Source organism: Nycticebus coucang, chromosome 5 (genome assembly GCF_027406575.1).
Source record: "Nycticebus coucang isolate mNycCou1 chromosome 5, mNycCou1.pri, whole genome shotgun sequence".
Classification (NCBI taxonomy): domain Eukaryota; kingdom Metazoa; phylum Chordata; class Mammalia; order Primates; family Lorisidae; genus Nycticebus; species Nycticebus coucang.
In genome coordinates, this window is record NC_069784.1 from 26,178,325 (window position 1) to 26,250,413 (window position 72,089).

Below are 72,089 nucleotides of genomic sequence, written 5' to 3' on the forward strand. Positions count from 1 at the left end.
GTGAAATGTCATATTTTTGTTTGGCAAATAGAAATTTTAGTTTATACATGAAATATTTTACTAAATTTGAGTAGTATCTTTAAAACAGAAATGTATTTAAAAAATTCTCATTATTTAATAATTAGACATGTAATATTAAATGGCAAGGTTGTTCACCTCTGAGGAAAGCAATTATATATAGGTGTAAGTTTTTTTTCTTTTTGTCAAGAAAATATGAATTTGATGGAAATTATTAATCCATTGCTTTGATTCCTTTTCTTATTACCAGCATGCTATAAACATAAAATTCTATTAAAAATGTTTTCATTGTTTCTGATTCTCTTCTGGCCATTATTATTATTATTAATTTTGTGATTATTCTGTTGTAAGGAGGGAGAAGAAATGAACTGCTCTGAATGTCAAATAGACTAGTTATATCATTGTACTTGAATGAGATTAAGATTCCCTTTTGGGAAGTTAGATTTTCCTGCCGAGCTAATCATCTGTCTTGTGACAGGCCTAATAAGTTCTAACCAGACATCCCATTATTGTACCTTGTCTAACATTGTTATCTAACCACTTTCCCTCCTTCTAGAAACACATCTAACGAGATAGAAATTTTGGGCTTGGCATTCTCAGGAGCCTTTTATCTTGTGGCGAGTTTGAAATAAAACTTGGACTGGACTTTACAATTATTTAGTCTAAAAAGTTGCTTCAAACACATGTTAGATAAAACCTCTTATTAGAAAGTGAACAAAAATGACTGGAGTAGAGGAAGAGCAGTCGGCAGCATTGGTGGGGGGTTGGTGGGTTGCAGTTTAGCATTTGGGGTTAGGAGTTCACCATGTGAATATGTGGGGGAAGAGCATTCCAGACAGAGGGAGTAGCAGGTGCAAATGCCCTGAGGCAGAGAGGAGGTGGTGCGGTATGGCTGGTGTGGAAGAAGCAAGGGGTTTGGTAGGAGGCGGGTCAGAGGGGCTTTATGGGTTTCTGTAAGGACAGCAGAGGTCCTTCTTCTTCTTACGACCTTGTGAGAATGAGCTGTTGGGGTTATGACACATGTTTGGAGTGGCCAAAAGGAAGATGAAGGCATACATCAGTGTTTTTCAACCTTTTTATCTCATGGCACACTTGAACCTACAGTTCAACTTCCAAAGCACACTTAAATTATACTGATAAAAAAAAAGGTAAAAAAAATAGAATATACTTACTGTGCTTGGAAATTCTTTGAAAAATAATTTAATTAATGATCTTTAAATTTTTTTGTGGCACACCTAAGATCCTCTCACGGCACACAGGTTGAAAATCCCTGGCATACGCCTGCTATGTGGGATGTGATGCCATGTAGTGGGAAGTAGGTGGGCAGATTGTTACTGGTCCAGCTTTTTGCTCTGCTGCTTAACTGGCTGCATGGCCTCAAGCATGGTACTTTGGATCTCTGAACCTCAGTTTATCCATTAGTAAAATGAGGATAATCTTGCAGGATGCTGTGAGCATAAGATGGTCCTATAAAATGTTTTGTACAATGCCTGCAACAGAGCAGATACTCAGAAAGGGGAAGCTGTTTGTGATTCTCTTTTAGGATTTGCCCAATTGTTGTGTTTTGAAATGTGCTGAAATATACTTTTGAGATAACGAAAGCATGATGTTAGATGCATCGTGTTTAGAAGATGATCCCAAACATCACTTCATTTGTGTAATGCAGTTTCGCTGAGAACTCTAATATGAAACCAAGCTCATTTTCTGTATTAATGTACCCTAAAGCTGATTTGGTTTGGGACCACATCTAACATTTACCTAAAATAATCCACTTTTTTTTCTTTTTGTACACATGTTCATAAAGTCTTTTAACATGTCAGAATGATTAAATTGCTCCTGGATGAGGCCTGGCACAGGTAGACCAGGAATCAAAAGGTAACAACACATGATTTGTGCAAAGTGCTTCACGGTTTATAAAGGGTTTTCACAAACAGGCTTCAGGATATGGTAGGTATTAGCATGTCTTTTCACAGATATGGGCACAGAAGTACAGAAAGCCCCAGTGCAGATGAGGATGTTGATGCTGGGTGTGTCATGGAGGGCACATGTGGAAATGAGATGTGGATTCCGAATGCTCTTCTGGGAAGGACTGAGTTTGCTTTCTATGCAGCATGTCAAAGGGTGTAAGGAATGGGGTTTGGATGGAGATCGAAGATGCATTCTTTGCTTGGGAGTGGTCACTGAACTTGAATCCTGGGCTGGCATAGTCCCCAGATTTGCTTAGTAGGAAGCTACAAAAGGAGACAGTATGGAACATTAATCTAATGTGACTTTAGGCATTGCAAGGATCTTTCAAAGAGCTGTTTCTTGGAAAATAAGGAAAATGGCAATGCCAGTCTTCTGCCTCTTTCCTCTCCATTCCGCTCCCTGCCCTTCTGTGCCCGTTCTATGTTGCAGGGAACTACATTTCCCAGGCTCCTTTGCTCTCTACCTTGAAGAGATGTTTGGCCAATGAGTGGTCTTAGAAGAAGACTGGAGGGCAGGAAGAGGGAAGCCAGGTCATCTCTGAAGCTTCCTTTTGCTTTGGGCAGTGTCTCTCTCAGCTTCTGAATCTTCACTATGGCCCCAGCTTCTGCCAGGAGCCTGACTCTCCCCTTTATCCCTCCTAATTAGGGATGGTAGCAGCTTCCCGTCGTTGGTAATTCCAAATTGCTTCTCTGCCCCTCTCTGTTGGCTCTTATCTCTACCATCACCTGTGTAATCAATTCCCTGTATTAAATTTCCTTTAATTGCAATATCTAGGGTAGTTTCTTCTTTCTGACTGACCTTGGTTGGCATAATACCTAGTGTTTATTATGAGCATGTACCAGATATCGTTCTCAATAATAAATTTCCTCCATTAAAAAAAATCTTATGACTCGCATAATCCTATTAGTAGGCATTATAATTATCTGCTCCAATTTATAGATAAGAAATGAGAAACTGGAAGCACTGAGGCATGGTGTCACAAGCCCATGGTCAAACAGTGAATGTGGTGGGGAGGTGAGCCGAGGTGCTCAGGTTTGCCACTGCACTACACTGCCTCTTGTCTAGAGCCTTGAGCTGCTTGAAAGAGCTGATATGCTCCCCATGTGCTCTACAGGTGACATGGGTGCTCACAGGACTATACAATGTGCCTTTAAAACTTAAAGCAGTTAAAGGTTTTTTTTCTTTTTTTGTAGAGACAGTCTCACTGTACCGCCCTCGGTAGAGTGCCGTGGTGTCACACGGCTCACAGCAACCTCTAACTCTTGGGCTTGCGCCCGCCACAAAGCCCAGCTGTTTTTTTGTTGCAGTTTGGCCGGGGCTGGGTTTGAACCCGCCGCCCTCAGCATATGGGGCCGGTGCCCTACTCACTGAGCCACAGGTGCCGCCCAAAGCAGTTAAAGGTTTTAACTGTATTTTTCATTTCTGATTTAGACAGTAATCTGAGGCTACGTGTGGTGGCTCATGCCTAAAATCCTAGCATTCTGAGAGGCTGAGGTAGGGGGATTGCTTGAGGTCAGGAGCTTGAGACCAGCCTGAGCAAGATCAAGACTCTGTCTCAACTAAAAATAGAAAAATTAGCCAGCATTGTGGTGGGTGTCTGTAGTGCAAGCTCCTGGGAGGCTAAGGCAGGAGGATCACTGGAGCCCAGGAATTGGAGGTTGCTGTGAGCTATGATGGTACCTCTGCACTCTACTCTGAGCAACAGAGTGATACTCTGTCTCAAACCAATGAGTAAACAAACATCCCCTCCAAACCCAACAACAACAACAACAACAACAACAAAAAACCCTTGGCAGAGACATAAGAGATAATAGGAAACAGAAGTAGAAATAATCACACACAATACCTTTATCTAGCAATCATTATTATTATGTGGGAACTTTTTTTCTTCAAATATTTTTATATGGAAAAAATATTTTGGAAAATACAGGGTGTTCCAGAAGTCACTATAAAGCCATCATATAGAGAGAAAATGGGAAACAATAGGTAAATGTACTTTTGTTTACAAGATATTCTTTACAAAATTTTACACAGAGGTGGCCAACATGTAGAGAGTATTTTGTAAAATTTTGTAACGAATATCTTGTAAATTCGTTGTAAAGGTATGTTTACGTTTCATTTCCCACTTCCCTGTTTACGATGACTTTATGGCCGACTTTTGGGATACCCTGTACTTTTTGCATAATATGATTTTAAAGGATAAAGTTGACTGTGATCAGGGATCATGTCTTGCAATACAAACATCTTAAAAGAGAAACTAATCTATAACACAAATGTGCTCTACTGACTACATTGCCTTGAAAGTTCCCTAGTGTGCGGGACTATGGGTATGTGGCCAGGTAGACCTAAGGTTAAGGAAAAAGTGTGAAATCAGCACAACTCAGGCTCTGTGCACACCTTGGAAATGTGCCTACTAAATCTTATTCAGTATGTGTCAGACTCCTTACATTTCACTTTTCCCAGAAGATGACTTTGGGATGAAATATTGGAGCTCTTTCAACTGGAACAAAACATTCTCTATTTGTTATACCTATAATGTTAAACTTCTTGCATTTACTAGTTAGTGCTCTCCACCTGAGTTTTCCCTATCCACCCAGGAAAGCAAATCCCAGCAATAATTTAAATCCTCTGAGGTACATTATGAAAAGGGTGTGCAGTGGAATGGCTGTGTGTGAAGGTAGGCACCGAGGGATGAAATCCTGAGTTCTGTTCCCTGAGCTCTCTCTGCTAGTCTGCTATGTGGGGGGTGCTCTGCTCTTGCCTTACTGTGTTTCAGTGTTTTCAATAAAGGACAGGCGAGTGGATGATATTGCTGGCAGGTACTTTGGCAAAGTCATTATGGGAGCATAAAAGATTGTTAGGAGGAATTCTGCTTCATACTTCTCATGTCCTATTTAAGTTGGGTTCAAGGTTGAAGAGTCCTAATAAGGAAATATGATTTAGAGGCAGTGATCTGGGATGCTTTTGTGAGCTTAAAGATTTGACTTGGAATGTTCGCTAAATTGTAGATGTTTATACCTATTCATCAGTCTTAAAAACTTCCTTGGAGCTGTCATTGCACATAGGCAAATTTTCTGTCTGTTTTGCTATTTTTAGCCTCCTTGATGATTACCTTGTTTATTTGCCCTCCTCTCCAAAGACTGTCCCAACCAGCACTTTGGTGTGGTGTATAAGAGAAAAAGGATGATAATAGCAGCTGGAGGAATCTGAGTGGATGGGGTATGGGATGGATTCTCATCAGCAACACGGGGAAATGGTAGAGCTGTTTGCTGTTGCATACAGAGGAGAAAAAGAGGAGGAGAGCGAAAGAAAACAGGGTACAAAGGAATCATAGAAACTAACAGTTGGAAGTTAGAGGCATTGATTTAAACTGGAAACAACTAAAAGACACTAATAAAGGTGGTGATAGGCTTTGTTCCAAGAGTCTGCTTGAAATGATGTAGTCAGGTCTGCAAAGAGAAAGGAACCAACCAGTTGCAATCTCCTTGTGGTAAACAAAGATCCTATGAGGAAGCATACCATGTTCAAGCCTGGGATCAAGACATTGAAACAAGGAAAGGCGTTGATCCCAGCTTTTACCATATTAATGTACTATAATCTCTGGCACTAAGAAAAGACCTCTGGAGAAAATGCACATCCAAAGAAAATAATTTTCATCATTTCCTGGGGAAGTGGAGGAGGATACAAGAACCTGACATTTTGCAAGACCAGAATCTTATCAAACAAAAAAAACCCCTCAAGATGGTTTCTCTGAATGATTGAAATGCAAAGAATCATTTTCTTAGAACTCCATTATTCAGGTTTTCCTCGAAGGTTTTCATAATTTCATGTTCAACTTTGTTTTGTATCCATATATTTTTTTGTCTGTCTATAAATTTTTTCCCCCATAGAGTCTTGTTTCTTGGCAATTGTGCTATGAATCGATGAACCCAGTATAATGTCTAGCGTTATGGACACCTGTTATCCGAGAGACCCAGAGCTCCCTTTCCTCCATTCTCTTTATTAGGGAACAGCGTACCTCTGTAACAGAGAATCTATGTGTCCACCAAAACCTGTTTGCTTTTCCTCTGGAGCACCACAGAAGAAGAGCAACCTGACCATGACTCTATTATAAACAAGAGATACACTTTGATTGTGTTAAACCACACAGAGATCTAGGAGTCTCTACAATATGATGTAATTAGTATTACCCTAAATAAAACACTTTTTGTTTGGGGACCCTGCTTTTCTCATTCCACATAGATTCAGTAGAACAAGCCATGTTCTTAGAGTGTACATCTCATCGTCATCCTCCTCCTTATTCTATGTACACTTTATTAATTCAGGAGTGGCCGCCTGACCCAATCTGAGCAGACAAAATAGGAGTTTAAAATGTAAACCAAGAAAGACAGTCAGGTTCTCTCCAGCAGTGGAAGATGTAAAATGTTAAACTTAGACATCATCTCAGTCTTAGACGTCAATGACATACTCAGGAGAACAGTCTAGAAGTGAGAGAAAGTAAAGACATGAGAAAGAGACAGAAAGGGAGAAAGAGAAGTAGGAAGGAAGTGGGGGGAGAGAGAGAGGGAGAGAGAGAGGGGGAGAGAGAGGGAGATATTTTATTTTTGAGTTTCTGAATCCTTTTGACTTTTCAGCCCATTATCTTTCTGCTAATCCTATGGCTTAGATGTAATATTTCCTAATATCTTTCCAATAATTTTCCCTTTTTGCCCAAGCTAGTTTAGGTTGGTTTCTGCAATTTGTGACCAAAAAAGAAACGACCAATACATGTCACTGATGAGAGATTACTTATTGAAACCCATCATAATAGATACCCAAATAGTCTCCAATAAATGTCCCAATACCTAATAGGTACTATGACATGGAAATATAGAAACAAGAACATAAAAACAGCAGGCTTTAATGTCTAAAAGTTTATAATCTAGTTTGGGAAACAAATACAAACTATATAAACTTGATGTCAAACTCCACAGTACAGCAAAAAGACTTCATGGGAATTGTTAGATATTTGGCATGGATAGTACTGGCAAACTATTTTGAGGAGGGAGAGAGGGTAGAGTAGAGTCGTTGGCAAATGCTTGAGAAGAAAGTCTTGATTGAAGCATTTTCTTTCCTTTCTCCTGTGGGAGACACCAATCAATAATATTTTTAAATAATGGGAGAAAAAGACTACTGAAATTTAATTTAGGAAAAGGTTGAAAGTGCATTAAAATATATTTAAAAATGATTTAAACAACAGACAATTTATAGAGTCAAGTCTAGGGGCACTCATCACTTGGCAAAGGGCCAGATTTCATTTTCACCATTATTTGCCATGTTTTTTAAGCTTCAGAAATACTGAGCAGACACAGTTACCCTGCTCAGCCTACTTTTTCTATGAGGGTTGTCTGCTGCCCGGAATAGCAGCTGGCAAGATACGCCTGAATAGCTATGTGCACAGTAGACCACACCCACCACAGTTGATTGGGCCAGAAGCTATTACCTGACCCAGGCTGAACCAATTACATTATGTTTCTACATGCAGTGTAAACTATGCCATGTGGAAGTTTTACAGCCGGTAGAATTAGTGTTAATGTTATTTCCAGGTCGCCCAGCTCATAAATGTCAGAATTATGGGAATTAGGTGAGTAGAGGAAAAGGGAGTTGGGCAGACGTGCAGGCTGAAGTGGAGGTGGAAGGCTGTGTGATACAAGTTGTTGGCTTTACTGCCTGAACCGAGACCTTTTGGAACTGATAACGACCTTCCTTTTACTTGAACTTCTTAAATTTGTTTCTGCCTCCTGTAGACACACAATCCTGACCAGGATGTGGTTCCTGAGCATGCATTTCTCCTGCCTGCAATTCTCTGGGTCGCTTTGTTGATCTTTGAAAACCCAGCTCAACGGTCAGGTCCCCTTCTGTGGAAGGTTTCAAGCTGTTTTTTGCAGAGCTGATAGGTAACAATGAAGAGGCAGAGGGGCTTTCACATAGGTGAGGGCAACAGGAGGCCAGCAAGAGAGAAGGGGTGATGAGGACAAGGATCAAAGCCGAGGTGTGGGTGTGTTAGAATACAAAGAAAAGAATAGCTTTCAGATATTTCTGCAGGCCAGATATTTATTTGTAATGTTACCATTTTGTCTGAAGGCAAAGGGCTTGCCACGTGCCGGAGGCCAGGGAGAGGTCACACTGTAATTTATCCAAGCCAAGAGAGGGGCTGTGGTTATTCCCATATATCAGTAATAACCCATTTCTGTAGCGCTGCAAGGTTCAGTTCAGGACAGAGGACCACCCAGATGTACCTCAAATATTTCTGCTAGAATTCAAATAAATCACATTTGCAGACACTACAGTGCTTCCCATCAGGGGTGAGAAGGGTATGTGCAAAATTGTGTAAGCTCTGAGGGGCTGGGAGGAGCAGTTCCCCGCATGGCCAAGGAGGCCGTAATGAAGACTGTCTTACCGCTGGGAAGCACCAGAACGCATTTATTGATTGGAGGTGAATGCAGTGAATGTAAAGTCGGGGAGTTTTGCAGTTTATTCCGACATCTGTCATTACTGGAAGAATGAACAGCTCAAAGGAAAACCTCATCCATATTGATGTCTAAGAAGAACTCTGGCTTAGGAAAAATGGGGCTCATGCTAACAGGACTGGGGGAGCTAAGACAGAGCAAAGGTCTTCCCAGTAGCTGTTCATAACGCATGGCCCCAGTGAAGTGCCTTGTTGAAAGAATTAAGAAAATGATATACTCAAAGCAGCTAATATAATGTCTGACTCAAAATAAAGATTGAAAAGATATTAGTTCTCTTCTCCTTTCAGATATGAATGGTGGGGGAAGCTTTGAAAGCAGACTTCTGACTGCTAGAGGAGAAAAATAGGTGGGAAACACAGATGTGTTGCTCTGGTGTACAGAGAAGCTGAATTTTCTATTTTGGGAAGAATTTTTTTCTCCCTTTTTGGGAGGGAGCAAAGACAGAGCACCTGCATTATTATTGTAATTATTATTTCTTTTATCCCTCAGGGTTTCAGGTGGTGGAGAGAATACCCAGACCCAGGCTCCTCTGATCTCCCTTCACCCCCATCATTTTTGGCAATGTTGCTAATCGGCCCAGCAGCCGAGTCCACATGTTTCAGCGTCTAGGCTCTGTAAAGTGCAGCTGGTCTCGGCCCTGTCTCAGGTAAGTAATGGGCACTTTGGGCTGCAATTTCTATTCCTGAATAGGTCTCCTATCTCAGAGTCATGCTTCAACAAACACTCAATTAAAAGGAAAAAAACCTCTGGGTGATGGAAGGCACCCTATTACTGAGAAGCAGGGGATGTTTACTGAAGAAAGCAACTTCTCCCTAGTTACTAGTAGCCAAGCAAAGGTTTATGAGCCAGTTTGCCCCACAATGATCAAACCTGAAATGTGAAGTTTAAACTGGTGAATTTTTTAAAATAAAAAAACCAAAGTAGGCTGTGGGAGTTGCTCAGAATTAAGAATTAGGCAAAGCAATGGAGTGTTAAGGCCACAGCTAAGAAAGAGCTGGGCCTGGGGTGGTTCTCATAGCAAAGTACACCAAATTTAGCATCAAACACCTACAGATGAGAAGTCAATATTATTTTTTATTAAAGGTTCATTCACAGCTCATGACCATGATGTAAAAAATACATTTTCTTTTCAGAATACAGAAGTAATCAATTTAGTCACGTGTGCTGACTGAGAGTTTTGACATTAAAGGGCAATCCTGTGTAGATGGATGCCACTCAAACAGCAATATTGTTTGAAGAAATGTAGTTAGAGAGATGGCAATTGAAAGGCTGTAAAGAGTTACAGGCAAAGTGAGTGTACCATTCCATACTGATTTCTGATGCACAACACTACATTGTACTGAATTGCCAGTAACTTGTCAATTTGGTTTCCCAGAGATTGAGTATCTGAAAGGAAAAGGAGGAGGGAATGTGGTTTTCGGGCATGTTAAAAACACTACAGTAACCTCATTTCCCCCCCCAGGACTACTTTTGTTATAAATAAAATTCTTGGTATCTAAAACAATGCAATGTTAACAAAACCATAGTCAGTCCTTGCCAAGTATGTTACTTGGAAAAATATGACTCTCCCGAATAGTGTTTTAATAGAAAGTTTAAAGCAGTGGTGGCTTACTCCTGTAATCCTAGTATTCTAGGAGGCTGAGGCACAGGGTCTGCTTGAGCTCAAGAGTTTGAGACCAGCCTGAGCAAGAGGAAGAGCCCATCTTTACTAAAGAAAAAAAAAAATAGAAAAACTAGCTGGGTAAAGTAGCACATGCCTGTAGTCCCAGCTACTTGGGAGGTTGAGTCAAGATAATTGCTCAAACAGAAGAGTTTGAGGCTGCAGTGAGCTATGATGACCCACAGTGACAGGGTAAGAATGACTCTCAAAAACAAGAGAAGAAACTTTAAAGCAGTCCTCTAACCTCAGCCCCAAAGGGGACTCTTTAGGCAGAAAGTTGCTTGCATACCCCGTGCTTGTTTCTGAGTAATGTATTTCTCTTCCCTGCTTTGTCCCAAGAAATGCAGCCTTGCCTGTGGCATGCCTCCAGAGAAAAGCCTTTGGGGTTAAGAAGTTATAAAAATGGAAAGAGGGGGAGAATTACTATTTGGTACAGTCAATTTAAGATTCTTTTTTTGTTTTTTTGTTTTTATTTTTTATTTTTTTTAATTAAATCATAACTGTGTCCATTACTGCATTTGTAGAGTATAATGTGCTGATTTTATATACAATTTGGAGTGTTTACATCAAACTGGTTAACATAGCCTTCACATCACTTACTTAATTGTCATGTTAAGACATTTCCACTCTACTCTTAATAAATTTGACGTGTATCCTTGCAATATGCACTATAGGTGAGGTCCCCATATCTTTCTATAGACTGAAAACACATACAGCTGTGAAGTGCAATGTAAAGTGACTTGTCCAAGTTCACAAAGTTAATGGTATGTTAACCAACTAGAACCTATGTTTTGTTTTTGTGTTTTTACTTTTTTGTTTTTATTTTTTAATTTTTTGCTTATTAAATCATAGCTGTGTACATTAATGCGATCATGGAGCACCATACACTGGTTTTATAGACCATTTGACACATTTTCATCACACTGGTTAACATAGCCTTCCTGGCATTTTCTTAGTTATTGTGTTAAGACATTTATATTCTACATTTACTAAGTTTCACATGTACCCTTGTAAGATGCACCGCAGGTGTAATCCCACCAATCACTCTCCCTCCACCCATCCTACCCCCTCCCTCTCCTCCCTCTCCCCCTTCCCCCTATTCTTAGGTTATAACTGGGTTATAGCTTTCATGTGAAAGCCATAAATTAGTTTCATAGTAGGGCTGAGTACATTGGATACTTTTTCTTCCATTCTTGAGATACTTTACTAAGAAGACTATGTTCCAGCTCCATCCATGTAAACATGAAAGAGGTAAAGTCTCCATCTTTCTTTAAGGCTGCATAATATTCCATGGTGTACATATACCACAATTTATTGATCCATACGTGGATTGATGGGCACTTGGGCTTTTTCCATGACTTAGCAATTATGAATTGGGCTGCAATAAACATTCTGGTACAAATATCTTTGTTATAATGTGCTTTTTGGTCTTCTGGGTATATACCTAGTAGAGGAATTATAGGATTGAATGGCAGATCTAGTTTTAGATCTCTAAGTATTCTCCAAACATCTTTCTAAAAGGAATGTATTAATTTGCATTCCCACCAGCAGTGTAGATGTGTTCCCTTTTCTCCACATCCACGCCAACATCTCTGGTCTTGGGATTTTGTGATATGGGCTAATCTTACTGGAGTTAGATGATATCTCAAAGTAGTTTTGATTTGCATTTCTCTGATGATTAAAGATGATGAGCAGTTTTTCATATGTCTGTAGGCCTTGTGCCTGTCTTCTTCAGAGAAGTTTCTCTTCAAGTCCCTTGCCCAGCCTGTGATGGGATCACTTGTTCTTTTCTTGCTTATACGTTTGAGTTTTCTGTGGATTCTGGTATTAAACCTTTGTTGGAGACATAACCTGTAAATATCTTCTCCCATTCTGAGGGCTGTCTGCTTGCTTTACCTACTGTGTTCATGGCTGTGCAGAAGCTTTTTAGTTTGATCAGGTCCCAGTAGTGTATTTTTGAAGGTGCTTCAATTGTCCAGTGGGGTCTCCTCATAAAATACTCGCCCAGACCGATTTCTTCAAGGGTTTTCCCTGCCCTCTCTTCTAGTATTTTTATAGTTTCATGTCTTAAGTTTAAATCTTTAATCCAGTGAGAGTCTATCTTAGTTAATGGTGAAAGGTGTGGGTCCAGTTTTGGTCTTCTACAGGTTGCCAGCCAGTTTACCCAGCACCATTTGTTAAATAGCGAATCTTTTCCCCACTGAATGTTTTTAATTGGCTTGTCAAAGATCAAATAATAGTAAGTAGCTGGATTCATCTCTTGGTTCTCTATTCTCTTCCAGACATCTACTTCTCTGTTTTTGTGCCAATACCACGCTGTTTTGATCACTATCGATTTATAGTACAGTCTCAAGTCTGGTAGTGTGATTCCTCCTGCTGTGTTTTTATTGCTGAGTAATGTTTTGGCTATTTGAGGTTTTTTTCTGATTCCATATAAAACAAAGTATTATTTTTTTCAAGATCTTTAAAGTATGACAGTGGAGCTTTAATAGGAATTGCATTAAAATTGTATATTGCTTTGGGTAGTATAGACATTTTAACAATGTTGATTCTTCCCAGCCATGAGCATGGTATGTTTTTCCATTTGTTAATGTTTTCAGCTATTTCTTTTCTTAGAGTTTCATAGTTCTCTTTATTGTGATCTTTCACGTCCTTTGTTAGATAAACTCCCAAATATTTCATCTTCGTTGGCACTACTGTGAATGGAATAGAGTTCTTAAATGTTTTTTAAGCTTGACTATTATTGGTATATATAAAGGCTACTGATTTATGAATGTTGATTTTGTAACCTGAGATGCTGATGTATTCCTTGATCACTTCTAAGAGTTTTGTAGTAGAATCCCTGGTGTTTTCCAGTTACACAGTCATATCATCTGCGAAGAGCGAAAGTTTGATCTCTTCTGACCCTATATGGATACCCTTGATTGCCTTTTCTTCCCTAATTGTAATGGCTAAAACTTCCATTACAATGTTAAAGAGCAGTGAAGACAATGGACAGCCTTGTCTGGTTCCTGATCTGAGTGGAAGTGATTCCAATTTGACTCCATTCAATGTGATATTGGCTGTGGGTTTGCTGTAGATGGACTCTATCAGTTTAAGAAATGTCCCATCTATACCAATTTTCTTAAGTGTTGTGATCATGAAGCGATGCTGGATATTATCAAAAGCTTTTTCAACATCAATTGAGAGAGTCATATGGTCTTTGTTTTTTAATTTGTTTATATGCTGAATTATACTTATAGATTTACGTATATTGAACCAGCCTTGAGACCCTGGGATAAAACTGACTTGGTCATGATGTATAATTTGTTTGATGTGTTGCTGGATTCTGTTTATTAGGATCTTGTTGAATATTTTTGCACCTATATTCATTGGCGATATTGGTCTATAATTTTCTTTTTTTGTTGGGTCTTTTCCTGGTTTGGGGATCAGGGTGATGTTTGCTTCATAGAACGTGTTGGGTAGTCTTCCTTCTTTTTCTACATTTTGGAACAGGTTGAGTAATATAGTACTAGTTCCTCTTTAAAGGTTTGGTAGAATTCTGATGTGAAGGCATCTGGTCCCAGGCTTTTCTTTTTAGGGAGATTTTGTATGGTTGATGCTATTTCAGAACTTGATGTGGGCCTGTTCAACATTTCCACTTGATTCTGGCTAAGTCTTGGAAGGTGATGTGCTTCCAAGTATTGGTCAATTTCCTTCAGATTTTCATATTTCTGAGAATAAAGTTTCTTGCAATATTCATTAAGGATTTTTTGAATTTCTGAGGAGTCTGTTGTTATTTCGTCTTTGTCATTTCTGATGGATGAGATTAGAGATTTTACTCTTTTTTTCCTGGTTAGGTTAGCCGAAGGTTTATCTATTTTATTGACCTTTTCAAAAAACCAACTTTTTGATTTATTGATCTGTTGTATAATTCTTTTGTTTTCAATTTCATTTAATTCTGCTCTAATTTTGGTTATTTCTTTTCTTCTACTGGGTTTGGGGTTGGAATGTTCTTCCTTTTCCAGTTGCTTGAGATGTCCCATTAAGTTGTTAACTTCCTCTCTTTCTGTTCTCTTGAGGAAGGCTTGCAGTGCTATAAATTTCCCTCTTAGGACTGCCTTTGCGGTATCCCAGAGGTCTGATAATTCATGTCTTCATTGTTGTTTTGTTCCAAAAATTTGGCAATTTCCTTCTTAATCTCATCTCTGACCCAGCTATCGTTCAGCATAAGGTTATTTAACTTCTATGTTTTTGTATGAGTATGCGGATTCCTGTCGTTACTGAGCTCAACTTTTATTCCATGGTGGTCCGAGAAGATGCAAGGAATAATTTCTATTCCTTTAAATTTACTGAGGTTAGACTTGTGACCTATGATGTGACTGATTTTGGAGTATGTTCTGTGGGATGATGAGAAGTCCGTGTATTCAGTTTTGTTGGAATGAAATGTTCTGTAGATGTCTGCTAAATCCAAATGTTGGATGGTTAGGTTGAAATCTAAAATTTCTTTGCTCAGCTTCTTATTGGAGGATCTATCCAAAACTGCCAAAGGAGTGTTGAAATCTCTGACTATTATGGAGCTGGAGGAAATCAAGTTGTTCATATCTGTTAGAGTTTCTCTTATAAATTGAGGTGCATTCTGGTTGGGTGCATAAATATTAATAATTGAAATCTCATCATATTCAGTATTACCCTTAACAAATATGAAGTGACCATTCTTATCCTTTCTTACTTTTGTTGGTTTAAAGCCTATTGTGTCTGCCAATAGAATTGCAACACGTGCTTTTTTCTGATTACCATTTGCCTGAAATATGGACGACCATCCTTTCACCCTGAGTGTATATATTTATCTTTTAAGATAAGATGTGACTCTTGTATACAGCAAATATCTGGCCTGAGTTTTTGTATCCAGTCAGCTAACCTTTGCCTCTTTAGAGGACAGTTTAAGCCGTTCACATTAATGGAGAATATTGATAAATCTGGTAAAATTTTGGATATTGAGTTTTTCAAAATTCCAGTGGACTTTTTTAATCCTTTCGCCACTGTGGAAGTTGGAGTTTGATCAAAAGTTTCTGAGTGAGTTTACTTTTGTGGTAGAGGATTGGGCTGGTCATTATGGAGGGTAGGTCTGAGAATATCCTGAAGAGCTGGTTTGGTTATGGCAAATTTCTTCAACATATGAATGTCATTAAAGTATTTAATTTCTCCATCATAAATGAAACTCAGTTTAGCTGGATACAGGATCCGGGGTTGAAAGTTATTTTGCTTTAGGAGATTAAAAGTCGATGACCACTTTCTTCTGGCTTGAAAACTTTCAGCAGAGAGATCTGCAGTTGTTCTAATATTCTTCCTATTGTAGGTAATGGATTTCTTATGTCTGGCTGCTTTCAGAATTTTTTCCTTCGTATTAACTTTAGTGAAGTTAATTGTGATATCCCTGGGGGATGTCTCATTTGGGTTGAGTCATGCTGGGGTTCTGAAACTATCTGCTATCTGAATTTCAGAATATCTTGGCATGTCTGGAAAATTCTCTTTCATAATTTCATGGAGAAGGGCCTCTGTGCTTGCGAGGCTACTTCATCACTCAGGGATTCCAATGGGGTGGATTTTAGCCTTCTTCAAATTATCCTAAAGTTCTCTGAGAGAATGATCCATGTGCTCTCCATTTCTCTTCCTCTTTTAGAGTTAGGGAGTGTTCAAAGGCTTTGTCTTCAATGTCAAAAATCCTTTCTTCTGCTTGCTTCACTCTGAGGGATTCTACTGTATTTTTCAGATTTTTGAGGGCTGCAAATTCTTGCTTCAGTGCATCAAAATCTTTGGTGGTTTTGTCTTTAAATTCGTTAAATTCTCGAGACAACTTTTAAATTTCTCCTTGAATTTCTAATTCCAACTTTTGAATTGGTCCTCGAATTTCTAATTTCAAATTTTCCTCCATTCTATTAATCTTGTTTGCTATCCAAATTCTGAATTCGATTTCTGCCATCTCGGCAAGCTGTTTCTGAATGGGATCTTCAGTTACATCTGCCATATTTTCGGGGGGTTGATCTATTCTGGTTATTCTTGTTACCAGAGTTTTTCTGCTGATTCTGCCCCATGATTATTTTATAACGTTTGATTTCCCCCTGGAGATTTGTCGAGGACCCGTACAGTGCTATGACCTGAGAAACTGGGTACCTGTTTGGTGTGGTGAGGCCAAGTGGTTCTGTCTTGTTTTCAGGTGGTCTCTGTCCGACCCTAGTGAAACAGTTAACTCTGGGTTGAAGTGTCAGCTGTGGAGAAATACCAGCAATTAAGTCACCCCGCCCCCTGCAGACAACAGTTGGAAAAGGAAAATCAAACCTTCCTACAACCACACACCCAGGGCACCACTTGAATAGTTCTTGGGCAATTGGCTCCGTTCAAAAGGTCCAAATCAATTGTCTCAGTCAGCACCTGTCTCAGGTGGGAGAGTTTAAAAGGTCTCTGGCAAATGGATCGCAGGGGTCTGGTGACAACTCAGATATGACTTGCTCCAGTGCTCTGTGAAGTCAGGAGGACCCACCCAGCAAATAGATTAGTCTGGGAAGGTTGATGCCTCCTTCCCCACCTTGCACCTCTGTCACACCCAGTCACTGATAGCCTGTAGAGCTTTGACCCAGTTGCCTGTTGTGAACAGATACTCATTGTTGAATCACAAGGAGATCTATATCTGCTCAGCTAGGCCGCTGTGCTCTGCCTCTATTCAGCAGAGGCAGGTGAGGCCTGACAATGTTGGGCCCTTGATGGAGGCTAAGGGGTGTTCATTCAGTTCCAGCCCTGGCCCTGATTGATGTTGCTGACAGAAGAGAAGAAAACAACTTTGTGGGAATTTGTTTCTGTCCCTGCTAAATTCCCCTGCAGAAGAGAAGCTGTTTTGAGTTCCCAGAGCCTGCGCCTTAGGCCCTGTCTTTGTTCCTGCAGGTTTGTATTCAGTTGGCAGTCAGTTCTAGCCTCCTGCCTTCCTTTGTGTATAGGCTGACAATCCCTTGAGGGCCTGGTGCGTCTTAGGCTCAGTAAAGCGGTCCTCTGGGTCAGCCATGCCCTGTGAATTTCCTGGCTCTGCGCATGCGTTTTCTAGTCCCTTGCGCTCCACGCAGGCTTGTACCACCTGAGGTAAACCCTTTACTCACGAGGCCTGTTTTTCATCCCAGATCTATTCAGTGGTCGTTGCCACCTGAGAAGATGCCCAGCCTCCTCTGGTTGCCCAGGGAGATAGGGGGTGTGGCTTCAGAATATCAGGGAGTGAGCCCTATTGTTTCCAAAAACGGCTGCTTCTCTGCACGTCAGGGCACTGCCACTCGGTGTGGTTCCCTTTCAGTCGACCGTCCTCTCCTCACTCCCAAGCTGCAGAATCAGCACTGACCAGCTGCAGTCTAGGCCCTGTTCACACCGCTCAAGAAATCACCCAAGAATATGAACTCCTGGGGGACAGGCCTCCAGACCTCAGAGTAAGAGTGGAGGGGAGTGCTGGAAGATCAGAATTGCAGGTAGAGAATATTTACAGTTTTATACAGTTTCATGCCTGGTAGAAGAATGCTGTGGCACCCTAGTAGGGGAGGTAGGTGCAGTTTTTAGAGGGTCTTTCCTTTTGAGTGTAGTGGGAGGACCTTTGAACTCTGCTTGTTTGTGGGGCACTCCCAGCCATTCTCATGTGGGAGGTGATGGATTTTTTTACCTTTTGTTTGTATCCTTGGGGTCGCAGCTCACCTCAGTGGGGTTGATGTGCATTCTTCAACCTTCTCCTTTGGTGCACCTCTAACCCACCAGGTTACTTGCTAAATTTCTGTCCTTTAACTCTCCTTCTGGATGGGAGCCTCTGTGAAAAGCTGGCTTCAGTCAGCCGTCTTGTCTCCCCATTCTCCTTTTTTGTTTTTTTTTAGAGACAGAGTCTCACTTTGTTGCCCTCAGTAGAGTGCCATGGTGTCACAGCTGACAGCAACCTTCAGCTCTTGGGCTTAGGTGATTCTCTTGCCTTAGCCTCCCAAGTAGCTGGGACTACAGGCATCCGCTGCAATGCCTGACTATTTTCTTGTTGCAGTTTGGCCAAGGCCAGGTTCAGATCTGTCACCCTTGGTATACGGGGCTGGTGCCCTACTCACTGAGCCACAGGCACCAATCCCTAGAACCTATATTTTTAAGGAGCATTATTTTAAAGTTTTGCACTTTCCTCTTTTGAGATGATAAATTATACTAAGTATTTTTCTTGCCAAGCTTATTTATAAGTATGTTAATCATCAGAGTTAAAAATAGTTCAGCATTCATAAATAGGTCTTTTGATTCTCTTCCTACTGTATCTTCTGTTCCACTCTCCCCACAGGCTGCTTCCTTCCCCTCCCTGTTTTTTCTTCCTCAATTTAAGATTCTTGACATGTTTTTTCATTGGCGCCAAACAAAACAAAGCAATGCATGATCCCAATGAGACACTGTAACTGTAACTGTGCTGAAAGCAAAGGGCACAGGCTCCCTCGTATTGGAGCCAGTGTGTCACATGGCAGGGCATTCCCCTGGCATGCAGCTGGAGAGGCTGAGGTGGAATAATGGTCTAGGAGTTGAAACCAGTGCAACATCCAGTGAGCGAGAGCCATAGGAATGAAAGGTGAAATTGCCAATTGGAGTAGTCTTCTCAGAATGTCCAGCTTTGATGGGGTACATCTGGGAAGTTACTGCAGGATGAAGAATTCATAAACCTCCTTGTCTGTCTCTTATCTTTCACTGACTTTCTTGCATCACCCATTGGCGCCACATTGGGTGCTGGTTTCCATGGATAAAATGGGGAGCATTATATACCTGGGTCTTATCTTTAGGGGGCTTAAAGTCAATCAGGAAAGAGTAAATAGCATATGGATAAAATAATTACAAATCATGATAAAGTCTTATGAAGAAAATAATCAAAGTTTTTTGAGTTAGAAGGTAACATGATGATAAGATGCCTTATCTAGGGTGTGTGAAATGTTTTTGAGAGACTGACATACCCTGCCATGAAAGGAGCAGGGAGGATTGCAAATTTTGCAGTGGGTAAAGGAGTTTGTGAAGTTCTGAAAGAAATCAGTGTTGTTGTGGCACCTGTGCCTCGAAGGAGTAGGGTGCTGGCCCCATATGCCGGAGGTGGTGGGTTCAAACCCAGCCCTGGCCAAAAACTGCAAAAAAAAAAAAAAAAAAAGTAGTGTTCTTGGAGAACAGTACGTAACTGTACCAATGAAATAAAATAGAACAAAAGAAGAGACAATCCACTCACCCTCTATCTTCCTTGTCTCTGCAGGCCTTCTAGGCTTTCATTAGAAAGTCCTCTAAAGTGGGCGGCACCCGTAGCTCAGTGGGTAGGGCGCCTGCCACGTACACAAAGGCAGGTAGGTTCCAACCTGGCCCTGGCCTGCTAAACAACAATGACACCTGCAAAAACAACAACAACAACAACAAAATAGCTGGTGTTGTGGTGGCGCCTGTAGTCCCAGCTACTTGGGTGGCTGAGGCAAGAGGATCTCTTAAACCCAAGAGTTAGTGATTGCTGTGAGCTGTGACGCCATGGCACTCTACCAAGGGCAACAATGTGAGACTCTGTCTCAAAAAAAAAAAAAAAGAAAGAAAAGAAAAGTTCTCTAAACTAAGCATCCAGGTCTTTTTAAATTACAGGTGACAGAAACTCACCTTAAACCCACCCTAAAGACATGAGACACACTGTGTGCCTGCTTGCATGTGAGAGTGTGTCGATGTGTCTGAGAAAGCATAACTGGGGCTTGGCATTCATAGCACAGTGGTTATGGTGCCAGCCACATGCCCTGAGGCTGGCAGGTTTGAGCCCAGTCTGGGCCTGCTAGACAACAATGACAACTGCAATAAGAATATAGTTGGGGGTTGTGTTGGGCACCTGTAGTCCCAACTACTTGAGAGGCTAAGGCAAAAGAATTACTTAAGCCCAACAGTTTGAGGTTGCTGTGAGCTGTGATGCCACAGCACTCTACTGAGGGTGACATAGTGAGACTCTGTCTCAAAAAAGAAAAAAAAGAGAAAGTGTAACTGGGGTGTGCGAGTGTGTGTGTATATTATGAGATTGTATTATAAGTATGTGTGAGAATTTGAATGTGTATACCACATATATATGTAGATGTGTGTATATGTATGTGAGTTTATGTATAACAGTATATGCATAGGAGAGTACATGGATATGTGTAAATTTGTGCATCTGTATGTATGAGTGAATGTTGTGAGTGTGGAAATTTTAACCCCTAGTTAAATGTGACCTCATATTTGGAGAGAGATTTCTACATGTGTAATCAAATTCAAAGAAGATAATAGGGTGGGTTTTGATCCAATATGACTATTTTCTTTATAAAAGGAGAAATTTGGACACAGAGCTACTCACTGAGGGAAGATGTTGTGAAGAGACCCAGAGAGACAAGGGCTGTCTACAAGCCAAGGAGACAGGCTTGGAAAAGATCTTTCTCTCACAGCTTCCTAAAGAACCAACTGGCTGATAGGGTGATTTTAGACTCTAGCCTTCAGAACTGTGTGAGAAAATACATTTCTGATGTTTAAGATACCCAGCCTGTGGTACTTTGCTAAAACAACCCTAGAAAATAAGTAGAGCGAGTATGTGTGACAGTGGGAGTTTGTGTGTTCCTGTCAATGTGTGTGTTGATGGTGAAGTAGCTCTGGTCACAGATCTAAAGATGTCCACAACACCCAGTACCCCTCCTTTTCTTTGCTTGCAATACACTCACCTTTTGAGGCCCATGATATATTCTTCCTCCTTGACATCTTTCATGGTTCTTAGCACTCCAGGTGCAATCTTTGCTGCTACCAATTAATCATGTGATTCATGGTGACCTTGAGGGGAAGAACCTTCTTCATTAATATTGGGATCCTCAGTATTTGTCATATGGCCCGGTATGTAGCAGATATTTGAATAATATTTGTTTTGTTCATTTAACCATCTATTTAAGTTTTCTTTACTGTGAAATAAAACAAATGTAGAAAAGCGTGCAAAATAAGACTTTACAGCTCAGTGTGATATCACAAAGTGAGCACCTGTGTAACTGTCCACAGAGCAAAAATACAGCATTGTCAGCGTTTATAAGGCTCTTTATCCTCTGTGTGTCCTGGTGGGTGATTTCACCTTTAACGCCCCTCCAAGGTAACCAGTCTTCTGAATTTTATAGCAGTCCCTTCTTTAACTTTCTTTATAGTTTAACCACCTAAGCTTGCATCCCTAAATATTGTAGTTTAGTTTGTTCGACTCATAATGAAAAGGTTCAATTTCCCCAGTAATCAAGAAAATGCAAATTTCATAGCCAAATTTTATCAGACCTATAAAGAAGAACTGGTACCTATACTACAGAAATTATTTTATAACATTGAGAAGGAAGGAATCCCCTCCAACTCATTCTACAAAGCCAATTATCACCTTGCACCAAGCCAGGAAAGGATGCAACAAAAAAGAAAACTATAGACCAATGTCCCTTATGAATATAGATGCAAAAATACTCAATAAAAGTCTACTGTACTCAGCTGCACATCAAGAAAATAATCTACCACAACCAGGTGGGCTTTATTTTGATGATGCAAGGATGGTTCATCATGCACAAATCTATAAATGTGATTCACCCCATAAATAGAAGCAAAAATAAAGACCACATGATCCTCTTAATAGACACAGAAAAAAATGTGACAAAATTCAGCACCCTTTAATGATAAGAATGCTTAACAAAATAGGCACAGATGGAACCTACCTCAGGAGTATAAAAACCATATATGACAAACTCATAGTTAACATTGTACTGAATGGGGAAAAATTGAGAGCATTTCAACCAGACAAGGTTGCCCACTGTCACCACTTCTATTTAATATAGTGCTGAAAGTCCTAGCCAGAGCAATCAGTCAAGAGAAGGAAATCAATTTGTATTCAAATGGGGAAAGAAGAGGTCAAACTATCACTCTTTGCTGATGATATGGTCTTACATCTAGAAAAGCCCAAATATTCTACCAAGAGACTCCTGGAATTGATAAATAAATTCAGCAAAGTCTCAGGTTAGAAAATCAATAAACACAGAGTAGTAGCATTCCTATATGCCAATAATAGTCAAACTGAGAATCAAATCAAAGACTCAATACCTTTAACAATAGCAACCAAGAAAATAAAATACCTAGGAATATACTTAAATAAGGAGGTAAAAGATATCTATAGGGAGAAGTACAAAACACTGAGGAAGGGGACTGCTGATGATGTAGATAGATGAAAACATATGTCATGCTCATAGATCAGCAGAATCAACATTGTTAAAATGGCTAAACTACTGTAATCACCAAAGTGATTTACAGATTCAATGCAATGCCCATTAAAATACCAACATCATTTTTTTCCAACATCATTTTTTAAGCTATAGAAAAAATAATTCTATGCTTCATTTGGAACCTGAAAAGACCTGGTATAGCCAAAACAACCTTAAGCAAAAGAGAACCAATCAGAAGGCATCAGTTTACCAGACTTCAAGCTATATTCTAAGTCTGTAGTAACTAAAACATCATGGTACTAAAACAAGAACAGAGACACAGACCAATGGATCAGAACAGAGAACCCAGATATAAAACCATTAACATATTGCCATTTGATCTTTAACAAAGGAGGTGGAAACATACATTGGGGAAAAGAATCCCTAATTCAATATATGATGCTGGAAAAATGGGATAGCCATATGTAGAAGACCAAAACAGGATTTGCACCTCTCATCACTCACAAAAATTAATTCACAATAGATAATGGACTTAAGGCATGAAACTATAAGAATTCAAGAAGAAAATGTTGGAAAAACTCTTACAGACATTGGTCTAGGCAAAGAATTTATGAAGAAGACCCTGAAGGAATCACAGCAACCACAAAAATAAATAATGGGACCTGATCAAATTAAAAAGCTTCTGTACAGCAAAGAAAGCAATCAATAGAACAAATTCACAACCTACAGAATGGGAGAAAATATTTTCATGCTATACATTTCATAAAGGGCTGATGTGGGGGCAGAGCAAGATGGCAGACTAGAGACATCTCCTTGCTGGCTACTCATGGTGAGATAGGGGATGTGGACTTCAGCCACCTCTAGCCGGGGGAGTCTGCAAAGAAACATCACTCTGGGGGCACAGTGAAGCAGCAGGAGCCTTCAGGAACCAGACCTCCAAGCTGAGGAAAACCAACACAGAAGGCAGGTGGTTGGTATGGGCAGAGGCTGGCTGGTTAGCGGGCTCTCCCATGGAGGTCTGGGATGGGAAAGGGATGTCCTGCATTATTTTAATTTCAGACTGGGCTGCCTGCTGGAGCAGCAAGTAGACTCAAACAGTGCTCAGAGGCTGGGGTTGAATGCCAAGCTGGGTGGTACCCCAACATTGTGGGAAGGCTGCAGGCATGGGAGGAAGAGTTCACCAGATCCTAGTGCATGGCTGACTCTGGCACACCTGCTGAACTTGGTGACCATCTTGGGGGTGATCTAAGTGGTCCCTGTACCCCCTAAGAGGGCTGCTTTGTTGTCATGGGACACTGTCTATTGGGCCTCCTGGGGTGTCTGGCAAGAGCTTTGATACCCCAGTCCCATTCAGACTAAATGCTGACAAAGTGAACAGGCCTGGTTGAGGGCAAAGAAGTCAGGAAGACAAGATTCAGTCATTTTTGCAACTTGAGAGTGGCTTCCCACACCCATCATATACAGTAAATCCAGTCTGTTGTCCATCTCCTAACACCACAGTGTCACTTGGCATCTAGGCTATATATTGCTCTCTCTCTCTCCCTCTTGCTCTCTCTCTCTCTCCCTATGTATATATACATACACACACACACACACACAATACACACACACACATAGTTTTACTTTTTTTGCTTCTTTTTTCAATATTTTTCCTTAGTTTTTTTCTTTTGTTCTCTTTTGTTGTTGTTGTTTTTCTTTAATTTTTTTTGTTTAGTTATATTTTTCTCTTTTCATATCTACTTTTTTAAATAGCAAGGGCTCCTCCATTTTTGTTATGGTTTTTAAGCCATAAATCAATAAAATCTTAGCCAATAGATTACAGCTACACATTAAAAAAAATTATGCATGACAATCTTGTAGCTTTCATCCCAGGGATATAAGGCTGGTTTAACATATATGCAAATTCATAAATGTAATTCACTATATCAATAGAAGCAAAAACAAAGACCATATGATTCTCTCAATAGATGCAGGAAAAGCATTTGACAAAATTCAACATCCTTTTCTAACAAGAACACTTAAGAATATAGGCATGGGTGGCCCATTTCTTTAATTGAAGCCATCTACAACAAACCCACAGCTAATATCATGCTGAATGGAATAAAACTGAAAGCTTTTCTACTTAGAGCAGGAACCAGACAAGGATATCCTCTATCACCACTACTATTCAACTCAGTGCTGGAAGTTCTAGCTAATGCAGTAAGACAAGAGAAGGATATCAAGGGCATCCAAAAGGGGGCCGAGGGGTCAAACTCTTACTCTTTGTTGATGATATGCTCTTATACTTAAACCCCCCCAGAGACTCAACTACAAGACTCCTGGAAGTGATCAAGAAATACAATAACAACTTGGGGTATAAAATCAATGTCCACAAATTAGTAGCCTTTGTATATGTGTATAACAGCCAAGTGGAGAAGCTAATCAAAGACACAATTCCTTTCACAGTAGCTTCAAAGAAAATGAAATACCTAAGAATATACCTAACAAAAGAGGTAATGGGACTCTACAAAGAGAATTATGAAACCCTAAAAAAAGAAACAGCAGGAGTCATTAACAAATGGAATAACATACCATTCTCGTGGCTGGGAAGAAGTAATATGGTTAAAGTGTTTATACTACCCAAAGTAATCTACAGATTCAATACAATTCCCATTGAAATACCAGCATCATACTTTGAAGAATGGAAAAATAGTTCTTCATTTTGTATGGAAACAGAAAAAAAAAAAACCCCAAAAACATTTAGCCAAAGAAATTCTTAGTAATAAAAACAATGCCGGAGGCATCACTCTGCCAAACTTTAGATTATATTACAAGTCCATAGTGATCTTAACAGCATGGTATTGGCACAAAAATAGAGACATAGACATATGGAACATACAGAAAGCCAAGAGATGACACTAGTCTCTTATAGCCATCTGATCTAGCCAAACAAAAGCATTCATTGGGGGAATAAACCCCATTTAATAAATGGTGCTAGGAGAACTGAATAATCACACGTAAAAGACTGAAACTGGACCTGCACTTTTTTTTTTGTAGAGACAGAGTCTCACTGTACCGCCCTCAGGTAGAGTGCCGTGGCATCACACAGCTCACAGCAACCTCTAACTCTTGGGCTTACACGATTCTCCTGCCTCAGCCTCCCGAGCAGCTGGGACTACAGGCGCCTGCCACAACGCCTGGCTATTTTTTTTTGTTGTTGCAGTTTGGCTGGGGCTGGGTTTGAACCCGCCACCCTCGGCATATGGGGCCGGCGCCCTACTCACTGAGCCACAGATGCCGCCCTAGGTAGGACCTGCACTTTTTAACACTTACAAAAATTGACTCAAGATGGATGAAAGATTTAAATCTAAACATGAAATGATAAAAATCCTAGAAGAAATTATGGGAAAAACTCTTGAGGATGTCAACCTAGGGATAGATTTTATGAAGAAGACTTCAATGGCATTTGCAACAACCACAAAAATAAACAAATTGAACTTAATTAACTTGAAAAGCTTTTGCACAGCTAAGGACATAACAGTCAAGGAAAATAGACAACCTTCAGAAGGGGAAAACGTATTTGCACTTTTAGAATCTGGCAAAGGCTTGATAAGTAGGATATATAGAGAACTCAATAGCAAACAGTCCCATTTATTACTGGGCAAGAGACAAGAACAGAAAATTCTCTGAAGAACACAGATGAATGGCTAACAAACATGTAAAAATGCTCATCATCCCTAATCGTCAGAGAGATGCAAATCAAAACCACCCTGTGATATTACCTATCCTCAGTGAGAATAGTCCACATCACAAAGTCCCAGAGTTATAGATGATGGCGCAGGTGCGGAGGGAGAGGGATACTTTTACACTGTTATGGGGCTGAAAAGTAATACAGCCTTTTTGGAAAGAATTATGGAGACTCCTCAGAGAACTTTTATTAGATCTCCCATTTGACCCTGCAATCCCACGACTAAGCATCTTCCCAGAAGAAAATAATCATCTTATCATAAAAACATTTACACTGTCTCTGCTCTCCCCTTCCTCCACCCCCACCTCATGACCTTAATTGTCATTAATTGTCCTCATATCAAATTTGAGTACGTAGGATTCATGCTTCTCCATTCTTGTGATGCTTTACTAAGAATAATGTCTTCCACTTCCATCCAGGTTAATATGAAGGATGTAAAGTCTCCATTTTTTTAAATGGCTGAATAGTATTCAAGATATGGAAACAACCTAAATGCCCATCAATTCAGTAATGGATTAACAAGCTGTGGTATATGTATACCAGGGAGTACTTTTCAGCTGTAAGAAAAGATGTAATACAACTTTCATATTAAACTGGGTGGAGTTGAAACACATTTTTCTTAGTAAAGTATCACAAGAATGGAGAAGCAAGTATCCAATGTATTCAAATGTATTATGAAGCTGGTAGATTATCTAACACAAGCCACATAGGAGAAATACTTAATTCTGTTTACATGGGGGAGGGAGAAAAAGGGGAGAGGGAAAGGGGGATTGGAGTGCTTCCACTTAAAGGGTACAAGTAGGGTGTATGGCACACCTTTTGGGCACAGGAGACAACTACAAGAGGGACTCTATCTAACAAATTCAATAATTGTGACCTGGTTGTTTGTACCCTTACAATAACCTGGGAAAATAAGGCAGATAAGCACAATCTACAAAGAACTCAAGAAAATCAGCAAGAAAAAAAATCAAACAACCCCATTAAAAAGTGAGCAAAAGGGATGAACAGAAACTTGTCAAAAGAAGTTTGACTAATGGTCAAAAGACATGAAAAAATGCTCAATGTCTCTAATCTCAGGTAAATGCAAATGAAAACTGCAATGATATATTACCTAACTCCAGTGAGAATGGCTTTTATAAAAAAATTCCCAAATACCAAACGCTAATGTTGATGTGATGAGAAAGGAACACTTAGGCACTGTTGGTGGGACTGCATACTAGTACAATTTCTATGGAAAGTTGTATGAAGATACCTCAAAGAACTAATAGTGGACCTACCATTTGATCTAGCGGTCCTATTTGTGGGTATTTACTCAAAGGAAAAAAAGGCATTTTATAAAAAAGACATCTACACTTGAATGTTTATAGCAGCACAATTCACAATTGCCAAGAAACAACCCAAATGCCTATCAATACATGAGTGAATTAATAACATGTGGTATGTATATACTATGGAGTACTACTCAGCCATAATATAAAATAGTTGAAATAATACCTCTTGTATTAACCTAGATGAAACTAGAGACTATTCTTTGCAAAAATGGAAGAACAAACACCACATGTATTCACTATTAAATTGGAAGTAACTGATCAACACTTCTGGGCATGTATGGAAATAACACTCACCAGAAATCAAGCAGGTGGGGGGAGGGAAGAAGAGATGAGCAGATTCATACCTGTCAGGTACACTGCACACTATCTGGTTGATGGGCATGTTTATAATTTGATTCAAACTATACAGATGTCATTTATATAACCAAAACCTTTTCTACCCCTGTAATAGTAAAAACAATTAAAAAACATTAAAAACTTAAAAAGAGCACAGTGTAAAATATATATTACTATACTTAGTAATTGTGGGCACCCAGCTTTATAACTATAGTCATGTAGTAACACTGTGACAGACAAATCTGTCTTTTGATGAGATTGATCAAAAAGCACAATGAGTCACCATGACATCACTGTGCACTAGTCACCCAAACAGCCAAGATCTTGACCACTTACAAATGCAGATGCACAAAAAAGGACATCTCTTCATTTCCTGAGGAAGTTTCAATGGTTTTAGATACAAGCAAAATGCTTGTATACATTGTCATTATTGTGATAATGCATTCATGAAGTCACATTTGTTAAAAATGCATAAAACAAAGTAGAACTCTCATACCCGCCCACCAAAACATGATGTAATAGCACCACGCAGAACAGAATGATGAAAATTAAAATGACTAGCCAGGATCGGTGGCTCATGCCTGTAATCCTAGAACCCTAGGAGGCCTAGATAGGTGGATTGCCTGAGTTCACCAATTGGCAACCAGCCAGAGCAAGAGGGAGACCTTGTCTCTAAAAATAGCCTGGCCTTGTGACTGGCTCCTGTAGTCCCAGCTTCTGGGGAGGCTGAGGCAGGAGAATCACTTGAGCCCAAAAGTTTGAGGTTGTTGTGAGCTATGACGCCATGGCATTGTACCAAGGCTGAGAAAGTGAGACTCTCTCTCAAAAGAAAAAAAAAAGAAAAAGAAAAAAGAAAAGAAAATGAAAATGACTAGTAGTAATCACCAGGATATTAAGAATAAGAAATTGCATGTACACAGCTATGATTTAATAATAATAAAAAAGAATAAGAAATTGTTGAGAACATGTAAGCACTTTATCCCAAGTTGAATTTCTGTAGGCCCTCTGACCTTTCAATTCCCAGTAAAGTATGTAAAGTGTACTGAAGATACATGTGTGGATGTTTATAGTAAAATTGGTAATAATGATGTGATACAAAAAACACACGTGTAGTTGCTACTCAAATTAAGTCATTAAAAAACAACCCCCAAACACATTGTACTTTCTGTTTGCCTCTATGTGATTACTAATGAAGTTGAGCACCTTCTCATGGTTATCAGCCATCGATGGCAGGGGTTCTTTACATGTGTGGAAGTTTAACCTGCAGAGATTTCTGTTAGACATCAAAGTGAAGATGTCATGTAGGGAGCTGGATATAAATGGATTTTATGGGAGAAGTCAAGGGGTTGGAGATATAAATTTGGGGCTATCGGCTCATAGTATGGAAAGCAATGGAAGGGACTGAGCCTTTGGAAACTACTTGAGATTTCTGGGGGAGTGAGAAGATGATGTGTTTAGAGAAATTGAGTATATAGGTGCTTTTACCCTTAACAGATAATGACTTCCAGAGAACCCTGAGGAAAGGCTGGGAGGGTGGTAAAGGGAAAGGTGATGGGATTAGATGGGAGGCAGGTAGAGAAAACTATAACATACATCTGCAAGAGTATCAGGGATTAAAGGCATTGAAATGGGTTGCTAAGTCTTTTAAGGAAGGGCTGGATAACTGTGCTAAGCAGACATCAGACAGGTTTCTGCCAGTGAGTAGTGGTCTAAGAGGAAGTCAAGCAAAGTGATAGTGAATGTCCCACCAGGAGCCTGGGGAATCATGTGGGACTCCCTTCAATTGGGGGAAGGGTTGGTCTTGCCAATATGAAGCAGTCTTTTACTGACACAGTTATGGAGAAATAAGTAATGAAGGTAATGAAGGCTCTGGGTCAGCATACAGCCTGATTTTTGTTTGCTGATCTCAGAATACTGGGATAAAATCTGCTGCTGAAAGAAAATCTGTTTAAATCATAAGCAGATGAAAATGCTTTGGTACTCATGGAATATTCTTGTCCTAGATGTTTTTAGCAGCTTATATTTAACCAGCTATAATTCTTCTTAAGCACCATTTTGTTCAATCTTTTGAAACTGAAGATTAGTCTTTCAATGAGAAATCTGCATTTCATTGTAAAGATGGAACACAATGCCTTCAGCTCACTTATTCTGTGGAGGAGCAAGCTTATTTTGGTAATATATCTTTAGCATATTGTAAAAACAGTGATTGTAGCAAATTTATTTCAGGCAAGACAGACGGAGACATGCATATGTGTGGCACAAGGGTCATGAACGATATATCCTCCATATCCCAGACTGCAAGTAATGAACATTTCAGAGGTGACGTCAGTTATCTTTGATTTCAAATTGGGTGACTGTGATGAAAGAACCAGTGAGCAAAAAGGAGTAATTTTGGAAGGAGAGATTATTATAATTAGAGTCAGCAGCAGATCTCTGTGCTATGAAAATGTTTCTTTGTGTCCTACTTCCTTTGGAAAGATATAAAATCTTAAGAATTTTGACCAGTGGTCATTTCTGCTTCAGATTCTAAATAATGAAAATCTGGGGGGAAAGTGTTCTTTTATGGTCCCTCTCTGGCCATACCCTCACCTTCAAGCAATTTTCTGGCAATAGGCGCCCATAAAAATGTCCATTGTCAAACACCAAGCCCTGGCCATTTGACTGCCATTGAGGGTTTTCCATCAGTTCTCTCTTGAGCATTCCTGTTGCCACTGCCCTGGCTTACAGCCTCAACATCTTTCAGCTGTGTAATTACAATTCGTGATGCGGTTGGTGTGATGAGTTTAGCTTGGATCAGTATAAGGAAGGCTTTTTAATGGGTAGAGGGACTTTGAATTCAATATTAAAGAATAGTTGAAGGGTGTTGTAGGTGCAGAGGATGTTTGGAGTGGAGAAATCACAGTGGGAAAACTTACAGCCCATTTGGAAGGTGCTGAGAGTTGGCCAGAATTCCCTATGGGAGGAGAAGAGATGAAGATGTTGAGGTAGGGCATGACTTAGTTGGATTCTGATGCCCCAGTGAAGACTGAGCTGTATTTGGAGAGTTGAGAACAATTCTCCCTTCACTTTTGGTGAAAAGGAGCTAATTTTCAGTTCTCTGATGTCTTAGATTACCTTGAAGAGAAAAGTGGAGGATGGGTTATAGAGGACGGTAATTGAAGCAAAAATCTCTCTTGAGGAGAACTCTACAAAAAAAAAAAAAAAGTAAGAACCCTACAAACTGATGGTGGGAGAGAACAAGAGCAGCAGAATGTGCCGTGGAGACCTACCAGCCAGTGTGTCTCCCGGTGTCTGCCTGCGGGAGACGTTCAGAAGCCTACTGAACATTGCCTGTATGCCTGCCATCAGCAGGACTTTGAAATGCTCTTTGTTATAATGAAATTTTTGTTTGTTGTAATCGAAATTGCTGTGGAAGAATCTGGCTTGAGGACTCAATTTTGCTGCAATAAAATATCGTAAGTTTTTAAAACCCCAGTCTAATAGAAACCTAACGGGAAGTGGAGGCTCTCCCAAAAGTTCTAACTTTGCCAAGAAATAAGACAGCAAAACAATCTCCACAAGAAAAAAATTTGTGAGAAATAAAGGAGATTGTTTCATGATGCAAAGATGGCCAATGAAACATTCAAAATGTAGGAATTTAAAAATCCATTATGTGTCCATTTGACAGTGTCCAGGATAGAGCCTAGGACCGTGTCTGATAGCAAGTAAATGTTCCAGGAATGTCTTTCAAATGAAAGAGTGAAATGCTTGGGAAATGGTGCTTATAATATTTACTTGGCTTAATTGTCATGTACTAAGATTATACAGTAGACACAAAGCAGAAAGATACCCAACCATTTCCTCCAACTTTTAAGATTCTGTATACCAGGATTAAATATGATTTTATTAAAGATTAAATTTACTATCAAGAAAATAGATTCTGGCATTATAGCTGGAAGCAAAGAGAATATTAATTAATAATTTAGTGTTTCAAGTTCATGGCATTCTATATACCAAATAACTTTTTATGATTTTAAAATGCAAATATTACAGCAGCGCGATTGCCTATTCCTGTTAGTATCCCCTGGAACTTACCACCTGTTCAGTGCCCGCCCTTTTGCATTGGTAATGTCAGCGGGGAATCTAATATCCTTTGACCAATCTTTTGACAGTGGGTAGGGATTAAACCTGGGAGGAATTATATATATTAGAAGCCACAGGAGTTTGGGGTCTAAGGGTCTCACTCTAAGTTCACAATCCACAAACAAAGAAGAGATCTGTGTTTTGTTTGGGGCTCTCAGGTGCTCATAGTTAACCAGCTTTCCCAAGGGTGACATTTCCCTTCTGGTTCACTTCATATCAAAGATGAGTCTTAGGCATTGTCTGGTGGTCAAGCAGTTTCTCTGGTAGTGCGCTCACAAGGCAGACAATGGTGCAGGCTGGCGGTGCCGAGCAGATACACCAAGGGGTCAGAGACAGCGCTCTCTCTGCATGTCATTTTCAGAGTTCGGGAGATTCTTTCACCCTCTGCCTGTATTCGGTCTAGGTGAATACTTACTAGGTGTTTCTTTCATAAAGGGAATGTAAGCTATTCTTGTAAGGGTAAGCTTAGCTTTAAGGTTCATGAAAGTTGCATCTGTGCTGAGGTGGCCTTGTCTCCAGGGCAACCAGGATTTTTAGGTCCTGTTGTCATAGAGACCCAATAATCCCAGGGCTGGGGTTGGAACTTTGCATCCCAGATTACATCATTGCTAAGTGACACATAGTACAGGCCCTGTGAGATGTCTGGGTGGGCCTTCTGGCTCCCATTCGTCTCTTAGAGTAGACTATATTTTGGATGAGGAATCAGATTGTGGATAGCCAGGCTAGAAACACTGTGGTGCATGTAAGGACTGTGGTGTCATGACAACATCCAGAAAAGTCAAAGGGCAGTGCAAAAAGGTTTGGTTTGACAGGGAAGTGAACAGAGGTGCCTCTTTAGCAGGCTCTACTTGAACCTGCTAAAGTCTGATTGAAAGAGAAAAGACGAAAGGCTGAGGTGGGAGAATTTTCTCCCTTTGGTGTTTGGGAGAGAAAAGTACTAGTGCTCTCCAGCATGCTAGAGAATGGAATTTTTTTTTTAAAAAAATTGAATTTGTAGTTGTTATTTTTAAAAAAGTTGAAAATATATTGTCATAGAAGGTGCGCTGGGATTCTTCTGGGAGAGAATGCTCCTACTTCGGTGAGGGGTGTACCTGGGATTACGGAAAGTGAAAAATAAGAATAAACCTTTATGTGATGGTTTCTTTATACCTCCTCCAGTGAATTCTGACTTTCGATCAGAAAGAGACGATGGATTTTCTTGCCTTACAGCTTCCGGGGAGACATGCTGTGGGAGTCTCACTGCTTCGGAATGATTCGTGGATGTTTTGTGAAACCTTTTGACCCGGCTGGGAGCCTGGGGCTTTTGAGCATTCAAGAATAATAGGCAGCATTGAAAAGGAGTGGGTAGAATGTTTTATTAGCTGTAGCTATTTTTATTAACTGGAGTCAGGGGAATATCAGAAAGGATCAAAATTTAGGAATTCTTTGAAAAAGCCTTTATTTTACATTGGTTTTATTTTATATTGCTTCGATGCTTTACTCCATGGTATAATAGACACTGTGTTTTTTTCCCTAACAAATGAGAGAGCCAAGATGGGGCTTTGAAGTTTGTATTTGTTGTTAAAAGTGAGAAGGATGTAAGACAGGAGAAAGAAAGGGAGGGAGAGATAATGGTAATTTCTTTGAGAGATACTTCTTTCCACCAAAATTTATACTATTTATAATAAGATTTCACCAACATCGAACTCTCCCTATTTTGGTCATGATCATTTTGTAATAAGTTTTATCTATGCTTCAATTCAATTTGAGCATTTGGAGTAATCACTATGCATAAACATGTACTAAGGTGTGTAAGGATTTAGAAATAAAGAATAGAGTCTTGGATTATGGTCTCTTGGTTGGCATTAGTTGATGGCCAATTATAAGTTTATTAATGTCTTTGTCTTCCAAGACTCTAGGCCTAACATTTGTCCTTAGCAGATGAAACTGTTAGGAATTTTTGGTTCTAAGTAATAGAAACTAATTCTGGCTAATTTAAACAATAGAGATATTTGTAGAAAGTTATAAAAGTTGCCCTTGAGATTGAAAAACCAGGTTTGGAACAGACAGGAAACATAAATCTTCAGGAAGTCTTGACAGAAGAGCAACCCTGGACCCTGACAAGAGCTAGACAACTGTCTTGTCAGGGTCCAGGGCTGCTCTGGTAACAAGGACATTTTTTAACTATTTTACTATTATTCTTATGTTCTAATTCTAGTGAAGGAGAGTCTGATCGGCTGGTTTGGGTCATAAGTCTGATTCCTTGCCTGGGGATGATGGGCCATCCTGCGTTAGTAGACATAGCATACTGTGAGGTGAGAAGTAACTCATCAGAAATTGGAAGACGGCACTAAATTAATATGGAACAAATCATGGGCAATCCGAAAACCAAGAACAATTGACATTAGAATAAGATAGTCTAGAGATGCTCTTCCCTAACTCCTACCTGTGTTAGGTTATGACTTGGGTCACAGAGGATATAGGGCACTGGAGGATGATGCTGGACCAAAGGGTGCAGAGAGAGCTGGATCCATCTTTTCTACTTCCCCTCCCTTATATGAAGGACCCACATACGCTGGAGAAGGAAGAAGCAGAATCTCCAGACATTGGAAAAAGGACCTCCTGGGTGTAGAGTCACATGGCCTCAGCACTGAAAAGCACACTCCATAAGTCTGTCCTTCCAGACCACGTCTGGCCTTGCTAGGCAGGACCTAGATGGAGCATGTTTGTGGTAGTAGCAGCTCATAGGGCTCATATCCAGATACAGTCCCTAAGGTGATTGTAACCTGTTCTATCATGCCAATCTCACCTGAGTGAACCTACCAGACCTTCCCCTAGCATAGTCCATGGGCCTAACTACCATATAGAGATCAAGATTGAGCCAGAAAGAAAATTATGGATGTTTACACTATCTCAGTATTTAAAAAAATCCACTGATATTGTGATTCTAGTATTGAAAGTTCATGTTTTCCAGCATCAAAGCTAGTGCCTACTTTAGTTTCTCTGTGACTGAATCTGGGCTCCTTAGAAACATAACAATTTCTTGCTTGTAATTTCTAGGCATTTATGGGTGGTTACTGATGCTAAGGAAACTCTTGAATAGGTAAAATCTACTTGATTGGGTCAGCTATTTGAATGTATTGCACACACATTTAGTGTGCATTTGTAATGGATCAGCCCTCAGGTGAGCGCTGCAGGGTTGCAGAGCGAGTTAAGTGTCATAGGAAGCAGGGAGGAAAGGTGGACAGTCAATCCTGTGGTCAGGTTACCACTGTGGAAGGGAAAACATGGCCCCAAATGAGTAAGGACACCCGTGTGTGTGGTGTGTAGAGCTTGAGCGACAAATCACATCATGCTGGGATGAGGTGTGACTAAGAGGGCAATTGTGCAGGCAATGTGAAAATTGGGGTTCGCCTTTGGTGCCCATGTTACTTACATCAGATGGCGTCTGGCTAGAGACAGAATGATGGGCTATTTGTGAGGCAGTGCTGCAAAACCCTCAGTGTTTTAAAAAACATTTTCAACTCTAACTCATAGTAAGAAATACATTATTACATTGTGGTATATATACTCATTCATACCTCCCCTTCACACTTCTAGAACAAAAGATTTATAAACTAATACTTATCTTTTCTATGCGTGATACACACTGATGTTTTTCTATTCAATCATATTCTAGTCTATACCTGCCCAATCAATTTTCTTTTCTTTTCTTTCTTTTTTTTTTTAACTTATAAATCAGTAAGTTTATTTTAGAAACCAAGCAAAATTCTAGAACAAAAAAACAAGGGCTGATTGTGATTCACTAGATTGAATTCAGGGCCCATTAATCTGTGAATCTAGGTTGAGTTTTTCATATCTTAATTGCCTTAAATAACTGAAGTGTAAGTTATCTCGGGCTTACAAAATAGCAAAGATTGGGTGGCTTGAACAACAGAAGTTTATTTTCTCACGGGTCTAGAGGCTGTAAGTTCAAGGTCAGGGTACCAGCATGGTCAGATTCTGGCAAAGGCTCTCTTCGTGGCTGCCTTGCAGATGGCTGCCTTATCACTGTGTGTTTACATGGCCTGTCTTTGGTGCATTCAAGTGGAGACATCTCTATCTCCCTCTCCCTCTTCTCATTAGACCACCAATTTTATCGGACCCTTATGATTCATTTAACCTTAATTATTTCCTAAAAGCCCAACCTGCAAATACAGTGGCATTGGGGATTAGAGTTTCAACATATAAACTTGGGGGGGCTACCATCCAGTCCATAGCACCTGGGTAAGTTGTTTAATTTCTCTACATCTCAGTTCTTTATTAGTAATTTGAAAGTAATAATAAACTATATATACTGTTTGTTATCAACAACATTTATTATTCACGTAATATGTGCCAAGTCCTTGATGAGGGAACAAAAAGTAGACTAAAACCCTTGCCCTATAGAACTCTTGTGAATACTAAGTGAAATAATGAGGTAAAGTGCTTAGCAAGATATAGTGCTCAATAAACATTAGTTGTCATCGTTAACTGGTGAGACATATCTAGTTGAAACTGGGTCCAGACGCTGGATATAGAGGAAGTTTCTCCTCTTGTCATACAATAGGTGAGACCCTGTTTGGTTAATATGGGTTTAATTAGCCCAGGCACATGGCTTGGATATACACATTTGTATATTAATCACTCTCCCCAGAGAGTCAGGCCCAGCACTGTATCAAGATAAATGATTTTCCATAACTGAGATGGAAAGGAATCCAGGGACTCAAAATCAAGATGATTAGACTGACATAAACGCAGCCCTAATGGGTCACATTGGTGCTGTATTAAAGTTATGAACAAAGAGTGGTGGGAGTACAGAAAGGGAGGTGAGTTCTGCTTGAGGGTGCAGAAGGCTTCTCAGAAAAGTAAGATCTGAGTTCTCTCTTCCTTAGTTTTTAGGCAAAACCTGATGGAGTTGGTGAGAGCATTTGAAGTAGAGGGAGCAGCACACGGACAAAACGTGTGCACATTCCAGAGGCCCAGAAGTCCAGGTGGCTGGCACAAGGGCAATGCACACCGAGAATGCTGGAGGTCAGTGCTGAGCGGGCAGGTGCAGGCCTGGTACAAGGAACTCCCCCAAGTCTGAATTCTCTCCTAGGAGATACAGAAAAACAAACCATCAGGGTTGTCAACAAGGAAGTGTCCTGCAGTGGGGAGAAGGGTCAGATATTGAGGCGTTCCACTAGGAGGCTATTAGAATTCAGGTGATAGATAATGGCACTTGGTGGTGGGAGAGAAATAGAACCAGGTAAGAGGTTTATGAAGTTGAGTTTATAGGGGTTACTGGAAGATAAGAGAGTTGGAGGAGCCAAGGTGCCTTTAAGATTTCTCACTTTGGTCATAAAGGGTTGTTATCTAAACAGAGGATACACATGTAAGAATGAGAGTTTGGAGAGGAGTTCCTGTTAGACACATTTAATTTGAGTTTTCTACATGTTTTGTGTAAGCAATAACTTTGTGATGAAGAGAGAACTACAAATGGATTATGACACAATATTCGGCCCCAATTAGCTGCTGGTAAACCTGGTAACCCAACTTCCCCTCCAAAATCTTATTTGAAAAAGTTGAGTTTGAGAATGAATTTGAATGTCTGGCTGTAACTGAGTTGCCAACAAACTGGGAGGATAGAGCCTGAGGAGTTGCCTGTTTCTGATGGTGCACACACTGCTTCTTTATTTAGAACCTCTTACTAGTATCAATTAAACCCCAGTTAAGTTTGACATCTCTTAACCTTGCATTGGATCAAATTCATTGCTACAGCAGAACCCATATGGCACACAGACAGTTGTAGGCATCAGTTCATTGCTTATGTAGAGTTACTGGCCCACTGCCAACCAGTAATCACTGCTTTTTGTTAATAGACATGTTTGCTTTGCAGTCATTTCAATACACAGGGCTCTGGATTAACTAGATCGAAATCTGTCATCCATCTAAGAAACCACAAGAACTCACTCTCTGTGCTTCTGAGGGAAAGGGAAGAGCAGATTTTGGCAAATTTTTAAAAAATGTGACTGCTTGTTTCCATAAGAACTTAGCAGACTATCTAAATAACCAGGGCATGAATGATTTTTGATAGTTAATAAGAAGCATAGTGTGGGTTGGGGAAATTGAATAGATGAGCCCTCAAAGGAATTAAGGTGAGCTTTTTCTCGTGATATGAGTTAGTTGGTTGAATTTTTTTTAAAAAGCTGCTTTTTAATTTTTTTTTTTTTTTTTTGTATTTGGTTCCCTGAAAGTTGGCCAGGCAAATTTTGTTTAGGTGTGAAGATTTGCAAAGACAGCCTCTCTGGCCATCAGGTCAAAGGTTTGTCCAGGCTGAAGAAATAGTCACCAGGTTTCTTTGCACAGAGTTTTGAGTGGGCAGAGAAGTGACCTTCCAGGCAGTTCTGTAGCAGAGCCCTGCTGTAGCTCTGCATTTGGGGTCTAGATCCTCAAGCTGCCTCAGGCAGAGACCCCTCTAACTTCTGCTTCATCACTAATGAAACCCCCTGGGACATGACTTATGCTAAATCCTTCTCTGAAGTCAGTATTTCCAGACCGAATTTTCTTACAATAAAACAGAATAAGCTTATTGTTTTTAATATGAAAGCATGCGAAAATAGTATCCCAGAGTTTCCACTTCATATATATGGGTTGCTTAGCCTAGAGCATTATACATTTTTATTTTGTTTTGTTTTATTTTATCACCTTAGGTAGAGTGCTACGGTGGTGACACAGCTCACAACAACCTCCAACTCCTGGGCTTAGGCTATTCTCTTACCTCAGCCTCCTGAGTAGCTGGGACTACAGGTGCCCAACACCGGCTATTTTTTTGTTGCAGTTTAGCCAGAGCCGGGTTCGAACCCACCACCCTTAGTATATGGGGCTGGCAGCCTACCCACTGAGCCACAGGTGCTGCCCCCCATTATACATGTTTGTTGAATAAATAGAAGATGGAAGGAGAAAGCAAAGGAACTAAATCACATTAGCGTAAAGATCCTTGACGTTTCTATGTTTCTGCATTTAAACAGGCCCCAATCTGCTATATGCATTTGACCTCTGCATGAAAAAACAAAATTTAATGTGTATAAAAAACCCTAAGTTTATCCTATTCAGGATTAAGACAATGGTTGATTGGCCTGTTATTTACACACCCTATTGTTGCAAATATGAATCTCGCATTCTTAAAATTCATTTTTTGTTTTTAATGTTTTCTCCTATTTTTAACTGACAAATCATAATTGTATATATTTATGGGGTTCAAAGTGATGCTTTGATCCAACAAATCAGGCTAATTAACATATGATCACTTCAAATACTTAAAAGTTCTTTGTGATGGCAACACATAAAATCCACTCTCTTCTTTATTTTGAAATACCTACTACCGTAACTATAGTCCTCATGCTGTGAATAAGTCATCGGGAGGTATTCCTCCTGTCCAAATGAAAGTTTGCACTCTTGGGCCAACGTCTCCCTTTCCTTCTCCATCTCTCCCTCCCTCCAGCCTCCGGGAGCCACTCTTCCTCTCTCTACTTCTGTAAGTCGGACTTTTTCGGATTTACATGTAAGTGAGATCATGTAGTATTTGTGCCGGGCTTATTTCACTTTGCTCTAGTTCATCTGTGTTGTCATAAATGATAAAATTTCCTGCTTTTTAAAAGCTGACTAGTATTTCATTCAGCTTTTAAAAAGCAGGAAATCCGTTGATCAACTGGTGGACGCTTAGGTTGACTCCACATCTTGGTTATTGTGAATAACGCTGCAGTGAACACGGGAGGGCAGGTGCCTCTTCAACATACTGATTCCTTTGGATATACACGTATATCCAGAAGTGGGATTGCTGGATCGTACGGTAATTCTATTTTTAGATTTTTGAGGAGCCTGCACACTTGTTTCCAAACTGGCCATACGAATTTACAATATCATGAACAGTCTGCAAGGGTTTCTTTTCCTCCATATCCTCACCAACATTTGTAAGCTTTTATCTTTTTGATAATAGCCAATCTTAACAGGTATGAGGTGGTATCTCCTTGTAGTTTTAATTTAAATTTATCTGATGATGAGAGATGTTGAGCATTTTAAAATATATCTGTTGTCCATTTCTATCTCTTTTTTAAAAAAATACCTATTTAAGTCCTTTGCCTATTTTATAATGAGGTTGTTTTCTTGTTACTGAGTAGTTTTGAGTGCCTTGTAGCCCCTCATTTGATGTATGATTTATGGGTATTTTCTCCCATGCTGTGGGTTGTTTCTTTACTCCGTTAATTATATCCTTTGCTCTGCAGAAGCTTTTAGTTTGATGTAACTTTATTTGTCTATTTTTTCTTTTGTTACCTGGGCTTTTATCATCTAAAAGAAATTGCTGCCCAGACTAAGGAATCTTGCATTTCTAACAATTTCCTATATCCTACATACAGTTGAAAAATATTTTACATTTTTTTCAGTAATCATTTTTTATTTATTGCTCACTCATTAATTGGTTCACCATCTTACTATATTGGGTACACAGAGATTGGCAGGTTGAGGTTAATAGATCTGTTCCTGCTTTTCATAATAGTTGCCTTAAATAGCTATACCGTAATCTCACAGTAGATAACACAAGGTCAACTTTGTTAGTGTGTCTTTCAAGGGATTTTTGTCTCTTTGCTTACCCTGATCACTGCTTTTCAGCTTTCTCAGTTGGAATGAGAAGGACCTTAGTTTTCCTGTTTAGTACCAAATGGGACCTTAGTTGGCATTGGCCAGAGAAAGAAAGTATCGGACAAAGGACAGACCAGGCAGCTACAGAACAGAAGGGAAAAAGGTGAGTGAAGACTTTTCTATATCTAAGGTAGGGCAAGAATACATCAGAGCTGATCTCTGAGGCGACCTCAGGGGCTGGGGATGCTTGCAGTACATTAGCGAAGGTAGGTGAGAGCCAGTAGGAGTACAATCTGCATAGTTCAATGTCCGTATCTTGTATCTAGTTAGTGGATTGTCAAGAAGACAAGTGCAAATGGCTGAGCAGTTCTCACACAAAGGCTGCTGGAACACTGTTCAACTGGAGAAAATTTTCTGAGTGTAGGTAGGGGGGCATGTATTGATCTAGCAGGGCCAGATGTGAGATTGAGAGCCAGGAGACTCAAAAACTGCCCTACGTAGGCAGGGAAGTATTGGGCCCTCCTTGGATAAGATCAGTTGGGTGGATGTGATAGTAATATGACATGGCAGAACCTTGGCTCAGCCCCATGCTGCTAACTCATTGTGAGTGGTAGATGGGGAATCAGGCTCTCCCTGGAATCCTCAGGAAGCTGAGTTCCAAGTCTTGCAGTTGACTCTGTATGGCAGGGCAAGCTGGGAGAAGGATCCACTACATCAGTTTCCCTGATAGCAGCCTTCCCCTGGCATATCATGTGCAGAGCCCAAGTTTCAGGTTGACTAAGATTGATTTTCTTAAGCACTGGGTCATGCCTAACATCCACGGAATTGCTGGAGCTAAAAAACAATAGCATTATAAGTCAGACAACGAATATAATCAGAGATTAAGTAACTGACCCAAGATCATTCAGCTAATCAATGACAGAGCTAGGATTTATTCTCAGGAGTTCCAACTCCTAAGCCTGTGCTTATATGCACTACACTGTACTACCTCATTGCCGTAATGAACAGTCCCAAGATCATCAGCCATAGTGGTTCAGTTTCTGGGGAGAATCCTTATAGTTATGAAGCTCAAAATAGGTATAACATCACATTAAGAGTATACAGGTATTCTATGTGAAATATAGATAATAACAAGCTATTTATTTATTTAACCTTCTTTAGCAAAAGCTTTCTTTGCATCACCTGTCAGATTTTGCTTCTATCTGCTTATTCCTTTGGTAACTATCTTTAAATTTTAATATGAATGCTTAACTTAACAAAGTCCAAAATTAATCAACATCTTTGTACTCCTGAATGGCTTATAGAATTTAAAATAGTTTGATGGCCCTTGCTCTCCTAGTTTCCATGCCATTATTACCTAGATTTAAACTTTATTATGTTTTTAACTGTTTTAACATCAGTCATTGTTTGCCTCCCCCTCCCCCGTTTCAGTTGATGCTTATTTAGAATTACCTACACGTTTACCAGTTTCTTTCAGTGACATTGCTCCTTGTAACACACGCGTTTCCTTTGATTTCCTTCCTCTCAGAGGATGCTCTGTGCTAGTTCATTCACCAAAGACTTTCCCTCCATCTTGGGCAGAATGGTTTCCTTTAATCTTGATTTTTAATAGTTACCTAGTATAGAATTTTCTAGACTGACAGTTATTTTCTCTCCATACTTCTTGTTATTTGTATAACTTGTCAATTTTAAATTCACTATACTTCTTCAATCTTGGAAAATTTTCAGCCATTACATTTTCAGTTATTAGTATTTACCTGTTATGTCTCATTTTCTGTCCCCAGTTCTTGAGATACACGTTATACCTTCTCATTTCCCCTGTATACCTTCTAATGATTCTTTTACACTTTTCGTATCTTTAGTTATGTGAGCTGCCATTAGAATAACATCTTTATACCTTTTTATGGTTCATTAATTTTCTTTCTGACGGAGCTTGTCAGCTTTATAACTCATCATTAAGTTTTTTTTTTTTTTTTTTTGCAGGTTTTTGGCTGGGGCCAGGTCTGAACCCACCACCTCTGGTAAATGGGGCTGGCGCCCTACTCCTTTGAGCCACAGGCACTGCCCCATCATTAAGTTCTTATTTTCATTTTTTGTGGTTTTACAACTTTATCTGATGTATTTGTTGATCAGCTGTTAGCGTTCATCCATATTGATTGTAGATTTTTAAAAGTGGTGGCAGGTACCTGGGTAACCAAAGTACAGAGTGTGTTTGGTGAATCTTCATCCTCGTCATGTTTTCTGGATAACTGATACTGTATGAGGCATTCCATATTCCTTTAACTCAGATAGCTTTATTGAGCCTGGTATCAACGCACACACATCTGGAGTCCCCATCTCCTTCACGGCAAATTTTTGAATTTCTGAGTGCCTGAGGGACACATTTCTTGCAACCCGCTCCCTGGATGCACTTGTGAATGTTGATGGTGTACTCTTGGGTCACGGCCTCCTTGATGGCAGAACAGCCCTTCTTCCTCTCGCCGCTCTTCTTTACAGGGAGCCATTCTGCCAGGACTAGGTTGGAAGAGTGCAGGGATTGTCCATTAAGTTTTCAAATTTGATGGCTATGTTTTTCACTTTAAAAAATTCCACTTGATACTTGTTCACATCTAAATATTTTAAAATTTACTAACTTAAACAAGGTTTCCATTCCTTTGATTATTTTCATAGCCTTATTGAAATTTAATTCACCTATAAAAACTGCACATATATAAAATATTAAACCATCAGCATTAAATTTATTAAACCATCAGCACACTTGAGATATTCTGGACATGTTCACTGCCTCCAAATATTTTCTCTGCTCCTTTGTAATTCCTCCTTCTACTCTTTACCCCTCCCCACTTCTGCCTCCCTGGGCAACTGTTGATCTGCTTTCTGTCATTTCCATTTTCTAGAGTTTTATGTAAATAGGTTTATAGGAATACAAGGTGCATCCTTTTTGTCTGGCTTCTTTTGGCAATATGATTTTGAGATCCCTGTTTTTGTGTGTATCCATAGCTTATCACTTTTTGTTGCTTACTAGTATTTCATTGTATGAATATACCACAATTTGTTTATCCATTCGCCTATTGAGCATCTAAGTTGTTTATAATTTGGGGGTATTACAAATGAAACTGCTATAAACATTCATGTAAAAATCTCTGTGTAGGCAGATGATTATATTTCTCTTAGGTAAATACCTAGAAGTGGAATGTCTGAGTTATATGACATGTATGTGTAATATTTTAAGAAACTGTTGTATCATTAGTATGTAGAAATATTATTGATTTTTCAGATTGATCTTTTCTCCTAGAACCTCATTAAAACTCAATTATTAGTTTTGATGGCTTTCTTTTTACAGTCTTCTGGATTTTGTACATAGACAATAAAGTTCTCTGAGAATAAAGATAGTTTTATTTTTCCCCTTCCTTTTATTTTTAATTTTATTGATTTATTGAACTTTTAGAGCCTTCAGTACTACATTGAATAGAAAAGGTAAGAAAGAACATCCTTGCCTTGTTCCTGATCGTCGGATGAAAATATTGTTGTTTTTTTTTTGCCATTAAGTTTTGATGTTAACATCTCCTTTCTCATAGATACTTTTTATCAGGTCAAAGAAATTTCCCTTCTTCCTAACTTATTAAGAGTATTTTAAAGATGAGGAATGGATGTTGGATTTTGTCAAATGAATTTTCTGTGTGTATTTGATTTTTTTTCTTTAGCCTGTTAATGTGATCAATTACATTGATTGATTTTAACATGTGAAGCAACCTTGTGTACTTGGGATAAATCTCATTGGTTGCAATTTATTACCCTTTCAATACATTGCTAGGTTAAATTTTTAAAATTTTGTTAAGAATTTTATCTACATTCATGAACGAATGACCTTTTTTTTTTTTTTCTCTCTCTCAAGATGTCTTTGCTTACTTTTGTAATTAGGATAATACCAATAGAATGAGATAAAAAGTGTTTCCTCCTCTTCAATTTTCTAGAAGAGTTTATGTAGAATTTGTATTATTTCCTCCTTAGGTGTTTGATATATTTCACCAGTGAGGCTTTTGGGCCTGGAGTTTTCATCATGGGAAGGTTTATAAAAACATTTTCACCTTTCTTTAACAAGCATAGAGTTATTCACATTATTTATTTTTCTTCAATAAGCTGTGGTAGTTTGTATCTTTCAAGAAGTAACTTCATTTTATCTAAGCTTTAGAATTTATTGGCATAAACATTTATCCCTTCCTCATTTTAGTTTATATGCTTCATCTGGCTAATCCAGCTCTTAATGACTGTATTCATTCATTGTTTATTTAGTTAATAAATATTCATTAAGCAATTATTATATGCCTCGTACTGTAATAAGCCTGTGGACACAACGATGAGCTCTTAGGGAACTCACAGTCTAGCAGACAAGATAGACATAGCAGAGAACATAAGTTTTACAGGAATTCATAGTCTAGTGGAAAAGACGATGTAACAAAAAATTAAGATAGGTGATAGACGCAATAGCATAAGCATGTACTTACGCCAAAGCATGTGGTGATACAGAGAAAGGATAATTAATATTAAGGACAGGGAGACAGAGAATGGCAGACAAGATCCTTGGGGTTCTGCGATTGCCATGATGATAATATCTAACACTGAGCACTGGCTCTACCACATACAGTGTTTCACAGGCCTCATCCTACTTACTCTTTGGTATAAGCTATATTATTATGTTACAGCTAAGTAAATTGAGGCCTGGAGAAGTTAAGCAACTTGTCTAGGGCCACAACACTAGTAAGTAAGGAAGCTGGGATTTGAACCCAGGAAATCAGGGTTGAAGCATACACCGGACTTCTGCCTAGAAGACGTGGGGGCGTAGCGTCCTGGGGAAGGTGTACCAGGCAAGGAAAGCAATTGCACACAGGCAGGAAGATAAAATGCAATCTGGAGAAAGTATGAGGCTCTTCCAGCAAGAGGCCTGAGGGAACTTGGTAATCAGAGCCAGAGGAGACTGGGGATGAAAGCTGACAGAGGCCAAATCTGGGGCCCAGGGAAGTCAGAATTCCTATGAAGGCTTTTCACCAGAGGGCGCCTCTCATCCTGCCCATCATCACCAAATATATTTAATATTTAAATATTTCATTGTGACATTGAATGAGCCATTTGGGCACGCTTGCCAAATAACTGAGCATCCAAATTTCCTCGAACGGAGCAGGAAAAATTACTTGAAAGTAGCAGACCCTGGCTTCAGATAGGACAGTTCCCCACCACGCTGGCTTGCCCAGTGCATTCTGCTTAACACACATCCATCTGCTAGTGAGACATTCAGATTAGCTGAGGACAGGGTTCTGGAGCCTTCTGCAAGCGTCCAGTCATAAACCCACACCATGTTCCGATGCACAGTGCAATAGGCGATGCCAGTTTTTTGCTAAAATGGGATTAAGTTAAAAAACACACACTGTGAAGCATTTGTCTGGTTTAAATAATTTAACAGGTCTTGCATTCCTGCTTCAGTCAGTTTCAACAGAAACGGTTCTCAGGGGGTTTCTCCTTGTGCACATAGTCAGAGGGGGCACGTGGAAGCTGCCTGGTGCCAGGCGGATTGGGAGAGAGGATGGGTGCATGGTGGTCCTGGGGAGGATGGGAAAGGTGGCAATGCAGAGTATACCGTTGGGGAAAATGCGGAACTTTTCCTGCCTGTGGAGTGTGTGTGTGTGTGTGTGTGTGTGTGTGTGTGTTAGTATTCAGAGACTGTTGGCCCATTGTTTTCAACTCCAGCCTTCTCAGCAGAATGTGTGGCAGATGGCTTACATTTGCATTAGCCTTCTGGAGAAGGAATTTGCTACCAACAACATAAGCTGCAGCTTTTCTTTTCAGAATTTACAACAAATTGGCCAGAATGGCAATTAAAAAAAAAAAAAAACATTAGCATCACTATTTCCACATTCCCTTTCTGAACAGGGTAAATGATTCCCTTTCCAAGTGTGTCATTTGCACTCCCCCCTCCCCAAATGTTTATTAAAATGATTTAGGTATTTCATTATGCAAAATGACTTTTATAAAAAGACCTTTCTTTTTGCCCCACAGTCACACATAATTTCTTTTGTCACTTGTTATAGAGCGGAGTTATGTGAAGCTAGGACATATTATTTATTCTAGTCTGTATTGGATAATTTATTACATTAAGGAACCAATAATTTTCAAATATAATCAGATTTAAGTTTTTAATAAGATTCATCTTCCCTTTCACACTTGCTTAATTTAAGGATATTAAATCCGCTCAGGAACGAGCTGCCTCTCAAAGCCTGTGTGCCCATTAAAGGTCTTTATTCCTGATGTGTTAATAGGATTTAATTACATTACCGTCTTCACACAGAGTCACAGTGCAATAGTTAACTGTGATAAGCCAAGCAAACAACAGCCTGAAAAGGAAGTGGTATATAGTAGTTGGTTTATCGGCTTAGAAAATCAAGACGATTATTATTTTAAAATTGATGGTTGCATGTATTTGCATCATGTTTAGTTCAAGTGCTGAAGAGAACAAACTTTCTTTTTCCTTTAGAAAGAAAATCACTTAAAAGGCCACCCACATAAAAGGTGAACAATAAACACTTAACAGAAACTGCTTAATTGCCATTTATCTTTTGAATTGCAATGAGATTTTTACTATTGACTACAAAGAGATTTGTTTCAACAATTTACCCTGCTATTCTCTCTCTTTTTTTTTTTTTTTTGACTCTTGCATCCCTGATCTGGGGTTTAGAATAATAGCTGTGTTGTAGTTAAAAAGTAATGATTTTTAAATTGCTCTTTTACCCTGTCTTAAACTTAAAATTTTTTTTCTGCTCCTGTTCCTGCTCCCTTGCCTTGTCTCCCCATTCTCCACTCCCCCCTCACCCCTTGGTTTAATGACAGACATCAGAGCTTCAGCTTCCTGTGCCTGACAAGAGAAGAGTCGGGATGCTGCCCTCTGCAAATCTTGTCAATTTCTCCATCAGGATCATTTGCATCGATTGCAATGTTGACTTCCGTGAATTTCTGTTCATGTGAACTTGACAGGAGTCAGCACTTTGGCTGCATCGTGGATGCCTGTGAAATAAAAGAATGATTTTTAGAGCATCCGAATGAATTAAAAAGAAGAAAAAGAAAAAAGAGAGACAAGGAAAAAGGAAAAGAACCCAGCAATAGGCTGCCTGGTTGAACTTTTCACTTCTAAAGTGATTGATAACTCCTGACACATTTCTGTGACAGATCATAGACCTGGCAAACAAAATTCGAGATGATACACAGTCATGCTTTACTTTGTTAAAAGTTGTTAGAGAGGTGTGTGTGGGGGGGAAGCATGAAAAGCATTCAAGCTGATTTTTTTTTTTTTTTTAAACAATTGCTTTCTACCTGGTCTGTCAGAAAGATGTTACTGACATCACTTTTTCCCAAGCCAAGATGGTGGAAGATGAAGGGGAAGGTTGTCTGTGCCCACGCTATTGCTCTCGTTGCCTCAGAGACACTCCACTTTTATCTTTTCTATGTGTGAGGATTTTGTATGTGTTTAAAAAAAGGGTTTCACTTTTCAAGAAAAGTTTGGAAGTTGAAGGAGCTAAGGAAATCTCATCCCCAAATATGACTACTTGGTATAAAGAATATTTTGAATTAAGGCCCTTAGAAATGAACTGGCCATTGGGAGGGGGTGTCCCTGCATAAATCCAACTGATCTGATCAGAAGATCAAGGGGGGACAATTGACTTCCCTTCCTCTAACTGTTACCTCAATATATTGCAGGAAAGAAGATCAAGAATTCAAGCAGAACTGGCCCATATTATTTAAGACCTAATGGGTAACTCTCAGGTTAATCTACAAGTCCCTTTGTTTCCTCCGCTCAGTCTCCCTCCCTAGCAACCCTTCATTGCACCTATACTCTATATTTCCCCCAGCCCCTCTAAAAGGCATGTATAAAAATATCTGAACTACTGTGAGAGCTTGAGTAATCATTATGATTATCTTTATGTGCGTGGTATTTGAAAATAAACATTTCCTTTATTAATCTGCCTTAATTGTGAGTTGATCTTTCAGTGCATTTTTCGGGGAAGGAACAAGTTTTCCCTTACTTGTGTAAAATCAAAGAACACTATTTGCCGTTCATCCCTCAGCCTGCTGTTTACAGTGACCAGGAAGATGCCAGTGTGGATTCTTCCAGAATGGCTCTGAGCACAGCAGGAAGACTGAGTCCTCCTATGTTGCACCTGTGAACCCTCCTCCTTCCCCACTATGCTCTTCTGTGCCAGGGCCACGTAACTCATGTCTACCTTGTGGGCTTTGTTTGGACAAGCGGCCACTGTGTTCTGCCTTCAACTCCGCTAAAGCATGCCCTTCTCCATGAAGTTCTTTTTAATCCTCCAAGTTGGAATTGATTTCTTTTCTTCTGTGCTCCCTTTAGAGGAGGAAAAATAATTTTCTTTCTATCCTTCTATGCTTCTTAGTTGGAAGGTAGCCTACCTGTAACAAGAGAAAAAAATGAATGTAAGTTTAACATGTATATTTCACATACACATGGAAGATACCCAGAGGGTGAGTAAATATCAGAAAGGCTTATAACATCTTCAACAACAAAACGGTATAGTTTTTGAAAAGTGAGAAGACAAAGGAAGAAGACAAAAGTGAGAAGACAAAGGACCACACTTTAAGTCTCTTGGGAATGGCAAATTGTGGGAAAGAAACTGCACTTTATAAAATTAATGAAGGGCCACAAGGTGGGAACTATGGTAGGGGAACTATATATATAGAGACAAAGTGGGCAGAAAACTCATGTGCAATTTCAAATAGTAAACTGCATACAAACTTTATGGCCACCCTGTATATGTAACCAGCCACTGTTTCCTTGCTTTCCTATAATTGCTTACTATCCAGGAGTCATATGGCTGAAAGTCATAAAGATTCTTAGCTTTCTTCATTGCTCCCATAGAGAACATCACCCTTGTCAAACCTAAGGCTAGTTTTTGAGATATCTTCTAGATCCTGCATTCTGGTGGATCAGCTGGCTCACCCAGACCCGTGGCCCATACCAAGGAACTTGCTCCCCCTACCCAAGAACCAACTCAACAGAGAAGACAATTTCTACACCCTGTGGTTCCACCCTGAACCCAGCCAATTAGCAGACCCAATTGCCTAGCCTTTTGTCCTTTCTCCCAAATATTCAGGGTGATGGATTTGAGAACTTCTTCTCATCTCCTCGCGTGGCATTTGTGATTTTCTCTGCTGTAACCCCTGCTGTCTCAGTGTATAGATAGGCCTCTTCTTGAGTGTTGGGCAATGAACTTGATTGAGCTGTAACAGGGAAGCAAATAGTAGCTAAAAACTAGTTAGTCAAGGTTGTCAGGTAGATTTCTCTGGTGCTATCTCTAGGCTGATAGGGGTCTGAAAGTTGTCTTCAGTGATCAACCTTTGAAAGGTGAGGAAGAAGGGACACCTTTGCCTTTAGGCAAGTAGGGGAGGGCAGAGAACTGTTCTTTTATCTGCTTCTCAATTGCCTTCAGCCCCCAAAATAACCCTATATCAAAGAGGCATATTTTGGGGTAGCATAGTCTGGCCTCTGCATTCTCATATCCCTATTCTATGCTTAAATCTTTCTGCCTTCTACCTATAATCAGGCCCATCTCTATTGACTTACAGCTCTTCAATCTAGACGCTAGGTCTTATTTATGTTTATTTTTTGATTTTTAAATTGTATTTTTTTTTTCTTGCTTCATTCTTTTTTTAATTGTTTATTGAGGGTGAAAAGAATTAGGTTACACTGATTGCATTTGTTAGGTAAAGTCTCTATTATAATTGTGGCCTGCCCCCAAGAGGTGTGCCATTCACTGTAACCCCCCCACCACCCTTCTCTCTTGTTCGCCTTGCTCCCTTGTTCCTCCGCTCCCCACCTTGAATTGAGTTTTTCTCTTACGAGGACATGTATTAGATCATTTACTGGCTTCATACTAGAATTGAGTACATTGGATTCTTGCTTCTCCATTCTTGTGATACTTCATTAAAAAGAATGTGTTCCAACTCTATCCAGGTTAATACAAAAGAAGTAAAGTCTCCATCTTTTTTAATGGCTGAATTTATTCCATGGTGTACATATACCACAGCTTATTAATCCATTCCTGGGTTGGTCTCATTTATATTTAAAGAAACTGTCAGATAAGAAATAATCCAGCTAAATTCTAGCACATGAATACTTAGTGTTAATTCTCCTTTCATTGTAATAACTCCTTCAGCATCTGGCAAATTTCTCTGTATCTAGGATGTACTTAATAAATGTTTGGAAAATCAAATGTTCTGTTTTTCTTCTAGGTATCGGGAATTTGATTATGAAATTTTGTTGTGTTCTTTGGTACTCATATATTTGTGATTTTTGTTTTTTCAGGTCTCCTTTTTTTTTTTTTGGCAAGTAGCCAAGATCCAAACCCACAGTCCCTGGTGTACAGGGCCAGTGCTCTAACCTCTGGGCGTGGCACTCACCAGTCAGGTCTCTTACGTGTCACTACCATGACTTTGTGTTTATTGTCTTCTATTACCATCCTCGATTATACTGACGTAATTTTTCCTTCTCCTTTACCGCCTTTGTTTCCTCTTCTCTTCTTCCCTGCTCTTTTCTCACGATAGCATCTTCCTATCAATGTGTACAGTGACTTAAAATCATGGTGAATGGGTTTGATTCTCCTAGAATCTCCTATTTATCCCATTTATCTAACATTACTTCAACTGTCAACCGTTACGTGTTCCTACTATGTGCCAGACATCGCGATCCACAGGGGGAATACAGAAGTGAATAAGAAATCTCTCTATCCTCAATCTTATATAACTAGATTATAGCCTCGTTGGGGAGAAAGCAAACATGAATGCAGAACGCAGTAAGATTCCCAGCTAAACGAAGTATAATTTCTGCCCTTTTAGTAGATCTTAGCAGTCCTTAATGAAATAGTAATACACATTATTTACATACCTAATTGTAAACACAGTTAACATTGTTTTTTTTTCAGAGTTCATATTTAATGAGTCCAATTTGAATGAACCCATAAGAGGTCTGCACTCAAAATTTTCAGAAGCTGTAAGTAAATACTGTCAAAAGACTGTCCCTGTGCTTATTGAAGAGGCCACCCAATAGAAGACTATCTTCTCATAGTTAGGAAAGTCAGAGATGGGTCGTGTGAAACAAAGGCTGCGTGGAGTATGAGGCCATTGTAGACGTTCACTGTTGAGCAGAACTTTTTTCCTATCCTGTCTTCCTTCATGTTGACTATATGCTGTTGGTTACTCACATCTTACAGTCTATTTGAATTATTATCATTAATGATTCTGCACCTCCCCCTGCTATTTTAATCATTCTTTTGTTTCTTGTGTCCATCTTCATCTCCCTGGAACTTCATTTTACTCTTGTAGCCTGCTTGTTTGGTCCTCTACTGCTCAATTCATATTTCTTCCAGAGTTTCTTGTGATCAGAGGGCACACGCACGTGTGTGCTCACACACAGCAACTTGCACAAAGGCAGAGAGGTAAAGAAAGGCCATGACATGTGTGGGCAGTGCAAAGTGTGGTGACAGTGCAGGGCTAATGGGGGAGAAAAGAGCAGAAATTGGGTTGGGACTCGTGCTGGTGATGGAGACACACAGGAGCTGAATGTAGGCCAAGGGATTATGGATTCACAGTGGGGGTCAGGAGCTACAGGTGCACCTTAACATTAAGAATAGATATAGAAAGAGAAAAGTGAACTCCTAGATCTCTTCCAATTGACATTCATGAAAAATACTAGAGTCATTTCTTTGGAGAAAAATGTGGTCTTAATGTATTAGAAAATAATACTTACATAGTCTACTGATGTCTATTTATTTTTTTCTTCTTTCAAAGCCCAGTTCCATGTGAATCTCCAAATTTTCCCGGTGATTTATATTCCTCTGAAATTTTATAGTACCAGTCAGATACCATCCTTGTAATTAAAAATAAATTGAGAAAAATGATCTATTAGGGCTCAGAAAATGATACCTCTAAGTATGGTGCTTTGATGTGTTGAGTACTTTGAACTAAAGGACATTAGAAGGGTCTCAGGAGCAACGTCTCTCTGACTTTCTGTTCATCTCTCTCATGCTCCCCTTTAACTCCCAAGGCAGGCCATAGAAACTGGAAATATTACTCTAACCTTCCCCATTCTGTGTAGGAGCTGGCCTTAAAGAAATTCTCTAACCTTTCCACCTTGTCTGGCAGTAGGTCATTAGACCCCATTTCAAGGGAGTCCTGCCTTGTCCCTGGGGAAAGGAACTCTGCACACAGAGGCCAGAAAGACTCTGAACAGACAGAGCTTGCTGGTTTAGATCATACCCTTTTTATCCAATCACATTTCTATATACTGTCAATTCTTCACTGAATCTAAAGCATAAAAATAGACAGTTTTGCCTGGGTCTTTAGGTCTTCCTTTCTGGAGGCTTCTGCGTCATGTACAATTTTGATTAAATAAATCTGTTATGTTTTTCCTCTTGTTAACCTATCTTTTGTTGTAGGCGTGTTAACCAGGACCCTGTGATAGGTGAGGAAAGGCTTCATACCTTTGCTCTACATATCCAAAAATCTATAAATTAGACTAAGAAGATAACTGCTTTTCTGCTCAGGGTTTATTTCCTTTCTGGGAGAATATACCATTCATTGACTTTGTAATCTACTGTTAACTGAAGGCTTGGGTTATGTGAAGTTGTCTGATGTTAACTTACAGATCTGCAACCATTTCTGTTCAGACACAGTAACCCCAGTGCTTTATAGGACATTAACCAGTTTTGTAGGTAATTTCATAATAGCATTTTAACAGTTCTTAATTATATTTCCTATAAATACCAAGCTCCTCAAATGCTCTTCAAATATTTTTTTAAAATCTGTTTTCCTCATTATGAGTTCAATAAGTTCTCATTGGTTCATTCTGTTTCTTTTTTTTTTTTTTTGTAGAGACAGAGTCTCACTGTACCACCCTCGGGTAGAGTGCCGTGGCGTCACACGGCTCACAGCAACCTCTAACTCCTGGGCTTCCGCGATTCTCTTGCCTCAGCCTCCCTAGTAGCTGGGACTACAGGCGCCCGCCACAACGCCCGGCTATTTTTTTTTTGTTGTTGCAGTTTGACCGGGGCTGGGTTTGAACCCGCCACCCTCGGCATGTGGGGCCGGCGCCCTACTTGCTGAGCCACAGGCGCCGCCCGGTTCATTCTGTTTCTTACAAACCATGTTTTTGCCTTTCTTTTCATTAGTATACTTTGATAATATAATCATAAATTCTTTATAGGCTTTAAAAAATGAAATATCAGAACTTGTATCCTACAGTGTCATCTGAGCTAATTATGACCATAGACATTTGATAGTTCTCATTCACTCTGATCTAAAATAACACTTTATGGCTTAATCATTCTCCCTGATTAGTCGGTCTCTTTCTATAGTATTTGACCTCCCAATCTCACCAAATACAAGCTTTTTTAAAGGATAGGAATTTGTTTCTACCGAGGTTAGATAGAAAAACAGCAGTTTTGTAGGATCTGAGGAAAGTTAGAAAATAATGCTTTCTTAAATGGTTTCTTTAAAGGCAGCATTTTGGGAATACATCTATAGCTTTCCAGGCAACTACTCTGGGTTTAGTTCAATCCAGCTAACTTTATTGAGCATTCACCCTAGGCCAGGCCCCGTGATCAGGTCTGGGGATATAAAGATGAATAGGGTATAGTTGCTGGAGTCAGATATTTACAGCAGAGTGTGATGAGAACAATATATTTTCAAGTTACACCATAGAGGAAAGAATGGTTAATTCCATCTTCTGGTATTAAGGAGTGACATCTGGGTTTAAATTGGTGTCCTAGCCTGACAAATTTGGGGAAAGAAAATATTCAAGTGCAGTATTAAGGAGCTTGACATATTTGGGGAATTGGATGTGGTTCTGTGTGATTGTAGCATAAAGTTCAAGGCAGAGAGATGATAGGGATGAAGTTATGAGCTAAGCAGAAGTTGGCTCATGGAAGGCCTACTAAGGACTTTGACCCTTGCGTTTGCTTCAACTGTAACAAATTACCACACATTTAGTGTCTTATAGCAAAAATGTGTTCTCTTAGTCTGGCGATAAAAGTCTGAAAGGGGTCTGTTTTCCTTCCAGAGGCTCTAGGGAGACCACCCGCATCCCGTGGCCCATGGACCCCATCACTCCAACACCTTCTCTGACTTTGCTGCTTCTTTCTTATAACGAACTTTGTGGTTACATTGAGCCCACCCGGATAATTTAGGATGATCTCATCTCAAGATACATGACTTGGAACATATTTATAGGCTTTAGAGATTAGGATATCGACATCTTGGCGGGAGGGCACCTGGTTTAACCTACCACATATAGTATCTCATAGTTTTAGATAAAGTCTTTGAGAATAGTAAACAGATGATACATTGATATAGTGGCTGTCAAATTTTAGTGCACATTAAAATCAGCTGGGTTGCTTATTAATATGCCAGTGGTTCCGATTTGGTTTCTCCAGGGTTGGTCTGGGAACTTCAGTCTTCACAAGCAGCAGCAGGGTGATTCGGATACAGATGGCTTGGCCATCCCTCCTCGTGAGACACCATTCTGATGGCTGGATAGAAAGTGGTCCAGAGAAGAAAGAACTTAGAGGCAGCAAGACCTATTGCTATAGCAAAGCACCAGCACTTAGAAGTAAGTAAAATATATTTGTTGATTATTAACAAATAAGCTTTCAAAGGCCCAGGGAGACAGTCTGTGCATCCATTGAGGACATTGTGATGTAGTCAGACGGATGAGGTCTTAATGCTCTCAGACTTTGAGCAACTTAACTTCATTTCTTTAAGACCCAGTTTCCTTATCTGAAAATGGGGATGATAATATCTCTCTCGTGTGCTGGTGTTGAGGATTAAATAAGATGTGTAAGAAGACCACTAAACATAGTTGCCAGCAAAATATAAGCCCCTGTAAATAATGCCTACTGTTTTTTTTGTGCCATTACATCTAAAGGGCAGATATTCTCATCTAAGAAAATTCTCAGTTTAATTATAAAATGAATTCTAAAATGAATGCAGGATATCTGGATTATTCTGCTCTTCACATACTTACCTAAAGCAGAAAACAAGATACCCAAAACCCTCAGTAAGAGCCCTTTGAACAGAGTCAGCCCATCTTGCTTCTTACGTTTATAAGGCATTCCTTGGGACACATTGCTCTTTGGTTATTCAGACCTCATTGCCTAACGGGGTCTGAATTAGATTAGATTAATATTGGTAGCCCAGTTGGTAGTTTTGTAGGCCTGAAGGTGAGGATCCTGGCTACTGAGAGAGGATGCAGACACAGCAGTGGCCAAGCGTCCCACGCGGCAGTGAACGGATGAGTGGCACTCAGGAGAGAACGCTGGCCACGCTCACAAGCAGACACCACTTGAAATTCCATCTTCCGAAATATTAGAAGCAAGAAAATATGATGAAACAGGACTTCAAGTTCAGAAACTACAGAGATTTCTAGGAACTTTCAGAAAAATGAGAACAAACTTTTGTCTTACAGAAAGATGTTCTTGCTTTGCCAGCCAGCTGACTTCACTGGGCTCATGAGAACATTGATAGAAAGGAGAAGTAGAGTCTTTTTGTGTTTCTGAACAAATGGATCTAGGAACAGCCTTTGAGCACTAATCCATGAGCAGGTAATAAACCTTCTGTTTTGTGACTTAAGTGGATTTCATGTTTTATTAATTAAGTAATGAAAAACTGTAAGGGAATTTCTGTATAAAAAGGTAAACATATTTGCCTGCTGAAGATGGTGGTTTGGGGCTCAGATTGTGCCAGTGGGTGGGAGGTGATAGGAGCAGAGTACAACTGCTGGAGGCAGGTGGTCCCAACCCTGTCCCTTTGTTGCTACGGTCACCCTGCAGATCCTGAATTCTGAGCATTGGAAAGCAGAATGGGTAAGAATAGGAAAGTATTCACAGAATCCTGTAGGTATGTGTGCGCTTAGATTAGATTAATATTGGTAGCCCGGTTGGTAGATTATTTGTTTAAAAAGCAAAGGGATCACCTATACCAAATTCCAAGGGGAATGTTTAACTTACTTAAAATAAGAAATTGCATTTAGGTATGAAACATGTATTTACATTAAAATATTAATAATTGCTATATACAGCTTATTAATAACTCCACTTAACTAGTCACTGAAATTAGTCCTTATGGGGCCTATACGTGTCAACTGTTCTTTTTTTTTAAAGCAACAGGGTCTTGTTATATCCCCCAAGCCAGTCCTGAACTCCCAGGCTCAAGTGGTCCTGCCACCTCAGCCTCTGGAGTAGCTGGAACTGCAGGCACAGGCCACCATGCCCCCTGTCGCTTTTTTGTTAATCCAGTTTATGAGACTGTATTGTGAACCCTATCAAAACTGTACTTTTGGGAAAATGTTTCACAGTTCAATTTGAAATACTGTAGTTGTACTGAATGGACCATTTTACAAATGAAGAAATTGAGGAGCAGACATATTACCTGGTCAGGCCCCTATTCTGAGACTGGCCAGTACCCCTTCTAAGCTTGGAAAGGAAGGCCATCAGGACAACACATGACACTTGCTGTGTCAGAACTTCAGTCGTTCATGAATTAAAGTCGGGAACCATAGCAGCAAAGCAGTTCTACATGATTAACAAATACTCTTCGAAGTTTTAAGATACATTGATGATATTGAGTTTATGCCAGAAATCCAGAGAGAGATCATTCAGCAAAATGTGTCCTCAGAGAGAGGAGGAACATTTCAGTTTGACAAATTGGACCAAGTGGCTCATCAGAATTTCTGCTTCTGAAAAGTGTGTGATCTCAGCCTCTTCACAGCCTTCCACGCTACTGCAGGTGCTGCTTTCTAAGATCTCTCTGTTCTTTACATCTCGCCACAGGATGGAGGAGGAAGGCGAGGCCGAGATCAGTATTGGCCGTAGGGCCAGCCTGTAATTGCAGCATCTAGAGGGGCTGGAGGAGGGGGGATAAAATGAGACATGGGTGTTATTTGCTGTGTTGTGTCTCTGCTCCAACCTCTACTGTGGTCATCAAGTGCCTGTGGGTTGGCCTTGAGGAGGCCGTGAGTCTGGGCTGCTCTGAATGTAAGTTAATCATCCAAAGATGAGACATCTCTCTTCTGCTTAAACGAATGTCCCACTGGAACACTAATCACACTGGGAAGAAAAAAATAGGACATTTTAAATAGATGTAGTAATTGTTTTATCTTGGCAAAAATTCTAATGTTATTTGGGTATATATGGACACACTTGTAACATATTCTCTAAATATACTTTTGAGTGATTTATGGGAGCAGATGGAGGGGTGATGCAAGCAGTTTTCTGTCTGGATAAATTGATTCTAAGACTTCAATTTTGGCTGCATTGCCCAGTGCTACTTTCCCCCCTAATTATTAATAGCATGAGTGTGGGAGTTAAGAGTTAGATGAATGATATTCCTGCTTACAGAATCAGGAGATACATGCTGCACTTGACTTCAGTAAGGTCTCACCTGTTTGTGTTATTACACGGGAACAAATGATGCTAAACAAAGTTAGTTAACAGGTTAAATTGTCTGATAGTACTGTTTCAAGAGTTTGATTGGAAAAACACGAGTTCCTGATTGACTAGAGTGCTTAGAAAATAGCCTGAACCACCCTCCCTCCCTCAATCCTTCCTCAGATATTTATTAAATACTTAATAATAGCTATATATACTATGTGCTAATAAATAAGATAAATAAGATTTATATCATCCTGGTACTTGCAGAAATTAATTATATTAAGTACATAGGAAATCAGTTAAATAATATTGTGATGCATGTTATCAGGAGGGGTTAGGGCACTAGAGGAATATAACAAGAGCCTCCTATCTAGTCTTGGGGAGTCCTGAAGAAGTGATTTTTAAACTGAGTCTTAAATAAAAGGAAGGTAGATAAAGGGCAGGGAATGGGGTGAGTCAATGGGTTGTGTGTGAAGGAGAGCAGTCCAGGGGTGAAGAAAGGCATCTGTGAAGCCTCTGCAGTAGGAGAAAGCTCAGTGTGTCCAGGGAACAGAAAGAGGGTGGAGACAGCAGGGGAGGGCGTGTTGCCGGCTGGGGTGGGAAGGAGTTGCCCGATGGTGCCGCGCTCTTTGCTGGGGCCCTGTGTGGAGTGGTACAAGAGCAATGGGGATTCACAGGGTTTAATGTGGAAGAGGGGCAGGACCAAGATGGTACTTCTCAAAGATGGACCTGCTGCAATGTGAAGATTCAGGAAGGCCAGGGATATAATTGAGAGGCCACATAGCAGGTTGTTTAATTGGGTAGGGTGAGTGTGATGGCAAAGTTTGTGTGTCAACTTGATGAAATGCCCCAGTAATCTGATTAAACCTTGTTTCTGGGTGTGTCTGTGAGTGTTGTTTCTGGAAGAGATTAGCGTTTGAATGGGCCGACTGAGTAGAGCAGAGGGCCCTGTCCAATGTTGATGAGGGCATGAATAGAACAAAGACATGGAGGCTGAATTCACTCTCTGCCTGACTGCTCAGACTGCTACCTGCCCTCAGTGCTCCTAGTTTTCTCGGCCCTTCAGACTCAGACTGGAATCTCCACCAGCTCTCTGGGTCTCGGGCCTTTAGACTTCACCACTGGCTTTCCTGGGTGTCCAGCTTGCAGACAGCAGATCTTAGCCTCCATAATTGCATGAGCCAATTCCTTAAAATACATCTGATTCTAGATACATAAGTAGATATTTTATATAGTATAAGTAAACTTATATATAAAAATATATGTATAGTGGCATCAGACCACCAGTCACGTCTGAGAGTCACCTTCCTTCTTTCTCACCAGCCTTTCCCTGGCCCGAGTCCTTTTCTGTCCTCCAGAGATTTCTGCACTCATTTCTCTCTGTTTGGCCCATTTATGATGTGCATTTCCCAGGTGTCGCTTCCAGCTGCTCACTTGAGTCTTTGCCTCAGACCATTACAATTTTCTCCTCCCCTTTCTCTGTGTTCTCTCCATAGGGACACACCTTGCCCTCCAAAGAAGTGTGGCCAACAGGAATGCAAAATAGTCTTGTCAATAAAACTATTACAGAGACGTGGCTTTTTGAGAAATTCTGGCAGGGAATCATTGACTAAAATGAGCACTCCTACCCTCCTGCCTTAGTGGTTTGGTTTCCTGTCTTCCCTTTCTTTGTCTTCTGTGTGTTGAGAGTGAAGGCTGTGCTCCAAGCCATGGCTGTGTGGAGGAATCATCTGGGTCTTTGAGGAGCTTAGGGTCTAGCATGGTTTTGGCAGAGTGGCCCTGCCACATCTCACCTCTCTGGCAGGTTCAGCCCAGCATCAGAGCATTGGGGCAAGTTGGTGGTGTGGTTGACGGCTTTGGTGTTGGCAGAGAAAAGAGATGGCATAGAATGTGGGAGGAGGAAAAGAGTGGATGCCAGAATCTAGAACACCTTCAGATGCCTGCCTGGGGCAGTTTAGGGGATCAGAACAGGTGGGGGTTGTTGGTTGGCTGAGTCTGCATGTTGATGTTAGACTAATGAGTTCAGGAAACATGGTTGGTGGAAGACAGTTACTAGAGAAATGCTAAGAGAAGAGGCTGAAAACATGAGCTGAAACTGGATCATTCTCTGAAGTCTTGGATGCTCTAATGGCCACGGTTCCCAAACTGGGGATTCTGCATTGTTAAAAATGCAGATTTTGACTCAAAGAGCTGTGGTGGGGCTCAAGATCCTGCATTTCTGACAAGCTGCCCACTGTTGCCAGGGCTGCTAGTCCTTGGATCTTACTTTGAGTAGCCAGGACCTGTAAGTTAAAGACTATAAATGGTATTTGGGAAGACTTGATGGAAATCTTTGATCAGAAACTCAAGATAATATAAACTTGAAGATTTTAAGAGAAGGTTTCTCAATTTGTGGCTCTGTAAAAAATAGAAAAGAGTTTAGCTGTGGGCGGTGCCTGTAGCTCAAGGGAGTGGGGTGCTGGCCCCATATACCAGAGGTGGCAGGTTCAAACACAGCCCTGGCCAAAAGCTGCAAAAAAAAAAAAGTTTAGCTGTGGAGTCTCCTGGTTTGAAGCTCGGCGCTGCCATTCAGCAGCTGTGGGTCTTTTAGGAGGCATCTAACCTCAGGGGGCCTCAGCTTCCCTCAGTTGTAAGACTGCAGTAATCACCATACCTATCTTACAGGAGTTGGTACCTATAATTATTTAGTTTGAAGAACCAGTTAAATAAAAGTATGTATCTTTGCAACAGAACTTCTTAGGACCTTTAATTTGCTCCAAGAAGGAGATAAGGTAAGCGGTGTTTCCTACTTTGACTTTCCCTGTGTGTTTGGTGGGCCCATTATTTTTTGCAACTCCTCTTTTAGGAGGATTGATCTTGCATTAGAGAGGAAGTTGATTTGGGAAGAGACTGTCCACTGGGGAGATTCTCTTCCAGCACCCGAGTCTGGAAAGAAGGAGGGTGGCAAAACATCCAGGTGTTTAATCTTTGAGCCATGGTGTTGGATGAAGCACAAGGAATGGTCGCAAGAAACTTTCCAAGGTTGGATCAGGCAGGCGACTAATTAGATGGGAGGGTTAGAAAGAAGGAGGAGTCTTGTGAAAAGCTTTCCCACTCAGAGAGAAACAGAAGGCCAGGGGAGAGTGCCATGTGTTTAATTTTCCATTCTGATTTAAATTCTGCTGCGTGTTGCCCGCAAACTAACAGCATGCCTCTTGAGTCTCTAGGGCATTTTACAGTAAAGCCACATATTTTCTGAAGTTAGGTCAAGACTGAGCATATGAAATTCCTCAAGTGTGAAATTCCACTTAACCCCATTAATGCTTATAACCCTGAGTAGCTATTGTTTATAATTCACTTCTCGTTACCAGTAGATATTTGCCTTTGCCAAATCTTTTCGATTCAATCGCAAACTAAGTTTATTTTAGGGAAGAAAATTTGCCTTCCTGTCAAAAAGCTGAGAAGAACCAGCCTCCCGCCTCCCACCCCTATGGTTTGCACATTTGGCTGTAGCTCTGTGCGTGTGTGCGCGGGTGTGTGTAATGGTATTCTGACTTTCCTAATATTCTGAAAGTAAAACCCTACATTTATAAGGGCCTTTGTGGTTTGCCAGAGGTGTGGAGGAGGTTATTATGAAGCACATCTATAGTTTTCACCATACATACCAAGGAAAGTGGGGATGGTATACAGATTTACATGTGATATGTAGATATGTTCCTTCCCTTGGGAAATTTCTACAGCTTTCATACATGGTTGGTGCTGAAAATATTAAAGCAATTATTTGAATTACAAGGCTAAACCCATTTATGTGTAAGTACAGTTACTGAACCATGCTCACAGTGTAAAAGAAGAGCCTGGTTGAGATGCAGCTGAGATAATTTGAGCCCCCTAATTCCTGCTCCCAAACTGAATTATATACTATAGTTTTATTCAAACACACACACATATTAACAATCAGCATTTGCTTTAGGTTTAAACTTTTTTTTATGGCCCTTTGACTTTCTCCATAGTAATTACTCTAGTTAATATCACAGAATCATTGAACAGAAGTCCAAGATATAAATCTTTTTTGAGTGGCAGTTCAAGTATAATTGGGGATGAATATGAATCTGCAATTTCTGCAGATGGGGCCCTCTGTTTCTGGCTACTACCTCGATTTTAATTAGTGGAAGTCTCTCATTGCACTTTACAATGCTGATTGGTATAGAAATCAAGCTTTCAGATGATGTTCAACATTATCCATAAAAGCCATCACTCATGGAACATTTATTCTGTGCTGGCTACTTTACAAACATTAATATGTTTAACCCTCCTATCTACTCTGTGAGGCCAGGATTTGGGCCCCATTTTGAAAGGTGAAGTATAGAGGAAGGAGGCCCAGATCTGTGGGCCCCAGCACCCGTGTCTCCACTGGTTAAAAGACGTTGCTTGTGAGGCTGACAAATGTTGATTGAGATTTTTATTTAGAGAATTTAGGTTACCTAGAAACTTGGAAATATAGCAGAATGTCTCATTTAACTTTGACGTGTTGTAATCCAACTTCTTTTTGTCTTATGAAAGGGAACAAAAATAGGTCATGGAGAAAAAGATCAAGTGATGAATCTTTTAGTTTGAAAGAGGAAATTGGCTATAGATTTTGAGCTGTAAACATATTAGGTGAATATTCAAATATGACAGCCAGTTCCCTTCCCAGTGAAGGGAACCCTGGCAGTCAGGGATTGTGGTCCCACTTCGGTGGGCTTCCTGGGTTCCTTTTATGGACTAGGGAAACCATCTGGCATCTGAGTGTAGGCTTCTGATGCTCAGAGCTTTTCCTTCTCAGAAGAAACGCTCTCCGCTTTACTCCTCATCCCTGGGCTGCAGCCAGTACAGATTGTCTTATAAGGAGGCCAAATGTCCCACTTTAGTGCTGGGCAAACCAGGATGATTAATTACCCCATTGTCCCAAAGAGGGACCCAATTTTGTGGTGCAGGGAGTTTGCCAGAACTCTCTGTGGGGCTAGCTGGAAGCTAGTCTCCAGCCAAGACCCATCCTGCCTCAGCTTCCTTCTCTGCTCTCTGCTGCTTCCCTCTGACATCTTCACCTGAGCACATTCCCTCAAGACATCACTTTCATAAGAATGTTTTAAGTTCTGCTTAGGACAGGGTCCTAAGACCTCACATAGGGCCCACCAGGAAAATACAAACATTCTGAAAATTTAAACCTGTGAGATTTTAATGCAATGGTCTAGTTACACAGATGATAGAAGAAGCTAAAACGTCAATTAGTGGACAGTGAGAAAACTCAGCGATTAGTGACAAGAAGAGGCTGCTACTTCCCACTGGGCTTGGCCAGGGTTTAAGCAGAAACCACACAAACAGCTGGATGGGACCCAACACATGGAAAAGATGCAGCAGAGTTGCAGCAGAAGGAAGAATGACATCTCGATTTCTTTTCTTTTCTTTTTTTTTTTTTTTTAATTAAATCATAGCTGTGTACATTAATGCAAACATGGGGTACAATGTGCTGGTTTTATATACAATTTGAAATTTTTTCATCGAACTGGTTAACATAGCCTTCCTGGCATTTTCTTACTTATTGTGTTCAGACATTTATATTCTGCATTTAGTAAGTTTCACATGTACTCTTCTAAGATGCACCGTAGGTGTGGTCCCACCAATTACCCTCCCTCCCCCCATCTTCCCCCCTTCCCTCCCCTCCCTTACCCCTTTCCCCATATTCTTGTGCTCTAACAGGAAAGCTATAAATTAGCTTCATAGTAGGGCTGAGTACATTGGATACTTTTTCTTCCATTCTTGAAATACTTTGCTAAGAAGAATATGTTCCAGCTCCATCCATGTAAACATGAAAGAGGTAAAGTCTCCATCTTTCTTTAAGGCTGCATAATATTGCATGGTGTACATATACCACAATTTATTAATCCATTCGTGGATCGATGGGCACCTGGGCTTCTTCCATGAGTAAGCAATTCTCCCAGAGCTCTGCCACCAACCTCCTGGTAGCCAAACATAGGCAGCAGCCAGCAATCACTGGGCCAGGCATCCTTCAGGTACCAGCCCTCAAGGGATGCAGTGCAGAGCAGGACAGGGTAAGGGATGGATCTGAGGCCATGTGCAAGAGTAACACAGTCACTGTCTTGTATCTGTAGTGAATCTGGATTTCTGCCTCTGAGTCAATTTCCAATTCTTTTACTAATTAATTATTTTTGGCTTAAGTACATTATTGTTTGTTTATAGGTCACTTGTTTCCCATGCTGGTAATCTGGAGCTTCTTCTGTGCAGGCTTGTGCAGCTAATTATCTTGCATAGCATATATTTTGCTACCCAGATTGCAACCCCTTTGAGACAGGAATTGTTGTCTTCAAACCCTTTGTGACAGCCTTAATGCATTACACACAGTATATGCCCAATAATATGTTCCTGATTTTAGAATAACAAACGTTATTTTTAGCAGTCAGAGCACTCCCCCATTAAAAACCAACCCCAAATTCCCTGTCCATAAGCAACTATTTAAGAAAACCTATGTCATTTTGCACCTACAGAGTGCTCTCCTCTGCGGGGAGTTAGTTCCGTTTCTGCTCTCGTATGTGATTGTGGAGTCCGTGGAATTTTTCTACCTCCATTTAGCATGTCAAACTAGGAACATCCTTATTTGAATTCTTCTCTACCGATGCTCAAGTGTGAAGTGAGAAATGGATATATGCCTCCAGATATTTTCAAACCTGGCTCAGTTTTATAATCAATGTAATTAAAACACATTTGGTGTTGAGGAGTATTTTGACTTGCAGGATGTAATGTAACATCTCAGTGTGTACGTGATCGTGTGCTGTGTGTCTATATTCACTTGTGTGTGTGTGTTATAGGGCTAAGGCTCCTTCTTTGCCCTGAAGGTGAGCAGGATAATTCTTCACCCTGAGAACAAAGTATTTCCAGATTTACAGGAGCAGTAACTCCATAGCTGGGAATCAGGCACACTCATGCCCAAAGCCAGACCCTAGCTCTATAGGGCTGCATGACCTTGGGGAAGTTATTTCACTTTTGGAACCTATTGTTTTAAATGCAAAATGGGACTAAACATAGTGTTCCTATTTGTTGTGAGGATTAAATATGCTGATACCGAGTGCCATGCTTGATAGTAAGTACTTGATGCATAGAGAGAAGCAGAGAAATCAAGATGGAAACCTTGACTTTATAAAGAGGATTTGTTCTGTAAAATTTGGATTCTGTCAACAGGCCACATTCAAGGATCCAGAAGGCCACAGAAGGCCCCAAAGCTGCAGGTTCCCCATACCTTTTGAAGCCAATATGGGGTAATATGAGGAAAAGTTCAGCCTGCACATCTAGCGGACCACCCTTCCTATTTGAAAGCCCACCCCAGTATTGCTTCAGCCTGAAAGCTCTGCCTGCATGTGACTCCAGCATGACCCGCCGTCTCGTCAGGACGCTGGTGGTCTCTCGTGCAGGCCCCTCAGCCTGCTTGCTCACTCTTCTTTCCACTGCAGTCAAGTTGTTAGTTCTGTCCAAATCCAACTTTCTGTCCAAAAATAAAGACTTGGACTGGAGCATTGGATAAAACTCAGAGGTTGTATTAACTTGGCAGGTTTAAATAGCAAAGCAGAAAATTTGTTTTCTTAAGGTCCTTTTCAATTGCCCTTCCTTGAGAATAAATTCACAAGCTCTCTTCAGCTTAGCACTGGGAAGAAATAAGTTCAGCTAAACAAAGAGAAAAATCTCAGTTTTTAGTGATTCGTGGCCATATTTCTTTAGCAGACATTCATTTCCTGGATTAGACACTAAGGAACTTATGTTATCATTCCATTTTATTTATTTTATGCATATGTGGAATACAGAGTAGATCATGTTAAGTATTATGCTTTGAAAGGACCCTTCAGAGAAAGAATTAAATGAATTTTCCCATCTATTCTTAATATTCTCCCAACTGCATGCAGACAGCAACAGGAAAATTCAAAGCTATTATTTTTAATGTCAAATGTCCTGCTAGTCCAATAAAAGGGGGAAAGATATTAAACTTTTTATACAATAAGAGCCAGATAGCACATATCTCCCAGAAACACATCTTAATCAAATTGAACATAGGAAATTAAAAAGAGGATGGATGAGTGAAGGTATCCATCCTCACTTAATTAAAAAAAAAAAGCTCTGGCAATTCTTATGAATAAGAGAACATGTCTTCTTTCCCCTCTGTTTCTTTCAGAGGAATAGTGTGGATTAATTTGGTTCAGAAGGTTCTGAAAAGAACACCTGAAAAACTGCTCTACTCCTAGTCTTTTGATGAAAAGGAAATCTCCTTTCTTTTAAGTGAACCCCTCTTACATTGGGGAGCAACACCAGTGAGAAGGAGGAGAAGTGGACTTCAAATCCAACTCTCGAGCCAAGGGGACATAACATGCCTTCCTGATGACCTCACAGTGTGGTTGTAAAAATGAGATGATTCATTTTAAACCTGCTATGTCATGAGTCCTCCTGTGTGACTTATGTGGCAAAGATCTGAAGTCTCTGGCTAAAAGCCACATGAGTGAACTTGGAAGTGGCTCCAGCTAATATCAAGATGGCAACTTGATAAGCCCCGAGGCCAGAGCCACCTACCTAAGTTGCTCCTGAATTCCTAACCCTCAGAAATGGCAAGATGGTACATATGCTTTACATGGCTAAATTTCAAATGTAATTTGTTAAACAAAAACAGAAAACAAGTATAGTCTTCTCCTGGCAAAATGAAAGTAATGATGATAGCACTGCCATATATTGAATATTATGTTTCCCCAAATTTGTCACCTCTAAGATAGTGGTATTAAAAGATGAGGCCTTTGGGTGGGTCCCCTCATGAATGGGATTCATGTCCTAAAAGAGGTCCTGGAGGGCGACGCCTGTGGCTCAAGGGTAGGGCGCTGGCCCCATATACTGGAGGTGGTGGGTTCAAGCCCAGCCCCAGCCAAAAAACTGCAACAATAACAACAACAAAACAAAAACAAACAAACAAAAAGGTCCTGCAAAGCTGCTTGTCCCTTCTTTCATGTAAGGACACAGAAGTTGGCAGTCTGCTGCCTAGGAGAGGGCTCCCACCAGAACCCGGCCATACTGACTTCTTAATCTTGGACTTCCCAGCCTTCTGAACCGTGAGCAATATATTTCTGTTGTTTATAAGCTACTCAGTTTAGTGTACTTGTATTTTGTTATAGCTGCCTGAATGGATGAAAACCAGTAGCTACCTAAGGAATAAGATGGTATATATAAATGGTACAGGCTATTGTTCCTGTCACTCTGGAGTTGGCTGGTTGCCTCTTCTGTCAGATCTAGAAATAGCTTACATTACAGCTTAATAATGAGATTTTGCCAGTGTCATTGTGTGGACGGGCCTGGGTGTCTACATCTGCATTTAGCAAACACTCTCCTTTTCTCTCTTTTTTTAACCAGTCCCCGGCTTGGTCCACCACTGGTTCTGGTAGAGGGACGGGATTCAGCAAATTTATCAAATAGTGTTTGTGGAGCCCTTGCCTTACTATGTCCCAGTCATTGGATTAAATCAGTCTGATCAATCAGCTCTGAGTACTAGAAGAATGTTTTGTGATTGAACTCACACAATTGCTTTTCCTTTTTTGAGAGAAGACAGACAGTAGATCAGGCAGCAGAAGGGGTAAGAGTCTTGGGTAGAGTCAAGGGCATGAACCTAAATTTGTTTCTTGGTAAGAAAGGAAGAAAACTCTTTGACCCTTTTGTGCTTTATTTTAATTCACTTTAGTGTAAACTATCAATATATATTTGAAACACACCCCTTATGTAGTATTGATTTTGTTCTTTTCCTCTTGGAGAAGGAAAATGCAGCTCCTCTTCAGTATTTATCAGAGAGTCGCTCTTGCTCTTTTGGGAAAGCCTTCTTGGTTCTGCCTCATAACTCTGGGTACTGTTGGAGAAGAGGAGGAAACCTACCTAGTTGGCCAGGGTGAGAGAATCGACTCGGACCATCTGTAGGAGAAGCACGTCTCATGTGGATGTTGTCACAGATTGTTCTCACAGCCTGGCCTCTTTTAGCATTCCCAGCTGTGTATGCTCCGGCTAGTGTCAATACCCTTTGATAAATGTGCTATTTCCCTCCATAGCTGAAGGCTTTGTCAACAATAGTCTTTTCTGTAAGGAGTATGTAGGGTAAACAAAATAACATCTTTCACAGTGGGATAAACTGAAGCATGGAACGATTATGACACTTACCTCTGGATCTCAAAACTAAAAGCCAGGTACTTAACTTCCACACTAATCTATACACTGACACTGTTTCATTGTTTTAAAATCAATGCAACAAGCATATGACAAATGCCACAGATTATGGAGGTACTAGATTTGTTTTTTGTGAAAGTGGTTCCATTTTAAATTTATTTACTGCAATGAATTCTATTATTAATCACTTAGATGTTTATGAAGCTCACAGTTCCCTTTAGCCTCCAAATTTTGCATACCAAAGGTGTTCTGGAATATTCTATAGGGGAAAGAAAGCATATACCTAGAGGGGAGATACAAAATAGAGACCCAAGGAAGCCAAGGTTGTTTCCTGACCTTTTCTTGGAGTTGTTGATGTTCTTAGGGCTCCGTTGTTTGTTCCTGGAACAGTCTCAGTTGTATTTTAGCAAGGCCCGAAGGCCCCTGTTTCCTTTCTCTTTCTCTGAGTTGCTGCCTAGTCATTAGCAGGAAGGTATTTGTCCTAGGGCTTGGGGCAAACAGGCATGAGGAGTATGAACCTTTCGCTTGCATAGAGTAGACTAAATTCAGTCATTCCTAAATCATGCTGTGCTATACTGTATTGATTTGTTGAGACCGTAAGTTGGATCTTACTTTAGAAACAGTATCCAACTTTTTGCTCTATTTCTATCAATAGATTTCCCAGTTATTTGAACTAGCAATTTCTTACATTTTATGCAGGGACTATACTTTTCAAAGCATATTTGTGTATATTGTCTTACATCTTTGTCCACATAGCTGTGTACCTACCTTAGGAAATTCTTGAAAAGTCTGCTGTCATTGTGGTGATGCATTAAAGTCTCTTATTAGGGCCTTTGATGTGAAACAGGCTTGCACTCTTGACGGCAGCTTTGGGGTAATTCTCTCGTATAGAATAACCAGCAACTTCTAGATACAGTGGATAGAGGAAGGTACCACTAAAAAGTAAAAAATAAAATATCCTTTCTTCCGATTGGGGAAATAATGTGAGACTTAGAGGAAAGAGGGAATATTAAAATTAGTAACAAATTCTTGGCTAGATGCGGTTGGTTACACCTGTAATTCTAGCACTCTGGGAGGCTGAGGCAGGTGGATTCCTGGAGCTCGGGAGTTAGAGACCAGCCTGAGCAAGAGTGAGACCCCCATCTCTACTAAAAATAGAAAAACTAGCTGGGTGTCATGGTGGGTGCCTGGAGTCTCAGCTACTCTAGAGGCTGACGCAAGAGGATTGCTTGAGCCCAGGAGTTTGAAGTTGCTGTGAGCTACCATAACACCACTGTATTCTACTCAGGGCAAGGGAGTGAGACGCTGTTAGAAAAAAAAAAAAAGTAAATTCTTAATTGTTCTTTTCTTTTGGGCTCCAGCAACTACTACATATAGTCTCTTTTTGGAAACTGGATGATGTTTGGAAAGAGAAAGGGCTTTAAAAACAGAAAGACCTGAGTTGAAATCTTGGTGTGACACTATGACAGCATAGGTAAAGTAAACCAGTGGCAGTGGCTGAAGGAACACCACTCACCAGTGGAGCCCACTTCTGTTTTCTGGGACAGAATCTAGAACTTTCTCAATATTAAAAGTGTGGCTCAAAGATTTTTGTTTTTATTCAATAAAGTTTTATTTTTCCAAATATACAGTTGGTTGGACCCTGTTCATGCATCTTTACCAGAAGCTGGGGCATCTTCACCCTTGGTATTTCTGGGATAAATTACTTGAGCTCTGTGCTTTGATAAGTCCTTTATTAAGGAGCTCCTGAAGGGCAGCCCTCGCCAGAAAACCTCAAATCTTCAGTCTCTCAGAGACCACAGCTGGGGTTATAAGCTTACGTTGGGAACTTCCTTACAGTTTGTCATATGTAGCTTTGTCAAACAAGACAAGATGGGTGAGCTTGTCCTGAACTTGACCTTTGGACCACTTCTTCTGTTTTGGCCTTGCCCCCAGATTTGTTCACTGGGTCTTTGTCTTTTTGGCCAACTTTCCAGTATCTTTCTTCTTGTTGTTGTCCTTGGGCAGCATTGCAAAGCTTGGAGAGGAGCTGCTGCTACTGCAGCCTAGCTAAGATGTCAGACAAAAAGCAAAGATTTTTATTTTTTAAAAGTGTATAGGCCAAATGAAACATGTCTGTGGCAAGATCCAGCCCACAGGGCTTTACTACAACATTAGTACCCCTTTCTTTTGTATAACTCAGAACAAAACATTTAACAATTTGGGTCTCAGTTTTTTGACATTTCCTTTGGGATCCTGTAATTGATCCTTTTCAGAAGTATACTCTTCTGAGCCTCTAGAATGATATTCTTTTTGATCTGTTCATCAAGTAAATCAACCACAGGGGTATGAATTTTCCTGCTTTCTACCTGTTCTCTGCTTTGGTTATTGCTAAATCTCCTTCTGTGATTTTATCTTCCTCTTAGATTCTGGTATTTACTTGGTTGTCCATTGTAGTTTTCCTTCGTCCCTCCTTCCTTTTTTTCTTCTTCCTTCCTCCTTCCCCCTTCCCTCCCTCTCTCCTTTCCTTCCCTCATTTTTAAAAATTGTGGATTATAACACACACAGGAAAGTACTCAATGAATGCTCAGAAAGTGAGCCACTGCGATACACCCATGTCAGGAAACAGAGCCAGAACCCCAGCAGGCTCTGCTCTCCCCGTCCTCTTTCCACCCCCTCCTGGCTCCCCAGGAGAACAGTATGCTCTTTCTGTTTCTAACAATAGGATTTAATTTCGCATTTTTAAAAACTAGATGGAATCATATAGTACATATATATTCTCTTGTATCTGGCTTCCTTTGCTTAACATTATGTTTGGGAGATTCATCCACACTGTAGGTAGCTGTGGTTTGTCCATTTAATTGCAATAAAGATATCCTCTGTACTATAGAGCCACCAGCCCCAGGTGGCTACAGAAATGTATGTGGCTTGTTCGAAACAATAAATAAAGTACGTACCATATTTCAAACATTTAGTACAAAAAAGGAACGTAAAATAGCTCATTGATAATTTTTATGTCTTTTTAAATTTTTTTTGAGACACAGTCTCACTATGTCACCCTGGGCAGAGCGCTATGGCATCACTGCTCACAGCAACCTCAAACTCTTGGGCTTAAGCAATTCTCTTGCCTCTGCCTCCCAAGTAGCTGGGACTATAGGAGCACCGCCACAATGCCCGGCTATGTTTTTGTTGCAGTTGTTTAGCTGGCCTGGGCAGAGTTCTAACCCACCACCTTTGGTGTATGTAGCTGGCACCATAACCACTGTGCTATGGGTGCCAAGCTGCATTGATAATTTTTAATATGTTTTTATATTGAAATGGTATTTTAGGTGTACTAGGTTAAATAAAATGTACTATTAATACTAATTTAACTTATTTCTTTTTAATGTGGCTACTAGAAAATTTAAAATTGCAAGTGTAATGCACGCATGGTTTTATTGGACAGTGATGTCATACAGTATTCTAGGTGTCTTCACCTCTGCTGTTAATGTACATTTTTGTTGATTATTACTAATAATGCTGCTATAAAGATTCTTCTACAGGATCTTGGTGAACATGCACATATTTCTATATGGGAGAAGAACTGTTAGATCTCAGGGTGTACATATATTCAACTTTGGTAGACAATGCCCAAACATTTTACAAAATGGTAATTGTACTATTTCTATACCTACTGGCAAGATATGAATATCTCTGTTTCTTGACACCTCTTACAACCCTTGCTTCTGATGTGCGTTGGTATCTCATTGTTCTTAATTTGCATTTTCTCGGTTATTAATAAGGTTGACCATTTCCATATGTTTATTAGTCCAAATTCCTTGAGCACTTTTTTTCTGTGAGGTTTTCTTTCTTTTTCTTTTCTTTTAAAAATTGATTGGTAGGGTTTCTTTAAATATTATGG